This window comes from Oncorhynchus masou, chromosome 5 (assembly GCF_036934945.1).
Source record: "Oncorhynchus masou masou isolate Uvic2021 chromosome 5, UVic_Omas_1.1, whole genome shotgun sequence".
NCBI lineage: Eukaryota > Metazoa > Chordata > Actinopteri > Salmoniformes > Salmonidae > Oncorhynchus > Oncorhynchus masou.
The window spans coordinates 61,286,122-61,358,210 of record NC_088216.1 but is presented as its reverse complement, the minus strand read 5'-3'; the positions used below and the strand labels follow the sequence as shown (position 1 = coordinate 61,358,210).

Below are 72,089 nucleotides of genomic sequence, written 5' to 3'. Positions count from 1 at the left end.
GACATAACAGAACAAAGCTCTACCTATATAGTACTCTAAATATCCCAATTCATGTCGTTAGGATCAAAAGAACAGTAGGCAAAAATTGCTGACACCATTCTAACCAATGAGGGGTCAGAACTTGAGCCAATTATCTAGGAAATCATATTTTTGCAGATACAGGAGAACCTTAAGTCTTAAGCTTTCAATATTTAATTGCCCTAATATTGGGTCTGGACTCGGGACTCATTGGTGGGTTTTAGCGACTGCCTTTAAAAAGCAATGAATCCATTTGAAACAAGTCTGTGGCATCGATATGAGTCACAGTTATTTAGTGTGAAAATGTACTACAAAGTGTACATATGATAATTTTGGTCAAAAAGTCAGTCTCATCTAAAACTCTGTTCATCATAAGGGATAAATGAAGGTTGGGTTTTGATTTGACAATGTCCATTTGCCCACTAACATGGGCTGTAGAGCTGCAGTGATTGCTCTCCATCCAACAGCATAGACAGTGCGACAGACCTGCCCAGCAGTTCTGAATTTGTTTTTACATAAGACATCTTGACATTTTTTTTAACTTGAGAAATTCCTACATCTTCGGCAAAAAAACGACAAATTCAATTACAGATTGAGTTCTGATTCATTCTGGGGATTTTGAGAAAGTGAAATACGCTTCTGTATCTAGTGTCTCATGGGGGACAAACATTATCAAACGCAGAATCAGGAAACGCAAAGTCAGGAAACACCTCAAAGACTGAAATCAAATTGGCTCTAGACAGGTGAAATGTAAAGCTTAACACAGGGGAAGGGGGGGGGGGGCAAGAGGTTCTATTGTTAGCTGCCTCCTGTAACTTGCAGGGGAAACAGGATGGAACTCCAGTTGACTAAGATGTGATTAACTCCAATAAGACTCAGGTGAGCTGGAATGTACCTGCCCAGGAGGGACATCAACTGAGTCACTGTGTACATGCACCATGACAGGGTGCATGTAGTGGTTGATTCTCTGGAAGGGAAAAAGACCAGCCCCCCCCCCACACCAAGTTGAGTTCAGCCCAGCCTGACTTGCAGTGTGTACACTGAGGTGTGTCCTATTCTTTCAGTCGCGCACACACAACCAAACCCTGACACAATACCTAGTATCAAAACGTGCACAATGCCTAGATAAAAGGTGTCCGACTTGCATCAGGAACAAACTGACTCCTAAAGACATGGCTTCACAGTTGAGGCAACTTGACAAACGAGGGGAGGAATTTGCACATGACTAGTTTGTTCTTTTTTAATGTTAGTGACAGTTCCATTGAGGACAAGTCAGGAACAGTAGCTCTCAGAAAGCACCTCGGAGCTTGAAATGAGGATTTCAGACTGAGCTCTGATTATATTACACATCAATTATTTATTACAAAACATCTTGACATTTCTAATTCTCTCACCTCAATGAATAAGGACATTTTAAAACCTACACTTAATTATGTTGAACATGAACCTTATACTGCAGTGGGCTAAATCAGGGTCACAGTGTGTTTCGTCATAGTACTGCACAAATCTGCTTTAAATCAAAAGTATAAACTTCACACATATGGTTATGGAATTAGAAAAAATAAGACACCTGTACCATGTCAGACAGTTGAAATGCATTACATTGAGTTTGCATCCCAATATTACACTTCATATACATCACAGAAGACTGAAATGTAACAAAACCATTTGACAACGAAACACCAGATTTTTGGCATAAAAAAAAAAGTTTAATTCTGAAAAATATTAATAACATTCCACTTATGATGCCACTAGAGGGCGATTTGTCATTTGACTGCAGGAAAGTATATACTATGTAGGGCCTAATATACTGCTACATCACTTATTATTACACTCTTCCTTGCATCAAAGAAAGGTTGTAAAGTCAATAAAATTCAAAACTCACAGTCCAACCATAAAATAATCCTGTGTCTCTCGTAGAGCTGTGTCCACTCCTCATGTGCCCAAGTCCGTCATCTCTCAGGAGGAAGTTAGTTGTGTGTGTGTGTGTGTGTGTCATTTCCCATCAGCCAGGCAATGCTAGGCGTATCTAGGAATAAACTATATTCCTAGGTAACACACCTATTGTGATGTGTGTTGCACCTGTCGTGAGGTAACACCTGTAACCTATTGTCAGCTGTCGAGAGTGCCAGGCTCAGGTTAGGAACTGGAATATCAGCATCCCCATCACATCCGGGAGAAAGGAGTCACATCAGCAGGGCAAACAACCCCAACAGTGTCCCTGCCAGCCAATAGCAGCAGAAGGGTGTGGCCTAAGAACAATGGTCACAACTGATTATAGAAAACCATCTCCTCAGGACACACTCCTGACAACAAACCCCTTAGAACAATGGTTTCTAACCCTAGTTCTGGAGAGCTTTAGGGTGTGGCGACTTCTGTTCCAGCCCAATATAATTGACTCAACAAATCAAGGTTGTAATGATTGGTTGACTAGTACTGTAACAAAAGCCTACACATCATGTAGCTCTCCAGGACCAGGGTTGGTGACCACTGCTGAAAAATAGAGACACTCTCTCTGACTCTCAGTGTAAAGATCTAATGATATCCCAGCAGAGGTAAAGAAGCTATCAGTCAGTCACTACCCAGCATGGATGTTTACTGAGGCCGCAATAAAGCTGAGAATCACATCCTGGTCCAACAGACCCACACCTGCCAGGGGAGCATATCCGTGACAACAACAGGTAGGTAACCTAAACCACCAGGACAGTGAGAGGACACTGCTTCAATAAATCCAAATGAGGGCATTGAATGGTCATCATGTTACCAAAGAAACCCATCTCTGAGCCATAGCTACCTTTTCACTGGCACAGAAATTCCAGATGGGCATGAATAATGTTCTAGTCAGGAGAATCAAGTGTTGCTTAACATGAACAGAGAAATGAGTAATGTAGTAGAGCAAATCAACACAGTGCTCAATGCTGAAACAAGCACTTTGAAGGCGAACAACACCAAAGTGTTCATGCGGCAGTTATTAAAATTGCTGAATTAAGGGAAAACGGCGCCTGCGGTCACACACACACACACACAGTCAGTTAACGGGAACTATCAGTGTAGCAACAAAGGATCCTTCATGAGTGTATGTTTATCCTCCAAAAACAATGAAAGCGAGAGCACCCTGAGATCATCTCTGAACAATCAGCCCCCACTCACTGGACACACTGTCATTGCAATGTGGATAATATTTGTCAATTCTACTTTGAAAATGCTTTAGGCTGAAATAGCTTAATTGATGATATATGAATGATAAAAGTATGGTCACATTAAATGTACTCTGTTAGACCTACCCTTTGGAATGACTTTGATAGCAACAGTAAATCGATTGTTTAAGTGGAGATCTCTCAAGAATCTGTCTCACTATAGCACATTGGTAATAGTCAGTGACAAATATCATACCTGGCCTGGGCTTGGTTAACACCTTGGATGGGAAACCAAAGGGTAGCTGTAGACAGCTCAATTCTCCAGGAGGCGATCTGGAGGGGGGATTTCCAGTCTTGATTGTTGTCACAGTTTTGCCTCTGCCCCAGCTAACACACCTGACTCCAATGATCAACTAATCATGAACTTCAGTTTAGAATGCAGTTTGATTAATCAGCTGTGTTTGCTATGGATGGAGAAAAAGTGTGACACCAATCAGGCCCTCGAGGACTGGAGTTCCCCACCCCTGCTTTAAAAGTTACAAATTAAACATATTTTATATAAGGTTTGTCCTTGTTAAGATTTGGTTACCATGATGACCTAATCCTGTTGTTGAAATGTAACCCTCAACAACAGTTAATGACTTGTTGAAATCCAATGTTTTATTCCATGTCACAATAAGTTGACAAATGACATTGAAACAATGTTGATTCAATCAGTTTGTACCCAGTGGGCAGTGAAGTGTTTAGATACCCCCATTGTAGTCTAAGGTGCATCTTCTGAGTTGTGACTTTCTGGCCATACTCGAAAGGACAGAGGTCTGGCACTTCCTATCTACAAATCCCATTAAATGAGTCTGTTCTCATAGGCTAGACGTAACATAGTAAATTTAAATCTGGGACACTCAAAATAGTATGACATTATGTTTGGTATGGTGACATAAGAAACAAGGGTACACAAGGCAAAAACGAAAGCAGGGTGAATGGTTGGTGTGGATTTGTGGCAGTATAACGCAAACTTCTAACAACGAATCTCATCATGGACAACTTTTTCATTTTTAGCTAATTAGCATTTATTTACTACTTTTGAGCTACTTTGCAACTACTTAGCATGTTAGCTAACCCTTCCCCTGACCCTAACCCTTTAACCTAACTCCTGACCCTAACCTTAAACCCTAGCCTAGCTAACATTAGCCACCTATCTAAATTGGAATTTTTAACATATCATACATTTTTCAAATATTAACACATTGTACGAATTGCAATTTAACATATCATACGGATTATAATTCGTAGCATATGATACAAAATTGATGATGGACATCCACAAATGAATACATACCATACGAAATGTAACATCACATTGGCATGTACCGGATTTACATTGACTATGTTACGTCTACCCGAGTCCAGGAGGATTCAATTAAGACAGATTGATAAAGCAGGGATGAGTTTTACTCAGGGAAGATGGCGGGAAACGGACGTTCTGTTTGAAACTGATGACGGGTTGGGTGAAGATGAGAGTGAGAACGATTGGGTTACAGTCGTGATGGAAACTAAGAAATCCCTAGATTTGTTTATAGTCAGAGTGAAGGTTTTGGATCAATGTTACTTGGGGGATCTGTTTGAAGTCACGAGAAGTATCATGGCTGCGTTGAGTTAGGTGAGTCACAATAGCTGGTATTCCGATTCTGTCCGCGGAACAGAAGAAGCGTGCTTTGCGCCTCAAAAATATTTGTTTATATAATGTTGTATATGGATTTCCAAAGCAGGGCGACTGTCAAGGGGGTTATCTCTGGGGTTGCAAATGAAGTGAATGCAGATGACATACCTGAGGAAGTAGGTGAAGTGATTAGTGCATGTCGACTGACCTGTATGGTGGATGGAGTAAGTAAACCCACTTTGTCCATATTATTGTTTTTAGGACGAGTCTATCCCTTCTCATGTAAAGCTAGGCTTAATGAGATACCCTGTAAGAGCTTTTGTGCACAAGCCCCTCCAGTGTTATGAAGGCAAAATATTTGGGCATGTACCAAGTGTATGCTGACGGAAAGAAAATTGTATGCCAGCTGAGGTTATATGTTGCAGCTGTGGTGGCGAACATGCGCCCGAATCCCCAGATTGCCCTGTTAGGGTGAAGGAGACTAAGGGATTTCCAGCATGACTCCTATCTGGAGTCGGTGAGAAGAGTGGAAGGAGCAAGTGGCGTTGAAGACGCAATGGTAATTGAGACTGCACAAGTGAATGTTTCTTGGCAATCAAGGGATCCTGATATATTACATGTGAAAAAGGTGGACTCTGTTGCATTTATTGCATAAACAGTACAGCACCAACAAAGAAGAAATCTGAGAAAATTGGAATTATTGTGAGTGCAGCAGAACCCTTTTTGGAGTCAGTGACTTTACAGCTGAGGCATTGCAAGAAATCCTGTCAAAGGATGTTGCGCCCTCACAGGCCCCTGAGCCTTTGTACGAATGTGACTGAAGGAGTGGGCTGTTTTTCTCATGTGTCGATTTTTGTATGAAGCCGTTTTTTCCCCTTTTTTCCAACAATGGATATTTTTTCTATAGTTTACCACCCATACAGTAGGTGGCGGCATGCACCTCTAACGCTTGTTTGCGGACCGCCATAATACCAAAGAAGAAGAAGAAAGCAGAGATGATGGATGGCCCAGCCCGTCTGAGCAAGTAAGTTTAACCCATCTCAGTATATTTGCCAATACTAAGGAACATTTTAACAGCCAACAACAGTGGACTGGACTGCAGTATATTATCAGTTTCTAAACCTAGAAGCACAACATCGCAAGACTTCTGAGAACCACAGGAGGTTGGTGGCACCTTAATTGGGTAGGAAGGGCTCGTGGTAATGGCTGGAGCAGAATAGGTGGAATGGTATCAAATACATTAAACACATGGTTACCATGTGTTTGATGCCATTCTATTCCACGTTCGAGCGGATCACTTTTGGCAAGACGTTGATCAACGTTGGTCACCACCTTTCAAAGTGTGTTGCATTATGGGTATAACAATTGTCAGACTTGCGACTACATGTCGACTGCATGACCTTTACAACAACCATGTGATCAAACGTCATGAACTTTCGACTGCAGCCAACTGGAAATTTCTGTAGTTTCTCCTCACCAACTGTAACTTGAAGTCAGAACCAAAGCAATGTGGGAGATGACCTTTTTTGGAAGCAAAAGGCACGACATGCTCATAAATGGTTGATGTCGCCACCTGTCATTGGTTATTAACAATGCATGTTTACTGTTTTGGGTGGATAACTATTTAGAGCTTAAATACATCTTTATCCTTACATGTGATCCAAATTTCTAACATAAATAAATGAAATATCCTACTGTGACATTATAGCTCATGTATTTATCTCGACGTTACTGTAATGTTGTGTCCCATGTTATAGCCTACAATTTGTCTTGTCTGTATTATTATTGTCACCAAACAAATTCAAATTTGTTGATTGTCTATTAAGTGTGAATAAAATGTAATACATATTGTAGGCTATATATGGGTTATTGTAGGGGATATCTACAATTTTAGAGGCTTAATCTGTGTCTGCCCTTAATGAGCAAGTACCCCAGACACCAGTTGTGGGGTCAATACCAAGTGTATCTGCTTGGCATATTGTTTATTCAGTATATGAACTGATGTACATGTAATCTAATCCTTCTCATAGTGTTTACCCAGTAATTTATGTGAACTAATGTACATGTAATCTAATCCTTCTCAGTGTTTACCCAGTATGTGAACTGATGTACATGTAGTCTAATCCTTTTCATAGTGTTTACCCAGTATGTGAACTGATGTACATGTAGTCTAATCCTTCTCAGTGTTTACTCAGTATGTGAACTGATGTACATGTAGTCTAATCCTTTTCATAGTGTTTACTCAGTAATTTATGTGTATGAATAGCCTAATCCTTTTCATAGTGTTTACCCAGTAATTTATGTGTATGAATAGCCTAATCCTTTTCATAGTGTTTACCCAGTAATTTATGTGCATGTATAGCCTAATCCTTTTCTGTACAGTGAGTGTTTTGTACTTCATGTGACTGAATTAAATTCTATGTTTTACATGCTGACTGACAAAAGCAACATAAAGGTTGAGAATTTAAGAAATACACTGCAGCAGTGATGCTAACATGTGATGCTAACATGCAAACAATTACCATACAGTAAGAATCTCTGTGGACTCAATCACATTCGTTACAATTCAATGTTGCACAATCACAAACAATAATGGGGAAGGTACAAGGGCATGAAGTAATGGCAAACAGAGCATATCCCATATGCTGCAAATTATATTTATGTAGCCTACATGATGAGATTATTATGGACAAAAGAGCAAGATTATTTTTATTTGTCAAATAGCAGCAAAGCATCGATTATCACGTCAACAGAATAAGACCCTTGATATTTATTGGAAAGCAGCATCAAGCTCACCTTGCATCATCACCACCCTGTGAAGTTCATCATAATTGAATCTGTAGGCTAATAAACTGCATGCTTTCCCTCCCTGACTTAATGGGAGGACCATACATGCCATCACGTGACTCCAAGTTTACTTCCATATAATGGTTACTATATCAGTATTTGCGCATAAAAGCGTTTCTACCGATATTTCTAGCATACCTCGACACAAAAGATCCCACCTTGTCTAGCATATTTAGTTTTGTTGACATTTGGAAAGTTAACCAAAAAATATTCTCTTTCCATCAGGCCTGTCATTACATGTTTTATCCAACATGTACTTTACTAGCATAAAAAGGTTGGACGGAAACCTGGTTAGAGTTGGGTTTCCTAGAAACAGCAGAAGTTGTCCGATTGGCTGTTGGTGCATGTACTTCCACCCTGACTTTACTTGTCGACTTCTGTCCACAGTCAAAATTGTCACTCAAACATGCCAAATGAGAGAAGTGAAATATTCTTCCAAAATCTAAAGGCACAACCTAGATTCGAACCAATGTCTTAAGTCGTTGAACATGTTATTACCATAACCTTGTTAAAGTGACACATTTTCATTTTTGTCAAAAACAACTTTATATGAAACGAGTGCCTCTGATTTGAAGACCAGTGGTGTAACGTACTTAAGTAAAAGCACTTTAAAGTACTACTTAAGTAGTTTTTTGGGATATCTGTACTTTACTATTTATATTTGACTACTTTTACTTCACTACATTCCTAAAGAAAATAATGTACTTTTTACTCCATACATTTTCCCTGACACCCAAAAGTACTCTTTATATTTTGAATGCTTAACAGGACAGGAAAATGGTTAAATTCATGCACTTATCAAGAGAACAACCCTGATCATACGTAAATACAAATGCTTCATGTGTAAATTATGTCTGAGTTTGAGTGTGCCCCTTGAATATCATCCGTAAATTTAAAAAACTTCTGGTTAGACTAATATAAGGAATTTGACATTATTTATACTTTTACTTTTGATACTTAAGTATATTAAAAATCAAATACTTTTAGACTTTTGCTCAAGTTCTATTTTACAGGGTGACTTTTAATGTGGCACCCAGTTCAAGGCGGCCTCTGCATGCCTCTGATCCCCTGAAATTGCGTCACACCCTTCATATCAAGCATTTCAGGATCCAGCATAAATTGGCTTTTCCACCCGATTACGTGTTTCTACGCATGAGTTTGGGTAGCCAACGTCGCCATAACATCGCCTATAAGTGTGCTCGGCTATTTCTATTGGAGAAGCAGTGTTAGCCTATATTCATTCTGTACTGTCTTTAATATCTTTGATATTAGTGTAGTCAAAGCCTACTTTCTGTAGATTACATGTAAAATGATCACAATTCTCACATTGATGTTTGAAAAGTAGCCTACTTGTTGTGCTTACGAAGTTGTTTTAAAACACGTGTTTGTAGTTCAGACAGGTTAAGAGCTCATTCCGGAAATGGTAGGCCAAATCGTGATGTCAAGACTTTAAAAAGGCTAATGCATTAAACGCACATAGCCTAATTAAACCAAGCTCGCAAACAATACATCAAAACTAATTAAAGAACCAAGTAAAATTACAATAGACTGTTCTAGGCTGACTAAAGCAGTGTGTACAACCAACCCTGGAGAAAAAAAAATATATAATTTACCACATCAAACTCTTCTCGATCACTTCTGTACAAAATGAGAGTTGCGTTTAAAGTTACTGTACCTGTTGAACCCTAGTTGTGGAACCAGTGGCTTCATTCTGCGGAGCCTGTGCGCTCACTTGGAGATGCTTCCCTGTTTAGTAGCGGAGCCAGATTAAGATGTAACTGCCTGACTCTACTGCAGTGGGATTGGACAAAGAAAATTAGGTAGCTATAACCCGTTCTATATCAATATGAGGAAAACGTTCGATTTTAATTATGGGCCATGATAGGATAACTATTGATTATAAAAATAATTCAACAAAGTGTCCACCTATCTAGACTACTAAACTTCGTTTTTTTAAGCAGACTCACTGCAGAGCTATGGGAACATACTAATATGCTGTAGACCTATAGTGGACTGACTGAGACTTTAGTACCTATACCTTTTTATGACTAGGCCTAGGCTATTGATGATCCGATGTTAATGTGTTAACTATTTAATGATTTTTGTATTATGTGTCATGATTAAGATCATGTTTTCACCTATTCTTTCCTGTGACTAAGGTAAACAAAGGAGATGAGGCCGATAGACTAAACTATTGTGATTTACAGCCCTGGACTGTAATGAAAACAGTGCCACAGTGTGGCTAATAGTGAGTAGTGCACATATTGGGCCCTTGGAAAAAGGCTCTTGGAATGAGCCTCACATAGGGTTTTAAAGGGAGGGTTACTTTCGAAGTTTACCAGTACACTGCCAGAATTTTGTTACATTTCAAGGATTTTATGTAATTATTCACAAGTGGCCCTTTTGGTTACTTCAGATTATCTCAGTTATCTGTAATTATCTCTGGCCCTCTGTGTGGCTGGTCTTCTCATTTTGCCATAACTTTGGAAGTATGCTTGGGTCATTGTCCATTTGGAAGACCCATTTGCGACCAAGCTTTAACTTCTTGATTGATGTTTTGAGAAGTTGCTTCAATATATCCACATGATTTTCCTTTCTCATGCTGCCATCTATTTTGTGAAGTGCACTAATCCCTCCTGCAGCAAAGCACACCCACAACATGATGCTGCCTCCCCCGTGCTTCACAGTTCGGATGGTGTTCTTCGACTTGCAAGCCTCCCCCTTTTTCCTCCAAACATAACGATGGTCATTATGGTCAAACAGTTCTATTTTTGTTTCATCAGACCAGAGGAAATTTCTCCAAAAAGTACGTTCTTTGTCCCCATGTGCAGTTGCAAACCGTAGTCTGGCTTTTTTTATGGAGGTTTTGGAGCAGTGGCTTCGTCCTTGCTGAGCGACCTTTCATGTTATGTCGATATATGACTCGTTTTACTGTGGATATAGATACTTTTGTACCTGTTTCCTCCAGCATCTTCACAAGGTCCTTTGCTGTTGTTCTCGGATTGATTTGCACTTTTCGCACCAAAGTACAATAATCTCTAGGAGACAGAACGCGTCTCCATCCTGAACGGTATGACGGCTGCGTGGTCCCATGGTGTTTATACTTGCGTTCTATTGTTTGTACAGATAAATGTGATACCTTCAGGCGTTTGGAAATTGCTCTCAAGGATGAGCCAGACTTGTGGAGGTCTACAATTTTTTTTCTGAGGTCTTGGCAGGTTTCTTTTGATTTTCCCATTATGTCAAGCAAAGAGGCACTGAGTTTGAAGGTAGGCCTTGAAATTCATCCACAGGTACACCTCCAATTGACTAAAATGATGTCAATTAGCCTATCAGAAGCTTCGAAAGGCATGGCATCATTTTCTGGAATTTTCCAAGCTGTTTAAAGGCACAGTCAACTTAGTGTATGTAAACTTCTGATCTACTGGAATTGTGATACAGTGAATAATAAGTGAAATAATCTGTCTGTAAACAATATTTGTGTCATGCACAAAGTAGATGCCCTAACCGACTTCAAAACTATAGTTTGTTAACAAGAAATTTTTGGAGTGGTTGAAAAACGAGTTTTAATGACTCCAATCTAAGTGTATGTAAACTTCCGGCTTCAACTGTATATCAAATGATTATGTAAAATAAAATGTATGACAGCTTTTTTTTTTTTACAAACTTTTATTTATTTTACTATGTCAATATGTCTTTGTTAATGTGTTGGCACCAAAACAGAGTTAATTGAAAATGCCATTGTTGGTTAATGCTTTTTTAATTAATTAGGCTATTTTCTCTTTAACCATATGGTCTATCCACTAGAAACTCATGAACAATATGGACACAGATATAGAACATTTATACTCTATATGAATACATTTAAAAGTTGAAGTATAAATTACCAAAGTTACCCAAGATTGCCATAGATGACATGTTAATTACCAAAATTACTAAATGTTCTGGTAACTTTGTTAAAATACTGGTAGCTGTGCAACCCTACTCGCACATGAAACACAGAGCTCGACATCACAAAACAACTAGTTAAATCCGTATAAAAAGTAGGTTGCCTTTATTAGAAGCCGGGAAACCAAAATGTCATCAACATCATTGTTGTCGTTAATACTTTAAGACCACAATATTGCCTTCATCATCATTACCATCATCGTCGCTACTCACTTTTCCACAACATGCAAAATATTCAACAGTTCAGCGTTCCCATTCCACAACACTGACAAAAGCTTCTCGGCGCAATCACCTGTAAGAATCACAATTTTGCTTACATTTACATTGCCAGTACAATTTAAGATACATAGAAAAAAACAAATGAAAGCAATATAAATGCAGGGATATTGAAGAAAGGATGGGAAAGAAATAGTAAATCCATTGTTTATCATGGTCATGTGTTCATGTTAAACAGGGGGATTCAAATCTGGGCCTGGAGGTACACAGCACTACTGGTTTCAATCCTTCCCCTGATTCAAACATCTTACCATGTAAGAGAGTTCACTGGCCAACCAGTGGCATGAATCATTTGATGAACTAGCAGAAAAGAAGCCTAAAAGTATGGACCTTCTAGCCCTGTGTGGGATCCCCTACTGCCTGGACACAGAAACCCCACAGTACAAGCATTGTGTCATTCAGGAACATGATACAAGCCCTATACTAAGATGACCAATCCAAATTACTCCTAACCCGAAGGCTCATGTGGAGCCAAGGCTTGAATAGGCAATTTGGTAATCAATAACGTTTGATTTTTGTCATCAACATTTGCTAATAACCATCTTTGATCTACAGAAGTGCTTGGACCTATAGGGGCCAGTTTAGAGTTAGGCATATAAACGCTTGTCCACTGCCGTCAGGAGGGTACCAGGGAAAGTTTGGTTTGGGTCTGCTGAAACATCTTCTAGGGCACATATTTGCAGTCTTGAGCGATTTGGTACTGGTCAGAACATCATTGGGTCTGACAGACAGGCCCAAAAATATATACATACAGTGGTCCCCTGGTATAATAACAGCTTTGATCTCAGTCAGCTAGGACATCTATTTCATTATTTTCTTTGATGACATCCCCTCCACGTCATCCTCTAACACTATGTTAGATCTATGGCTTCAGTTGGTCAACATCCGAGGCAGAGCACTCATTTGCGGAATTCCAAAGCGACCACTAGCCCCAACGCCCTAAGCACTCCTGTAGGCCGGGTGGAATCATTTCAGATCTCCAGGTTTAGTATTCACACTAACATCCCTCCAATCCCCATGTATTACGCCATACCGAGAGCCCCTCTAGTTTAGTAGTACCAAGGGAATATAAGGCAATAAGAAACCGAGTCAATCTTTAAGCTCCCAAACTTGTTTTAATTACTAGTAGCTTTTATTCTCAGCGAAAACAATAATGAACCCACAGACCAAGAATGCTTTACAATACCATAGGTTTGGCTCAAAAATGTTTTCAACCCAGGGAGGAGTAACAAATGTTCTCTTGCACTCATTTCATGCCTTCTCTTTCACTTCTGCCCGTGTACACTCCCATTTGCAGATCTGAAACAACCGGAAAGGCATAAGCAGTGGTTTGACCTCAATTCCTTCATATAGAGTTCCACAGTATGAGTCATAATACCTAGCGGTCAAAAAAGGAAATGGTTCCAATCGTTTTTCCACCATTCATTTCTCATAGTGGACGTTAGAAACACTTCAAATAAAATAAGGACTGTTTCGTGTAGACTTACCCTGGCGTGACGTTTTGATAACTGTGTGAATCTCTCTAGGACAATGTGACTTAATATATTGGCCTGTATTTACCCACCTAAAATTAAATGCTAATTAGCTGCTAATGTGGATATCATAAAGAACTACAAACGCCATGATGATCTGGATAAGACCCCTGAATCGAGGCAAACGGTAAGAATCTCTGGGTTAACTAATAAATTGGCTACATTTCTTTAAATGGACAATTCTGTGAACTGTCTTGTGCAAGTTTTACATTGACAATTTACCGGTTAGCAAAGATGTCAGCTTGAGATGACATGCAGGGATTTGTAGTCTTGCTAATGTCTACTTTGATGCTAATTAGCATTTTCGAATCACAGTAAATAGAGCCAAATATAATAAGTCACCTTGTCTGAGAGATATTTTACACGGTTATCAAAACATCACCACTGTAAGCCTAAACAAAACACAGCCCTTATTTTAAGTGTTTCTAAAAATGTATGGTGGAGAAACAATTAGAACCATTTCCGTTTGACCGCTGGGTATTATGGCACCCGGTGGGGCTCTATTGCTGTCACTTATCCAGTCCTATCAGCTCTGTGAAGGGCAGAATAGGGGAAATGCAGCTAGTTTTTATTGGTTGTAGAGGAGAGCAGAGGAGAGGTATAGAGAAAAACATATGCCGGCATCACTGTTGACTATCAACATCCTGACTTCTGTCTGAGGTGAATGAGCCGTGTGTGTGTGTGTGTGTGTGTGTGTGTGTGAGAGAGGGAAGGAGTAAGTATGAGCTGAGTGCAGGAGAGGGAGAGCGCGTGAGATGAGCGATAGAATGAGAAAAGGAGAAGAGTGGAACAGAAAGGTGTTGCTGGGTCTGCTCCCCCAGTTTGCCTAAACCCAGCAGAAAAACAGATGGATAGGGTCGACTTTTCTTTTTAAAATCAAGATACATTTTATTTATTTTCTTAAAAAACAAACATTACAAAAAATCTGAATAGAGAATTGAAACAAACCAACAACAAACAAAAAAAAAAATTCATTTTAGGGGCTCTCAAAAAAACAACTCTCGATTCAATTAAAAAGGCTTGTGGATGCCTGGCACAAAGGGTTGAACATTGAAAGGATGCTCTGGCCATGCCAGGGTAGTGTGTGTTGGCATGGGTGTATGGTTTATGCTTGTGTCATGCCCAGCACAGATGCAGCCAAAATCTCAGAACCACAAACCAATGGTAGAGGGTCTAGGGTGAGGAAACACCAACCCCCCTGAGCGTGTGCTCCATCACAACCACACACTGGTAGTACCAGCACACAGCAAACAAACAGGCTCTCTTAGGGCTGATCTAAGACCTGCTTCCATGACCCCCTCTCACGACATAATTAACCGTTTACAGCTCAGAGCAATCTCTCTGTCTAAAGCACAATAACACACTGCTACTCCAAAGTGATCTTGAACTCTGTTCCTTGTACTGTTATATTGAATATCATGTAAAAATGTGTTGGGTGTGCGCTGATTGTTATTTGTCCCGTGCCAATTATTCTGCCTATTTGCTTTAATAAAATCAAAACAATTGATCTCAAAGCACGACTGGACAGTTCTATATTCAATAACAAAACAAGCTTTGTATGTGTTATAGTGAAGACACAGGGCCAGAGCTTAACTTCGGAGTAGGTGGAAATACAACAGCATTAATTCAACCAAGTTAACATTTAAAATAACAACCGTAAAAGCTTCCTTAAAACATAGTGTTTGAGTTTAAAAAGCACTTTGTCAGTGTCGGCACAGCGCTATGGGGTGAGTGGGCACAGGACCTAAGGGAGAACAATCTAACACGCTTACATATCCTCCCTCCGAGTCTCCAGTGTGGCCTTCTCTGATTAGTCAGCGTTGGGCTGTAACTAAACCAATGGGTATTGTGGCACAGTGAATAAAAATAAAAAAGTGCTTTGATTGGACAACAGCAGTCCACTGAGAAACCAGGATAGAGATGAAAACCCTAACCCAGACAGGCCCAGGGCTCAGTAATCACTGATATTTCACTACTGGATAGGTCAAGCAAGGGTTATACTACATAGCTTTCACCTATCCAGTCATGTCAGACCAGAGATTACATGGAGAGGGGAATGGAGAACTCAGCAGATAAAGAAAATGACTAGAATATATATATATATATTTTAATAGAAGGCTCACTTGCACACACATCAGCAGAAAGAAAAAACGAATGACTCTACACTTCAAGCGACTGTTGAGGACAGATGTCCACTAGCACGGAGCTCTCAGAAAGGCAAACTAACAAAGTCCAAATAACTGTTTTCTGAGCGTCACACAGACTTGTGTAGGAAAGACTAATGCAGCCACTGTGGAGAGGGAGATGAAAAAGAGAAGAGAGGTGCCAGTAGAGGTGTAGCTGAGCAGAGGGGACAGGGATGGAAGAATGGGACATGTTCAGAGAGATGGAGTAAAATCTCACTTGTTCTTTCCTTCCATCCCTCACAGCCATATGGTATGCATGTTCTTATGCACACAGATACGATGTGCTCAGTCAGTCAGTCATTACGGGAAGTCAGTCATTACGGGAAGCCAGACACTAAACAACAAACACTAAACAACAAATCCACATGAGGTTCAAACCATTGAGCCAGGCCACCAATGAAACCAAAATAAACTCTAAACCAAGAGAAACAAAAACTTGAGAAGGTAAAGAGAGGGAATGGGGAAGAGAGAGAGAAAGAGAGGTGGGACTTGTGGGTCTAGTCTTCCCCAGAGGGCACGTCCTCTTCCGATCCATCCTCCTCTTCCTCCTCCTCCTCCTCCTCATCTTCCTTTTCCTTCTTCTCCTTCCCGGGTGCCTCCTTTGTTTTCTTGGGAGTGGGGGAGGAGTCCTTCTTCACCACCACCTCCTCCTCCTCCTCTTCCTCCAGGGGGCTCTCTGGCTCCTCCTCTTCCTCCTCTTTGGGCGAGCTCTTCTCCAGGGCCTTGGCAGCACTGGGGCGACCTTTACCCTTTCCTTTCATTGGGCTGGGGGTCACTGGGGGAGGAGAGACAAAGTTATGAATACACATTCATTCAATGAAGTTATGAGGCTGGGAAGATACTTACACATTATCTGAAAAAAGCATATAACAACCGATGCTTGCAGTTCTGAAGAATATGGGTGATTGATTCATGGTGAGCGGTCCTACCAGTGGCCTTTAGTCGTGGTTTGGGGGATTTCTTTTCCTTCCTTTCTGGCCGGCTCCGTTTGATCACCTTCTTGCTGCTCCTCTTGCTCTTGGAGCGGCCATAGTCACTATCATCATCATCTTCAACCATGAAGTCTTCATCACTGCCCGACTCATCAGCTAGAGAGAGGAGGACGAGGTGGTGATTATTGGTAATTTCACCTGACAAATACACTACATGGCCAAAAGTATGTGGTCACCTGCTCGTCAAACATCTCATTCCAGAATCATGGGCATTAATATGTAGTTGGTCCCCCCTTTGCTGCTGTAACAGCCACCAGTCTTCTGGGAGGCTTTGCACTAGATGTTTGAACATTGCTGCGGCGACTTGCTTCCATTCAGTCAAACGAGCATTAGTGAGGTCGGGCACTGACGTTGGGCAATTAGGCCTGGCTCGCTGTTGACATTACAATTCATCCCAAAGGTGTTCACTGGGGTTGAAGTCAGGGCTCTGTGCAGGCCAGTCAAGTTCTTCCACACCGATCTTGACAAACCATTTCTGTATGGACCTTCCTTTGTGCACAGGGGGCATTGTCATGCTGAAACAGGAAAGGGCCTTCCCCAAACTGTTGCCACAAAGTTGGGAAGCACTCAATCTAGAATGTCATTGAACACTACCGCGTTAAGATTTCCCTTCACTGGTACTAAGGGGCCTGAACCATGAAAAACAGCCGCAGACCATTATTCCTCCTCCACCAAACTTTACCGTTGGCACTATGCATTCAGTCAGGTAGCATTTGCCTGTTCATCCACCAAATCCAGATTTGTCCGTTGGACTGCCAGATGGGGAAGCGTGATTCATCACTCCAGAGAACGCGTTTCCATTGCTCCAGTCCAATGGTGACGAACTTTACACCACTCCGGCCGGCGCTTGGCATTGCGCATGGTTAGCTTTGACTTGTGTGCGGTTGCTCGTCCATGGAAACCAATTTCTTGAAGCTCCCGACGAACCATTCTTTGGAACTCGGTAGTGAGTGTTGAAACCGAGGACAGGCCATTTTTACACGCCACAGCACTCGGCAATCCCGTTCTGTGAGCTTGTGTGGTCTATCAATTTATGGCTGAGCAGTTAATGCTCCCAGACTTTTCCACTTCCCAATAACTGCACTTACAGTTGACCGGGGTAGATCTAGCAGAGCAGAAATTTTATAAACGGACTTGTTGGAAAGGTGGCATCCTATGGTGGTGCAACATTGAAAGTCACTGAGCTCTTCAGAATGGGCCATTCTATTGCAAATGTTTGTCTATGGAGATTGCATGGTTTTGACAATATTGCAACATTATTTTGCTCAAGTTTACAGTTTATATGCACACCACACTACCGTTCAAAAGTTTGGGGTCACTTGGAAATTTCCTTGTTTTTGAAGAGCACATTTTTTGTCCATTAAAATATAAAATTGATCAGAAATACAGTGTAGACATTGTTAATGTTTTAAATGACCATTGTAGCTGGAAATGGCTGATTTTTTTTAATGGAAAATCTACATAGGCATACAGAGGCCCATTACCAGCAACCATCACTCCTGTGTTCCAATGGCACATTGTGTTAGCTAATTTAAGTATATCATTAGAAAACCCCTTTGCAATTATGTTAGCATAGCTGAAAACTGTTGTCCTGATTAAAGAAGCAAGAAAACTGACCTTCTTTAGATTAGTTGAGTATCTGTAGCATCAGCACTTGAGTTTGATTACAGGCTCAAAATGGCCAGAAACAAAGGACTTTCTTCTGAAACTCATCAGTCTATTCCTATTCTGAGAAATGAAGGTGAGAAAACTGCCAAGAAACTGAAGATCTTCATAGAACAGCGCAAACTGTCTCTAACCAGAATAAAAGTAGTGGGAGGCCCCGGTGCACAACTGAGCAAGAGGAAAGTACATTACAGTGTCTAGTTTGAGATAGACGCCTCAAGTCCTCAACTGGCAGCTTTAATAAATAGTACCCGCAAAACACCAGTCTCAACGTCAACAGCGAAGTGGCGACTCCAGGATGCTGGTCTTCTAGGCTGAGTTGCAAAGAAAAAGCCATATCACAGACTGGCCAATAAAGTAAAACATTTATACGTGTTAACCCTCGCAAGGCTGCCGGCCCAGAAGGCATCCCAAGCCGCGTCCTCAGAGCATGCGCAGACCAGCTGGCTGGTGTGTTTACAGACATATTCAATCAATCCTTATCCCAGTCTGCTGTTCCCACATGCTTCAAGAGGGCAACCATTGTTCCTGTTCCCAAGAACGCTAAGGTAACTAAACTAAATGACTATAGCACTCACTGCTGTCATCATCAAGTGCTTTGAGAGACTAGTCAAGGATCATATCACCCCCCTATCTGACACCCTTGACCCACTCCAATTTGCTTACTGCTCCAATAGGTCCACAGACGACGCAATCGCAATGACACTGCCCTAACCCATCTGGACAAGAGGAATACCTATGTCATCGACTACAGCTCAGCATTTAACACCATAGTACATTCCAAACTCGTCATTAAGCTCGAGACCCTGGGTTTTCGACCCCACCCTGTGCAATGGGTTCTGGACATTCTGACGGGCCACCCCCAGGTGGTGAGGGTAGGAAACAACATCTCCACCCCACTGATCCTAAACACTGGGGACTCACAAGGGTGCATTATCAGCCATCTCCTGTACTCCCTGTTCACCCATGACTCCAAGGCACGTCTCCAACTCAATCATCAGTTTACAGTGGCAGGCTTGATTACCAACAACAACGAGACGGCCTACGGGGATGAGGTGAGGGCCCCCTGAGTGTGGTGTCAGAAAAATAACCTCACACTCAATGTCAACAAAACAAAGGAGATTTTTTTATTTTATTTTACTAGGAAAGTCAGTTAAGAACAAATTCTTATTTTCAATGACGGCCTGGGAACAGTGGGTTAACTGCCTATTCAGGGGCAGAACGACAGATTTGTACCTTGTCAGCTCGGGGGTTTGAACTTGCAACCTTTCAGTTACTAGTCCAACACTCTAACCACTAGGCTACCCTGCCGCCCCAGGGTGATGATTGTGGACTTAAGGAAACAGCAGAGGGAGCACCCCCCTATCCACATCGACGGGACAGTAGTGGAGAAGGTGGAAAGCGTTAAGTTCCTCGGCATACACATCACGGACAAACTGAAAAGGTCCACCCACACAGACAGTGGGGTGAAGGCGCAATAACACCTCAGGAGGTTGAAGAAATTTGGCTTGTCACCTAAAACACTCAAACTTTTACAGATGCACAAACGAGAGCATCCTGTCGTGCTGTATCACCGCCTGGTACGGCAACTGTGCCGCCCACAACTGTAAGGCTCTCCAGACGGTAGTGAGCTCTGCACAACGCACCACCGGGGGCAAACTACCTACTCTCCAGGACACTTACACCACCCGATGTTACAGGAAGGCCAAAAAGATCATCAAGGACAACAACCACCTGGGCCACTGCCTGTTCACCCCGCTATCATCCAGAAGGCGAGGCCAGTACAGGTGCATCAAAGCAGGGGCCGAGAGACTGAAAAACAGCCATCACTAACATTGAGTGGCTGCTGCCAACATACTGACTCAAATCTCTAGCCACTTTAATAATTAAAAACTGGATGTAATAAATATATCACTAGTCACTTTAAACAATGCTTACATACCCTACATTACTCATCTCATAGGTATATACTCTGTACTCTATACCATCTACTGCATCTTGCCTATGCCATTCGGCCATGGCTCATCCATATATTTATATGTACATATTCTTATTCATTCATTTATACTTGTGTGTATACGGTAATTGTTCAGATTCCTTGTTAGATATTAGTGCACGTTTTGAATTAGAAGCACAAGCATTTCACTACACTCACATTAACATCTGCAAACCATGTGTATGTGACCAATAAAATTTGATTTGAAAAAGAAAAGATTAATGTGGGCAAAAAAACAGACACTGGACAGAGGAACTCTGCCTAGTAGGCCAGCATCCCGGAGTCGCCTCTTCACTGTTGATGTTGAGACTGGTGTTGTGCGGGTACTATTTAATGAAGCTGCCAGTTGAGGACTTGTGAGGCATCTGTTTCTCAAACTGGACACTCTAATGTACTTGTCCTCTTGCTCAGTTGTGCACCGGGGCCTCCCACTCCTATTCTGGTTAGTGACAGTTTGCTCTGTTCTGGGAAGGGAGTTGTACACAGCATGGTACGAGATCTTCAGTTTCTTGGCAATTTCTCGCATGGAATAGCGTTCATTACTCAGAACAAGAATAGACTGACGAGTTTCAGAAGAAAGTCCTTTGTTTCTGGACATTTTGTTCCTGTAATCGAACCCACAAATGCTGATGCTCCAGATACTGAACTAGTCTAAAGAAGGCCAGTTTTCTTGCAGTTCTTTCTTCCAGTTTCTTCTTGCTTCAACAGTTTTCAGCTATGATAACAATTGTAAAATGGTTTTCTAATTTTCAATTGGCCTTTTAAAATGATAAACTTGGATTAGCTAACACAACGTGCCATTGGAACACAGGAGTGATGGTTGCTGATAAATGGGCCTCTATATGCCTATGTAGATATTCCACAAAACATTTTTTTAAAGAAATCTGTCGTTTCCAGCTACAATAGTCATTTACAACATTAACAATGTCTACACTGTATTTCTGATCGATTTGATGTTATGAAAAAATAAAAAAGTGCCTTTCTTTCAAAAACAAGGACATTTCTAAGTGACCCCAAACTTTTGAATGGTAGTGTGTGTATATACATTTAAAAAAATCGTGAGAACCACAAGTCATTTTCTGATAATATCGTATCTTGAGGTCCCTGGTAATTCCAAGCCCAAAATGTACTCTTAAGGAGCCTAATGTTACCGTTACTCCTCAAGGACCTTGTTATTTTCAGCGGTAGACTGGCTCTGGCAGGCAAAACAGATAAATACATCTAAACGCAAATCGATTCTCAATTGTGATACGGTTCTAGAACCATAAATCACTTTAATTTCATATTACATGAAAATAATTTCACAAATGCAAAAAACACACTTAAGGCCAGCCTTATCACGTTTGAAGCCAACAGTATTTTTCTGTTACACACAGGTATCCGGTATGGAACGCCTTTTGGGTCTTTGCCTGTCAAAAAAGTTACACGTCAAATAACACTATATTATAGAATGTTGTGTGTGCTGAATTTTCACGTGCAAGGCAAGCGCCAACACTATCAGTAGCACTGTCAGAGCTGTACACAAGCGCACACCGGCCACAAACGATGTGTTTACAATACTGCGCTGGTAATAAGGATGTATTTATTCACCCGTAACTTCTGGGGTAGCTAGCTAGCAATGACCAGTAGAAACTGCAGTAATTTTAATTATTCTTAACAATGATATCAGAATCCTTGTGAGTAAGTATTAGCTAGGTAGACACTTGTTTTTCGCCTATTGAAATTGTACTTCAGTTCATGAAAATAAATAGCTAGCCAGCTACTTAACCCGGTTGACCAAAGCTAACGTTATATGCAGCCAGCAAGCTTCGTCTGGCCTAGTGAGGCTCAACCGGACCAGGATGTGTTGTGAAGCTAGCCACAATAAAGATTAGGCACAGTAGTGGAATTTGCAGATTGCCTTCAAAATAAAAGTACCTCTTTGAAAGTGATGGTTACAATTGGTGGAATCATGACATATTTATACTAGATCATGTTAAACAAGGTTGGAAGTGAAGCAATGGAATGGGGGTATCAGTCTACTCGGTGACACCCACAGAACACAACTTAAGAGTTTACGCAAATGTTAGCGTTGTAGCTCTTATCGCGGGAGTGACTGTGTGAAATGACTTACCCAGTCAGCCTATTGTGTGCATTGACATTCATATTGCACTGTACAGCTTTACCTAAGGATTGGGGATCAATGAAATGGGAAATCAGTCTACTCAATACCAAAGAGATTTTTCTCCAACGTCCTCCTCAGAGTTATCAGACTCCAAAACATCCATGCAGTATTGTTTCTCCTCAGGAATAGTGTTCAATACACATTGGTTGACAATAACTGTGGCTCAATTCACAGTTGTTTCAGAGTTCCACAATCACATGCTGACCAGACATGTCGCATGCGTCGCAAAATAAATGTAGAAATCCATGTTATTCAATTATTGCACCCACACTGCTCGCGCCCGCCAACGAGCATCTGCGATGCCAAGGGATAAAATAGAAGTCATTCCTAATTCTGACACAGATCGTGCTGCAAGTCCTGCCTCTACATTCTCTTCATTGGTTTATAGAAGCAGGTACCCACGTGCCATCTCATTGGTTATACCCACGTGGGTGATTGAAAAACGAAATGTTTTGTTGGTCATCGTGGTAATACTATGTAAGTGTAGATGCCAATCACCATATAAATTCAAAGATGAAAAAGCCTGGAAGGAGGAGAGATGACTAGAAACGATTCAGTTGGCCGTTTTATGTGTGGATTATTTATCGGAGTAGAGGACCTTGATGCATCTCAGGTAAAATAACTCAATGTTTATATCCCGGGACAAATTAGCTAGCAAGTGCAAGCTAACTAGCTAAATTTCCATACATGTTGAATTCTTTTGCCCCCAAGTTAATGTAATTGGTTCAGAGTTTGTTTTGATATTTTAACCTGCGTGTCATGATCGCATTTGTTATAGGGGGACAAAATACATTTATGCATGATCGAGCACGGTGGCACACGCGCGCAGCCGGTTTGGGTTCCGTGTAAGAGCTACGACGCTAATGTTCTCTGGGTGTTACTGAGTAGACTGATACCCCATGTCATTGATCCACTATCCATAGGTAAGGCTGTACAGTGAAATAAGTATGCCCCTAATGCATAAACAAGATGCAGTAGATGGTATAGAGTACAGTATATACATATGAGATGAGTAATGTAAGGTATGTAAACATTATATAAAGTGGCATAGTTTAAAGTGGCTAGTGATACATTTATTACATTAATTTTGGCTAGAGTTGAGTCAGTATGTTGGCAGCAGCCACTCAATGTTAGTGATGGCTGTTTAACAGTCTGATGGCCTTGAGATAGAAGCTGTTTTTCAGTCTCTCGGCCCCTGCTTTCATGCACCTGTACTGACCTCGCCTTCTGGATGATAGCGGGGTGAACCGGCAGTAGCTCGGGTGGTTGTTGTCCTTGATCTTTTTGGCCTTCCTGTGACATCGGGTGGTGTAGGTGTCCTGGATGGCAGGTAGTTTGCCCTCAGTGAAGCGTTGTGCAGACCTCACTACTGTCTGGAGAGCTTTATGGTTGTGGGCGGAGCAGTTGCCGTACCAGGCGGTGATACAGCCCGACAGGATGCTCTCGATTGTGCATCTGTAAAAGTTTGTGAGTGCTTTTTGGCGACAAGCCAAATTTCTTCAGCCTCCTAAGGTTGAAGAGGTGCTGCTGCACATTCTTCACCACTGTCTGTGTGGGTGGACCTTTTCAGTTTGTCCGTGATGTGTATGCCGAGGAACTTAAAACTTATTACCCTCTCCACTACTGTCCCGTCGATGTGGATAGGGGGGTGCTCCTTCTGCCGTTTCCTGAAATCCACGATCATCTCCTTTGTTTTGTTGACATTGGGTGTGAGGTTATTTTTCTGACACCACACTCTGAGGGCCCTCACCTCCTCCCTGTAGGTCATCTTGTTGGTAATCAAGCCTACCACTGTAGTGTCTTCTGCAAACTTGATGATTGAGTTGGAGGCGTGCATGGCCACGCAGTCATGGGTGAACAGGGCGTACAAGAGAGGGCTGAGAATGCGCCCTTGTGGGGCCCTAGTGTTGAGGATCAGCGGGGTGGAGATGTTACCTACCCTCACCACCACCCGTCAGGAAGTCCAGGACCCAGTTGCACAGGGCTGGCAGGGTCTCGAGCTTAATGGTGTGTTTGGAGGGTACTATGGTGTTAAATGCTGAGCTGTAGTCGATTTACAGCATTCTTAAATAGGTATTCCTCTTGTCCAGATGGGTTAGGGCAGTGTGCAGTATGATCGCGTCGTCTGTGGACCTATTGGGGCGGTAAACAAATTGTAGTGGGTCTAGGGTGTCAGGTAGGGTCGAGGTGATATGGTCCTTGACTAGTCTCTCAAAGCACTTCATGATGACAGAGGTGAGTGCTACGGGGCAGTAGTCATTCAGCTCAGTTACCTTAGCGTTCTTGGGAACAGGAACAGTGGTTGCCCTCTTGAAGCATATGGGAACAGCAGACTGGGATAAGGTTTGATTGAATATGTCCGTAAACACAGCAGCAAGCTGGTCTGCGCATGCTCTGGGGATGTGGCCGGGGATGCCGTCTGGGCCTGCAGCCTTGCGAGGGTTAACACGTTTAAATGTTTTACTCACGTTGGCTGCAGTGAAGGAGAGCCCACAGGCTTTGGTAGCGGGCCGTGTCAGTGGCACTGTATTGTCCTCAAAGCGAGCAAAGAAGTTGTTTAGTCTATCTGGGAGCAAGACATCGTGGTCCGCGACAGGGCTGGTTTTTGTTTTGTAGTCCGTGATTGACTGTAGACCATGCCACATACCTCGTGTCTGAGCTGTTCAATTACGACTCCACTTTGTCTCTATACTGATGCTTAGCTTGTTAGATTGCCTTGCGGAGGGAATAGCTACACTGTTTGTATTTGGTCATGTTTCCAGTCACCTTGCCCTGATTAAAAGTTTTGCAGGAATGCTGCCATCAATCCACGGTTTCTAGTTGGGGAATGTTTTAATAGACACCATGGGTACAACATCACCGATGCACTTGCTAATAAACTCACTCGCCGAATCAGCGTGTTCATCAATGTTGTTGTTCGACGCTATGCGGAACATATCCCAGTCCACGTGATCGAAGCAATCTTGAAGCATGGAATACGATTGGTCGGACCAGCGATGAACAGACCTGAGCACGGGTGCTCCCTGCTTTAGTTTCTGTCTATAGGCTGGGAGCAACAAAATGGAGTCTTGGTCAGCTTTTCTGAAAGGAGGGCGGGGGAGGACTTTATATGCGTCGCGGAATTTAGAATAACACTGATCCAGGGTTTTGCCAGCCCGGGTCGTGCAATCGATATGCTGGTAAAATATAGGGAGCCTTGTTTTCACATTAGCCTTGTTAAAATCCCCAGCTACAATAAATGCAGCCTCAGGATATGTGTTTTCCAGTTTACATAGAGTCAAATGAAGTTCTTTCAGGGCTATCGATGTGTCTGCTTGGGGGGGAATATACACGACTGTGATTATAATCGAAGAGAATTCTCTTGGTAGATAATGCGGTCGGCAATTGATTGTAAGGAATTATAAGTCAGGTGAACAGAAGGGCTTGAGTTTCTGTATGTTATCACACCACATCTTGTTAATCATAAGGCATACACCCCCGCCCTTCTTCTTACCAGAGAGATGCTTGTTTCTGTCGGCACAATGCATGAAGAAACCAGGTGGCTGTACCGACTCCGATAGCGTGTCTCGAGTGAGCCATGTTTCCGTGAAACAAAGAACGTTACAGTCTCTAATGTCTCTCTGGAAGGCAACCCTTGCTTGGATTTCATCAACCTTGTTGTCAAGAGACTGGACATTGGCAAGTAGTAGGCTCGGGAGAGGTGGGCGGTGTGCCCGTCTACGGAGCCTGACCGCTCCGTCTGCCCGTTCTGCGGCACTATTGTTTTGTATCGCTGGCTGGGATCCAATCCATTGTCCTGGGTGATGGACCAAACAGAGGATCCGCTTCGGGAAAGTTGTATTCCTGGTCGTAATGAGTTGACGTCGCTCTTATATCCAATAGTTCCTCCTGACTGTATGTAATAAAACCTAAGATTTCCTGGGGTAACAATGTAAGAAATAACATATTTAAAAAAAATACTAACATATTTTTAAAAAATAGTTTCCTAGGAACACGAAGCGAGGCAGCCATCTCTGTCGGCGCCGAAACTTAACAAATAGTATTTTGTTGATTTTCTATAACATTCCAACCTCATGGCATAATTGTACTATTTATTTGCATCACTGTCAATGGCATAATTTAATTTTGAAGGCTAACAGCAAAGTCCAAATGCAGCTTTCCACACAGAATTAGCCCCGCCCCCTCACTCAAGGAACGCATTTCTTATTCCTCGACCCCAAGACACTCAGTCTGCATGGTCATTTCAGCACATACAATGTTGATGACAATGACATTTTCACTTTGCTTCTTAATATAAATCCACTAGCTTACTACAATTACCTTATTCGTTTGTGTTTCTTACATCTGCAAACAGCTAGTTTGTCTTTTCTTGAAGTTGAATTGAACAGTATAAAACAATAAGAAATAAGAAAGACCTATTTAAATCACTAGAATATATGTGTTGCCACCCCAGGGTCATGCACTAAGCAAATTTTATACAGTGAATTATTTAAAAATAATAATAATACCATATTATATTATGGCCATATTGCCCAGGCCTATGCCTTCAATTCAAATACTTATTTGTAATGTAATGGAACAGAGTCATGATCAAGGGTTAGGTCCGGGTAGGCCCGTTTTGTTTTGAGTGGTTGACTTACGGTCTGCGAAGGCCTCCTCCTTGTCTTCACGTTCCTCGTCCTCACTGCCTCCGTCTCCCAGCAAGATCTCTCTCTGTTTAGACACAGCCTTGGTGGCGGCCTGGCGCACTGTACGCACCTTACGACTCACCTCCTCATCACTGTCATCTAACATACAGAAATGTGTAGCCAGGTTATAACACACAGTCATATTATAACTGGCGTACACCTCAGTGTATGAGTCTTACCACTGACACCTCAGTGTATGAGTCTTACCTGTGGGTCGTTTTCTCTTGGGTGTCCTCTTAGTGGGCTTTGCCACCTTGGCTGTCTTTCCCTTTTTGCCTCGTTTAGCTTCGTAGTCGCTCCCTCCATCCTCGTCATCTTCCTCTCCAAAGTCGTTGTCTTCATCACTGCCAAAGTCATCTGCAACCAAACAGAAAAACATTAGCAGTAGCCCGGTCACATAACTCCTGGCCACTAGCCTGGGCCCCTTCCCATAGCCCTAGTCCCCTTCCCATAGCCCTAGTCCCCTTCCAATAGCCCTAGTCCCCTTCCCATAGCCCTAGTCCCCTTCCGTCCTTGATAGTGTTTTCCATTAGCGCCGGGTCGGCTAAACCAGCCAGTCACAGACGAATATCTACTTTGACTTCATATTAACTAGGCTACTTTCCATTTAAAAAGTTTCAATTCACTTGTCTGTCGAGCGCTCTCCCGCTAGAATGAACGATATGCATCTTCTAGTGATCTATTGATTAGGCGCCTGTCAGTCACAAAGCGAACGATATCAGGGAAACTCAGTCTGCCGCCTGTCCCGCCTCCGGTACAATTTGATTGCGCTGTGGTTGGTTGCAGTCAAATGTCTTTACACAGAGGGAGAGCATGATGCTTGTAAATTTGCACATCCCATGTAATGAAAGTGGTAATGATGAGTCAAAATTTACTTAGCCCAATTATTAATCAAATATTTGCAGCATTTTGCAAAAAATGGACTACATCAAGATCTGGGATTCCCATGCAGATCCAGGTATTTGTATTTTATCAGAAACCTGGTTAACTGAAATAAATGTGGATTCTGAGGTTACTATTGATGGTCTTAGAGTACTCGTGCTGATAGAACGGGCAAAGGTGGCGGTGTTGCCATCTATACAAAAAGTCACCTTCCTGTGTCTCTTAAAGGCTACTTCCAATCCTAAACAATTCACATATCTAGCCAAGTCTTCAATTAGGTTCTAATTCTAACGTAACTGTTCTGGGAGTCTACCGCCCTAAGAAACGTTTGTTAACTAGTCCCGCTGACTTTGTCACTGGTGACTTTAACGTGTCCTGAGGAACCCAAGACCGTTTAAAGGATTTTTTATAATAACCTAAACCTCACCCAGTTGGTTACCAAGTCCACATGACCAAATCTGTCCTGATGTTTACAAATACTGCAGAGAAATGTGTGGCTAGTGGTGTTTTCTCCCTGGACATTAGTGACCACTGTCCTATTGTTTGTATTAGAGATGTTAGGACTCATAGGACTAAAACACGCATTATTACAGAGACATTAACACCTCTACCATTGTGATCTTGATGGTATCTTCTCTATACTGGATTCTGAATTTGCTCTTAATCACTTTGACTGTTTAACATCACTGCAGATAAGCATGCCCCGTTTACCGATTGCTGCAGCTGTACATAGTCTATCGGTAAATAGCCCACCCAATTTACCTACCTCATCCCCATACTGTTTACATTTATTTACTTTTCTGCTCTTTTACACACCAGTATCTCCACCTGTACATGACCATCTGATCATTTATCACTCCAGTGTTAATCTGCAAAATTGTAATTATTCACCTACCTCCTCATGCCTTTTGCACACAATGTATAGACTATTTTTTCCTCCTACTGTGTTATTGACTTGTTAATTGTTTACTCCATGTGTAACTCTGTGTTGTCTATTCACACTGCTATGCTTTATCTTGACCAGGTCGCAGTTGCAAATGAGAACTTGTTCTCAACTAGCCTACCTGGTTAAATAAAGGTGAAATAAAATAAAAAATAAATAAATATATATATATTTTTAACCTCTTACATCTATGGGGGCGCTATTTCATTGTTGGATAAAAAAACGTGCCCGTTTTAAGCGCAATATTTTGTCACAAAAAGATGCTCGACTATGCATATAATTGACAGCTTTGGAAAGAGAACACCCTAACGTTTCCAAAACTGCAAAGATATTGTCTGTGAGTGCCCCAGAACTGATGCTACAGGAGAAACCAAGATGAAACTTCAAACAGGAAATGAGCAGGATTTTTGAGGCTCTGTTTTTCATTGTCTCCTTATATGGCTGTGAATGCGCAAGGAATGAGCCTGTCCGATCTATCGTTTCCCCAAGGTGTCTGCAGCATTGTGACGTATTTGTAGGCATATCATTGGAAGATTGACCATAAGAGACTACATTTGCCAGGTGTCCGCCCGGTGTCCTCCGTCGAAATTGGTGCGTCATCTTCAGCTGCACGTCTTTTTCCAAGCGATTCACAGGAGAAAGTAGACATCCACGAACGATATATCAATGAAGAGATATGTGAAAAACACCTTGAGGATTGATTCTAAACAGCGTTTGCCGTGTTTCAGTCGATGTTATGGAGTTAATTTGGAAAACAGTTCGCCGTTTTGATGACTGAATTTTCATTTTTTTTGGTACCCAAACGTGATGTACAAAATGGAGCGATTTCTCCTACACAAAGAATCTTTCAGGAAAAACTGAACATTTGCTATGTAACTGAGAGTCTCCTCATTGAAAACATCCAAAGTTCTTCAAATGTAAATGATTTTATTTGAATCCTTTTCTGGTTTTTGTGCAAATGTTGCCCGCTAAATGCTACGCTAAATGCTACGCTAGCTATCAATACTCTTACACAAATGCTTGTTTTGCTATGGTTCAAAAGCATATTTTGAAAATCTGAGGTGACAGTGTTGTTAAGAAAAGGCTAAGCTTGAGAGCTAGCACATGCATTTCATTTCATTTGCGATTTTCATAAATAGTTAACGTTACGTTATGCTAATGAGGTTGAGGCTATAACTGGATACAGGGGGTTTTTCATAGCCAAACGTGAACAAAACGGAGCGATTTGTCCTACACAAATAATATTTTTTGAAAAAACTGAACATTTTCTATCTAACTGAGTGTCTCCTCATTGAAAACATCTGAAGTTCTTCAAAGGTAAATGATTTTATTTGAATGCTTTTCTTGTTTTTGTGAAAATGTTGCTGGCTGAATTCTAGGCTTATAGCTATGCTAGCTATCAATACTCTTACACAAATGCTTGTTTAGCTATGGTTGAAAAGCATATTTTGAAAATCTGAGATGACAGTGTTGTTAACAAAAGTCTAAGCTTGAGAGCAAATATATTTATTTCATTTCATTTGTGATTTTCATAAATAGTTAACGTTGTGTTATGCTAATGAGCTTGAGGCTATAAATAGGATCCCGGATCCGGGAAGTTAACTGTTCAAAATAGGTAGACCCATTGCTTCACAACCTGAATTATCTGAGTTCATACGCAATAGAGACGCTTCCTGGGCTATGGCTAGAATACTGACTCCGCAAGGACTGGCAATCCTTCAGTGAATTGAGAATTGTGTGTTTAAAAGCTAAATCTGATTATTAAATTAAAAACACTCCTGATTGTACTGGAAATCCCTATAAGATCTGGAAAACTGAAATCATTAAAAGGGTTGTACTTCCTCTACTCTTCCCTTACAAATGAATGTAGAGTTTGGCCCTATAACTGATAACATTGATATAAATAATTAATTAAATCAACATTCAATTTCTGCCGATAGAATTCAAAAGCCCACTCAATGTGAGAATTCAAAAGCCTACTCAATGTGAGAATTCAAAAGCCTACTCAATGTGAGAATTCAAAAGCCTACTCAATGTGAGAATTCAAAAGCCTACTCAATGCGAGAATATACTGGATGTTGATGGGGGAGCTTTACTGAATAATTTAGATAATGTCAGTCAGGGTTTTTCCTTTCGGCAATTCACAAACAATGGGTTGTTGACATTAAGAAATCTACAGGGCCGACCATTTGGATCCAGGTCATTGTTGGTTCAATAACCCACATCTTTAGATTAAACACTTATCAGGAAATATTCCTAAGTGTGGAAATGTGCTGCCGCTACATAAGGGAGGTGATTGTTGTGATCTTGACAACTATCGTCCCATATCAAGGCTTCCGTGTCTAGCTAAGATTATTGAATCCTTGGTGAATGTGCAACTTTCTTCTTTTTTTCTTTTCTTTTCACTTTAAATAATAAGATCTGTGAACTGTATTTTGAATGTACATCAAATCAGGGTTTAGACCAAGCCACATAAATATTACTGTAACCACATCTGTTGTATATTATATTGTAAATTCTTTGGATGCTAAGATGAATTGTGCTGCCCTATTTATAGATTTGTCAAAGGTCTTTGATACAGTTGATCATTCCACCTTACTGAGTAAGTTGTCTGTGTTAGTCCTTAGCACTGATGCCCGTTTGTGGTTTCAGAATTTTCTTAGTGACCGAACCCAGGCTATTATGATAGACGGGGTTAAATCCACATTTCTTGAAGTGCTTAATGGTGTACCCCAGGGTTCAATTTTGGGGCCATTGTTGTTCACGTTGTATATAAATGGCATTGAATGTTACAGGTGTTAATAGCATTTCCATCGGGCGGCAGGTAGCCTAGTGGTTAGAGCATTGGACTAGTAACCGAAAGGTTGCAAGATCAAATCCCTGAGCTGCCCCTGAACAAGGCAGTTCACCCACTGTTCCTAGGCCGTCAATGAAAATAAGAATTTGTTCTTAACTGACTTGCTTAGTTAAATAAAGGCATAAAAAAATAACAAAATTCATCTCTACGCAGATAAGTTATGGCAGGCCAGATAAGTTATAAGTTGTAGCAGGCCATTCGTGACCTTCAGCATGATTGACTCATAACTTCCGGATCTTAACTTGGTGTTACATGCTAATAAAACCAACTTTATGCTGTTCTCTAGGTCCCATAATGTTGACTGGGGACCTGAGTATTTGCCCTCCAAATAGAGCAAGTTTCTCACTATGAGAACTTGTGTATCTGGATTGATAACAAGTTGTCTTTGGAAAAACACATTGAAAATGTGACAAAGCTGAGCTCTATGATACATATACAGTGGGGCAAAAAAGTATTTAGTCAGCCACCAATTGTGCAAGTTCTCCCACTTAAAAAGATGAGAGGCCTGTAATGTTCATCATAGGTAAACTTCAACTATGACAGACAAAATGAGAAAAGAAATCCAGAAATCACATTGTAGGATTTTTAATGAATTTATTTGCAAATTATGGTGGAAAATAAACATTTGTTATTGACCAAATACTTATCTCAATACTTTGTTATATACCCTTTGTTGGCAATGACAGAGATCAAACGTTTTCTGTAAGTCTTCACAAGGTTTTCACACACTGTTGCTGGTATTTTGGCCCATTCCTCCATGCAGATCTCCTCTAGAGCAGTGATGTTTTGGGGCTGTTAATGGGCAACACGGACTTTCAACTCCCTCCAAAGATTTTCTATGGGGTTGAGATATGGAGACTGGCTAGGCCACTCCAGGACCTTGAAATGCTTCTTACGAAGCCACTCTTTCGTTGCCCGGGCGGTGTGTTTGGGATCATTGTCATGCTGAAAGACCCAGCCACATTTCATCTTAAATGCCCTTGCTGATGGAAGGAGGTTTTCACTCAAAATCTCACGAAACAGCCCCAAAGCATGATGTTTCCACCCCCATGCTTCACAGTAGGTATGGTGTTTTTTGGATGCAACTCAGCATTCTTTGTCCTCCACATGACGAGTTGAGTTTTTACCAAAAAAATGATTTTTTTGGTTTCATCTGACCGTATGACATTCTCCCAAACTTCTTGTTACGGATACCAGTATCCTGTGTGTGTATCCTGTGTGTGTTCTCTCCTTCTCCCTCACAGGTGAAAATCATCACTCCCCAATCAGTCACCAATCAATCATCAATCAGAAGACACACCCCCTCCTGTTTTCCTACCCTATCAGTTCCTTTCCCTTGGTTTAAAAACCCTGTCAATTGTTTGCTCTTGACCTCAATCTCTCTGTAAATGCCATGTCTGTAGGTCTCTGTGTTTCACTTTCTCGTTGTGTATTAACCTCTCTGTTCGAGCACCTCCATAGCACTTTGTCATCACCTGTGAGTATTGTTTTAGTTATGGTGTTTGTTTGATTGCTGGTGGGAAAGGGGGAAACCAAGACAAGTCGTCCATGGGCATACACTACCCGTAGGTAAACTTTGTTAAATACACTAGTTAGAACTGGGCGGACCACCCACTGTATTTTTGGCTAGTTAGCTGTTGTTAAAGTAGGCTAGTCTAGCATAGGGGTGTTTTTGAATACTTATTGTTTCTTTCCTTGGGTCCAGCTCAGCCCCTTTTCCTGCTCCCCCCACTACTGTGTTTTCAAATAAACCTTTAGTTTGATGGTAGATTTCAGTTGTCCTGGTTATTTGGTTCACACTTTTGCTTTGTCACTATTATAATTTGCATGAGTTATGTTACGGGTCTCATTACCATCCCCCCTAGACTGTCGGGCCAAAAGGGATTCGTAACACTTCTTCTGGATCATCCAAATGCTCTCTAGCAAACTTCAGATGGGCCTGGACATGTACTGGCTGAAGCAGGGGGACACGTCTGTCACTGCAGGATTTGAGTCCCTGGCGGTGTAGTGTGTTACTGACGGTAAGCTTTGTTACTTTGGTCCCAGCTCTCTGCAGGTCATTCACTAGGTCCCCCCCGTGTGGTTCTGGGATTTTTTTCTCACCGTTCTTGTGATCATTTTGACTCCACGGGGTGAGATCTTGCGTGGAGCCCCAGACCGAGGGAGATTATCAGTGGTCTTGTATGTCTTCCATTTCCTAATAATTGCTCCCACAGTTGATTTCTTCAAACCAAACTGCTTACCTATTGCAGATTCAGTCTTCCCAGCCTGGTGCAGGTCTACAATTTTGTTTCCGGTGTCCTTTGACAGCTCTTTGGTCTTGGCCATAGTGGAGTTTGGAGTGTGACTGTTTGAGGTTGTGGACAGGTGTCTTTTCTACTGATAACAAGTTCAAACAGGTGCCATTAATACAGATAACAAGTGGAGGACAGAGGAGCCTCTTAAAGAAGTTACAGGTCTGTGAGAGACAGAAATCTAGCTTGTTTGTAGGTGACCAAATACTTATCTTCCACCATAATTTGCAAATAAATTCATTAAGAATCCTACAATGTGATTTTCTGGATTTCTTTTCATCATTTTGTCTGTCATAGTTGAAGTGTACCTATGATAAAAATTACAGGCCTCATCTTTTTACGTGAGAACTTGAACAATTGGTGGCTGACTAAATACTTTTTTGCCCCACTGTATATATATATATTCTTTTTCTTATAGAAATAAATCCTGCCTCAGTCCTGAAAACAGAAGGAAGATTGTTCAAACAATGCTTCTCCCTGTAATAGACTATGGTGACATTTACATGCATGCGGCAGCCTCTGCTTTTAAACCATTGAAGTCCGTATTCCATTCACCAATATGTTTTACCACTGGGGACGGTTATAGGACCCATTGTGTTCTGTACAAAAATGTGGGATGGACCTCTGTAAGAAGAGAGGTGCATTATTTATTCACAAAGCAGTCGTACGGAAACTTCCTCTGTACATAACTTCATTGATTAAATTCAGACGTACAAATGCCCAAACCTGTTCTCGGGGATCAATAACTCCCTCTGTCTCCACATGATTTAATTTTTTTGGCCCCTGATGTGTGAAATATGCAGAAATCCTTGCAGTTAGATATTCTGGTGCCTTTCAGGAATTTAAAATTATTGGAGACTTATGTTACAGAATGTGATTGCTTTTCTTAAATGTTTAATGTGCATTTTATTTGTAATGTCTTTGTAGGGCTGTTGTATTTTATATAATGCGTTTTAATTTATATACATTAATACTATAAAACTATTTCAAAGATATGCAGTTCATATAAAGAAATCAGTCAATTGAAATTAATTCATTATGCACTAATCTATAGATTACACGACTGAGAATACAGAGATGCATCGGTTTTTCACAACTTTAAAACGTTATGGGTGTGGATCAGAAAACCAGTCAGTATCTGGTGTGACCATTTGCCTCATGCAGAATACATAACACATCTCCTTCATAGAGTTGATCAGGCTGTTGATTGTGGAATGTTGTCCCACTCTTCAATGGCTGTGCGAAGTTGCTAGATATTGGGGGGTACTCGAACACGCTGTCGTACACGTCGATTCAGGGCTTCCCAAACATGCCGAATGGGTGACATGTTTAGTGAGTATGCAGGCCATGGAAGAACTAGGCCATTTTCAGCTTCCAGGAATTGTGGATAGATTCTCCGGACATGGGGTCATGCATTATCACGCGGAAACATTAAGTGACGGTGGCGAATGAATTGCACCACAATGGGCCTCAGGATTCTGTCATAGTATCTCCGTGCATTCAAATTGCCACCAATAAAACGCAATTATGTTCGTTGTCCATAGCGTATGCCTGCCCATACCATAACCACACCGCCACCATGGGGCCGTCTATTCCCAACATTGACATAAGCAAACCCCTAGCCCACACAACGCCATACATGCTGTCTGCCACCTGCCCGGTACAGTTGAAAAAGTGACATCCCTGAATAGCACACTTATCCAGCGAGCCAGTGGCCATCGAAAGTGAGTATTTGTCTACTGAAGTCGGTTATGGTGCCGAACTGCAATCAGGTTAAGACCCAAGTGAGGATGACGAGCACGCAGATGAGCTTCTCTGAGATGGTTTCTGACAGTTTGTGCAGAAATTATTTGGTTGCGGAAACCCAGTTTCATCAGCTGTCTGGTCTCAGATGATCCCGCAGGGGAAGAAGCCGGATGTTGAGGTCCTGGGCTGGTGTGGATATTCCTGCAGTCAGCATGCCAATTGCATGCTCCCTCAACCTCTGTGGCACTGCGTTCCGTGACACAACTGCACATTTTAGAGTGGTCTTTTATTGTCCCCAGCACAAGGTGAACCTGTGTAACGAGCATGCTGTTTAATCAGCTTCTTGACATGCCGCACCGGTCAGGTAGATGGACTATTTTGGCAAAGGAGAAATGCTCACTAAATGGGATGTAAACAAATGTGCAAAATCTGAGAGAAATAAGTATTTCAGCTCATGAAACAATGGACCAACACTTCACATGTTGCGTTTATATATTTTTTCAGTACAATTTGTTTGTTTTTTTAAATGTATTGGGCTTCATTTGTAAATGTATACAGGGCTTTCTTGTAAATAGTTGTATCTCAATGTGACTACCTAAAGTTAATAAAGTAGCACAACATTTATTTAGCGATATTGTCAAAACGATAGTCAAAAATTATTTAACTATAGATTTCTCTCCCCCCCCATATCACTAGTTGAATCCTGACCCCACCAAGCTTGAACCATAGCCTCTTCAGGACATTTTCCCTGACCCCAAGCTTGAACAACATCTCCACTACTGAAAGGGATCATAGATTTATCATAATTCATAGCTCTATCACAAATTAAGAAGTAACACAAACAATTGTTAATCAACCAGTTGATGAATGGAAAATGTCAGAATGGCTTACCTGCTGAATCATTTTTGGATTTGGAGAGTTTTTCATCAGAATCCTCACTGAAACAAAAAACAACAATTGAGCAACAAGACACCAAGTCTGTTTTTTTATAGAACCACCAAATCTCGAGTTGAACGCCCTCAACTCGTATTTCTAAATCGTGCATGATGCCTATGGAAGATGTCCACTGAAGTTTGAGTCAGGATTCAGTCGTTTGCTGCGGTTCTCCGGGCTCACCTGTCCTCCTGCGAGTTCTTTGACCGCTTGCGCTTCACCTCGCGAGGAGCCGCACGAGGCTTCTTAGGCTTGTCTGAGTTCTTCCCATACTCCTCATCTACAGGGGAAAGGGGTTACACACACAGCTTATCTACAGGGGAAAGGGGTTACACACACAGCTTATCTACAGGGGAAAGGGGTTACACACACAGCTTATCTACAGGGGAAAGGGGTTACACACACAGCTTATCTACAGGGGAAAGGGGTTACACACACAGCTTATCTACAGGGGAAAGGGGTTACACACACAGCTTATCTACAGGGGAAAGGGGTTACACACACTCCTCATCTACAGGGGAAAGGGGTTACACACACTCCTCATCTACAGGGGAAAGGGGTTACACACACAGCTCATCTACAGGGGAAAGGGGTTACACACACAGCTTATCTACAGGGGAAAGGGGTTACACACACTCCTCATCTACAGGGGAAAGGGGTTACACACACAGCTTATCTACAGGGGAAAGGGGTTACACACACTCCTCATCTACAGGGGAAAGGGGTTACACACACTCCTCATCTACAGGGGAAAGGGGTTACACACACAGCTTATCTACAGGGGAAAGGGGTTACACACACAGCTTATCTACAGGGGAAAGGGGTTACACACACAGCTTATCTACAGGGGAAAGGGGTTACACACACAGCTTATCTACAGGGGAAAGGGGTTACACACACAGCTTATCTACAGGGGAAAGGGGTTACACACACAGCTTATCTACAGGGGAAAGGGGTTACACACACAGCTTATCTACAGGGGAAAGGGTTACACACACAGCTTATCTACAGGGGAAAGGGGTTACACACACAGCTTATCTACAGGGGAAAGGGGTTACACACACAGCTTATCTACAGGGGAAAGGGGTTACACACACAGCTTATCTACAGGGGAAAGGGGTTACACACACAGCTTATCTACAGGGGAAAGGGGTTACACACACAGCTTATCTACAGGGGAAAGGGGTTACACACACAGCTTATCTACAGGGGAAAGGGGTTACACACACAGCTTATCTACAGGGGAAAGGGGTTACACACACAGCTTATCTACAGGGGAAAGGGGTTACACACACTCCTCATCTACAGGGGAAAGGGGTTACACACACAGCTTATCTACAGGGGAAAGGGGTTACACACACAGCTTATCTACAGGGGAAAGGGGTTACACACACAGCTTATCTACAGGGGAAAGGGGTTACACACACAGCTTATCTACAGGGGAAAGGGGTTACACACACAGCTTATCTACAGGGGAAAGGGGTTACACACACAGCTTATCTACAGGGGAAAGGGGTTACACACACAGCTTATCTACAGGGGAAAGGGGTTACACACACAGCTTATCTACAGGGGAAAGGGGTTACACACACAGCTTATCTACAGGGGAAAGGGGTTACACACACAGCTTATCTACAGGGGAAAGGGGTTACACACACAGCTTATCTACAGGGGAAAGGGGTTACACACACAGCTTATCTACAGGGGAAAGGGGTTACACACACAGCTTATCTACAGGGGAAAGGGGTTACACACACAGCTTATCTACAGGGGAATTAAAAAGGGGTTACACACACAGCTTATCTACAGGGGAAAGGGGTTGCAGTTGCACACACGTACACAAACTCTTGCTCTCTCACCTGCGTCATCAGATTCCTGGAATTGTGAGTAATTCACCACCTTCTTGTTCCTGTGAAGTAAACACAAACAGAGATGTCCTATCCTGTTTCTAGTCGGTAGGATGAGGACTGTTGCCGTAAGACAAAACATGCAGAAATAATCATCATGACAGCCTTCACTAGCAGTTACATGCTGTCAGTGGGACCCAGTTAACACTTTTACCCCCCCATCCCTAGCAAGCATTGCTGATTAAACTAATTGCATTTTAAACTGAAGTTCATGATTAGGTGATCATTGGAGGCAGGTGTGTTAGCTGGGGCTGGGGCATAAATGTGACACCAATCAGGCCCCCGAGGACTAGAGTTGCCCATCCCAGGTACAAGTCAAAAGTCTAATGTGGCTTCCTCTCCTTCGTCTGCACCGATTTCAACACACACAGGGTGGATGAAAGCAATTTGGAGGACAAGGCTAAGTGAAACCATTTGGGTCACATATGCTCCTAAATATTTTGCTGTGCAAACTGTCATTTTAAGTTGGAGGCACCAGTTATCAGCCAGATTATAATTGATTAGGCGTTGCTGTGCCGCTTATTCCTATTCATGAAAAATGCCTACAGAGAGAACTGCTGGTCTCTAGCCTAAACCAATCAAAAGTTGAGACCATATTACCGGCACTACGTTTTGATGGATGCATGACCAATTACGGTTAAGTGCCTTGCTCAAGGGCAGACCTTTTTCTAGTCGTCTCGGGGATTCTAACCAGCGACTTTTCGGTTACTTGGCCAACCCTCTTAACCGCTAGGCTACCTGCCACCCAGGTAACGGGCTGTGAACACCGTGTTCAGTCATGACATTACCTCATTCGTTAGTTAACAACCTGGTAACATCACCAGTATATCCAAACATTTGGGGGCACAGAAAGAATGTTAAAAGGACAGCTACTTCAGGAGATCAATGACCATAGCAATGAATGAATGATTTTCATGTTATAACACAAACGTGACATTCTTAAAGAGTGTACAATTTTCAAAGCATTTCGATAGAATTATGCACCGTTTCCTATCCTCCTGATTTCCGCTTACAAGCCAAAACCAATGCAGGTAGTACCAGTGACTCGCTCAATACAAAAGTGGTCAGATGATGTGAATGCTACACTCCAGGAATGTTTTTCTAGCACAGACTGGAATATGCTCAGGGATTTTAACTATTCACACCGTGCTTCTGCATTGCTTGCCATTTGGGGTTTTAGGCTGGCTTTCTGTACAGCACTGTGAGACATCGGCTGATGTAAAAAGGGCTTTATAAATAAATTTGATTGATTCACATTAAGGAGTATACCACCTCAAGTCACCGGCTTCATCAATAACTGCATCGACGATGTCGTCCCAACAGTGACAGCACGTACATATCCTAAGCATAAACCATGGATTACACCGGCTCTGGCACTCAATGGATGTGGCAGGGCTTGCAAACTATGACGGACTACAAAGGGAAACTCAGCCAGGTGCTGCCCAGTGACGCAAGTCTACCAGATAGGCTAAATGCCTTATGTTCTCTTCAAGGAAAGCAACACTGATGCATGCATGAGAGCACCAGCTATTCCCGGACGACTGTGATCACACTCTCCATAGTTGATGTGAGCAAGACCTTTAAACCGGTCAACATTCACAAGGACACGGAGCCAGACGGATTACCAGGACATTTACTCAGAGCCTGCGTGGACCAAATAGCAAGTGTCTTCAAAGTAATTTTAAACCTCTCCCTGACCGAGTCTGTAACACCTACTTTTCAAGCAGACCACCATAGTGCCTGTGCCCAAGAACGAGAAAGGGTAACCTGCCTAAATGACTACCGCCCCGTAACACTGAGGGCCTCCTCAACCTCAGGAGGCTGAAGAAATTTGGCTTGGCACCTAAATCCCTCAAACTTATGTAGGCACAATTGAGAGCATCCTGTCAGGCTGCATCACCACCTGGTATGGCAACTGCACTGCCCACAAACACAGGGCTCTCCAAAGGTAGTTATGGTCTGCCCAACGCATAACCAGGGACAGACTACCTGGACTCTGGGACACCTACAACACACGATGTCACAGGAAGGCCAAAAGTTATTTGCAGTGGCCCAAAGAACAATTACCCGAGCCATTACCTGTTCACCCCGCTATCATTTAGAAGGCAAGGTCATTACAGGTGCATCAAGCTGGTACCGTGAGACAGAAGCTGTTTTTCAATCTCAAGTCCATCAGAATATCGAATAGCCTCACTACCACAGAGGCTGTTGCCCTACATACATTCGTGGCCAAAGATGAGAATGACAAATTAATTTCCATAAAGTTTGCTGCTTCAGTGTCTATAGATATTTTTGTCAGTTGTCACTATGGAATACTGAAGTATGATTACACGCATTTCGTAAGTATCAAAGGCTTTTATTGACAATTACATGAAGTTGATGCAAAGAGTCAATATTTGCAGTGTTGACCCTTCTTTTTCAAGACCTCGAATCCACCCTGGCATGCTGTTAATTGACTTCTGGGCCACCTCCTGACTGATGGCAGCCTATTCTTGCATAATCAATGCTTTGAGTTTGTCAGAATTTGTAGGTTTTTGTTTGTCCACCCGCCTCTTGAGGATTGACCACAAGTTCTCAATGGGATTAAGGTCTGGGGAGTTTCCTGGCCATTGAACCAAAATATTGTTTTGTTCCCCGAGCCACTTAGTTATCACTTCTTCCTTATGGTAAGGTGCTCCATCATGCTGGAAATGGCATTGTTCATCACCAAACTGTTCGTGGATGGTTGGGAGAAGTTGCTCTCGGAGGATGTGTTGGTACCATTATTAATTCATGGCTGTGTTCTTAGGCAAAATTGTGAGTGAGTCCACTCCCTTGGCTGAGAAGCAACCCCACACATTAATGGTCTCATGATGCTTTACTGTTGGCATGACATAGGACTTCGGAAAGGGGATTCAGAGAAAATGACTTTACCCCCAGTCCTCAGCAGTCCAATCCCTGTACCGTTTGCAGAATATCAGTCTGTCTCTGATGTTTTTCCTGGAGAGGTGGCTTCATTGCTGCCCTTCTTGACACCAGACCATCCTCCAAAAGTCTTTGCCTCACTGTCAGTGCAGATGCACTCACACCTGCCTGCTGCCATTCCTGAGCAAGCTCTGTACTGGCGGTGCCCTGATCCCACAACTGAATAAACTTTAGGAGACGGCCCTGGTGCTTGCTGGACTTTCTTGGGCGCCCTGAAGCCTTCTTCACAACAATTGAACCGCTCTCCTTGAAGTTCTTGATGATCCGACAAATGGTTGATTTAGGTGCAATCCTACTGGCAGCAATGTCCTTGCCTGTGAAGCCATTTTTGTGCAACGCAATGATGACTGCACTTGTTTCCTTGCAGGTAACCCTGGTTGACAGAGGAAAAACAATGATTCCAAGCACCACCCTCCCTTTGAAGCTTCCAGTCTGTTATTCAAACTCAATCAGCATGACAGAGTGATCTCCAGCCTTGTCCTCGTCAACACACCTGTGTTAACGAGAGAATCACTGACATGATATCAGCTGGTCCTTTTGTGGCAGGGTTAAATACAGTGGAAATGTTTTTTGGTGATTCAGTTCATTTGCATGGCAAAGAGGGACTTTGCAATTAAATTAATTTGATCACTCTTCATAACATTCTGGAGTATATGCAAATTGCCATCATACAAACTGAGGCAGCAGACTTTGTGAAAATTAATATTTGTGTCATTCTCAAAACATTTGGCCAAGAATGTACATAGACTTAACCACTGGCCACTTTAATTATAATTAATTATTATATTTTGCATTACTCATATCATACAGTGGAGCAAAAAAGTATTTAGTCAGCCACCAATTGTGCAAGTTCTCCCACGTAAAAAGATGTGAGAGGCCTGTAATTTTAATCATAGGTACACTTCAACTATGACAGACAAAATGAGGGGGAACAATCCAGAAAATCACATTGTATGATTTTTAATGAATTTATTTGCAAATTATGGTGGAAAATAAGTATTTGGTCACCTACAAACAAGCAAGAGTTCTGGCTCTCACAGACCTGTAACTTCTTCTTTAAGAGGCTCCCCTGTCCTCCACTCGTTACCTGTATTAATGGCACCTGTTATCAGTATGAAAGCGCTTTGTCCACAACCTCAAACAGTCACACTCCAAACTCCACTATGGCCAAGACCAAAGAGCTGTCAATGGACACCAGAAACGCACCAGGCTGGGAAGACTGAATCTGCAATAGGTAAGCAGCTTGGTTTGAAGAAATCAAATGTGGGAGCAATTATTAGGAAATAAAATATATACAAGACCACTGATAATCTCCCTCGATCTGGGGCTCCACGCACGATCTCACCCCGTGGGGTCAAAATTATCACAAGAACGTTGAGAAAAAAATCCCAGAACCACACGGGGGGACCCAGTGAATGACCTGCAGAGACCTGGGACCAAAGTAACAACGCCTACAATCAGTAACACACTATGCCGCCAGGGACTCAAATCCTGCATTGCCAGACGTGTCCCCCTGCTTAAGCCAGTACATGTCCAGGCCCGTCTGAAGTTTGCTAGAGAGCATTTGGATGATCCAGAAGAAGATTGGGAGAATGTCATATGGTCAGATGAAACCAAAATATAACCTTTTGGTAAATTTTAAAAACAAACTAAAAAAAAAGTTATATATATTTGTAGAAGGAAAAATAAATAAATAGGCCAATTAATTGCTATCGGCTTTTTTTGGTACTCCAATAAATCGGTATTGGAAAATCATAATCGGTAGACCTCTCGTCCAAACACTCCAAGACAGTCGTGAAGAGGGCACGACAAAGCCTATTCCCTCTCAGGAGACTGAAAAGTAATGCGTACGGTCCAATACTTCACTGGGTCCAAGCTACCTCCCACCCAGGACCTCTATACCAGGCGGTGTCAGGGAAAGGCGCAAACAATTGTCAGCGTCTCCAGTCACCCAAGTCATACTGTTCTCCCTGCTACCGCACAGCAAACGGTACCGGAGCGCCAAGTCTCAGTCAAAAAGGCTTCTACCCCCAAGCCATCAGACTGCTGAACAATTAATCAAATGGCCACCCTGACTATTTGCATTGACCCACCAACCTTTGTTTTGACACTGCTGCTACTCACTGTTTACTATCTATGCATAGTCAGCCTAACCCTACCCACATGTACAAATTACCGCAACTAACCAGTACCCCTGCATATTAACTCGGTACCGGTACACCTGTTGTATTCAGCGCATGCGACAAATACAATTTGATTTATAACTTTTGTATTAGTAAAGTTGTTTTTAGATTATGTTTTTGGATACTGGGCACAATTTTTATCACAAATTGAGATTTTTAGATTGTTCATTTCACACTGATAAATTCCCCTCAGGGAATCAAAAGGAAGATTCAATTACTTCAATGTAATGTAGAGTCAGAAGGGCAAAGATGGACGCAGATTATGTGAACATAACTCTAGGAACCACACCTGGTTCATATAAGATGCACAACTCCGTAGGGTTCTTCTCATCCCCAGTAAGTAGAAAACGTATGCATCAAAATGCAGCCGGGACAATGTATTCCCAATTATTCCAAATCAAGGCGCAAACAGGATTTCATCCACCTCAGTTCCGTCTATTCCACCACACCCCCAAATACACTCAGCCATCAATCATGCATCAGCAGTATGCGTTTTGATGTTAAAAAGTTCCCTCACACAGAAAACTGGATGCTTGTCTCACTTCTCCAGTTTCAAGGGCTCATTTGGGAAAGTGGATTAGTGGAATGGGTTAACACGCACTACAGAAGACCAGTGCTGTAGGTGACACAGCTGACCACAGGCAGGTGCTCAATGTAATACACACCTTCAGAGCCGTGCCATAATATACACACACAGGCATGAGGCATACATAACCTACATACAGTGATCTTGATCTCGAGCACACACCCTTCTATTTTCCCACCCCCCTGACGTCCTAACACACACCAAAGTGATTGGAAACATTGTATGCAATAGTAACTATAGGCTTCCAAGGTACCTCATGTGGTTAAATGTGCTAGCGGGGCCAAGGGAGGTCAAGGCAATAAACGCTTTTACAAGCGCAGGCCCTGTCGCCACCGTGAAGACCTCAGACACACAGGCCGAAAGACAAAGCCCTGACCACCACTAGAAAAGCAATCGCCATGAGCTCAAACGACACCCCAATTTTTTTTTAGAGGGACCCACGCATTACCTGGGGAAAAAAACGGGAGCAAGGGGAGGGGCAACCATCGACGCCACATTGCTACTTTGTTGCATATTTGTGTGCAATACCGGTTACATTGTTGCAACAGTTGCTTGATTCGCTTCCGCTATATTTAATTAACAAGCAACGTCCATGTGTGTTTATCTTGCGAAATAGGTTATTTTCCTCGCTCAAATGCGACCCTCTCGGTCTTTTCAGGCAGCGAAGAGCTAGGCGTGTGGGGGGGTGACTTCTAAAGCCACTCCGCCCCCCTGCTATCAGTGAAAATGTAGCTCCTCAGCTCTCCCTTTCTCGTACCGCGTTTTCACTCAAAACCAACAGGCTGCCGTCGCCCCTTTCACATTTCATTGTTCCCTAATAAGACCATAGAATAAAACAATTGCGTTTCAATGGTGGATAGCCTACTTGGAACTAGTACAGACGTCGCTAGGCTGCGTGTTAATAAGATCACATCCCATGAGCCGATGTCCACCTCCAGTCCTGTTTTTTATTAACGTTTCAGAGGCTCTCGTGGATGAATGGGTAGCCATATTCCCCAGTCTGATCTTCCTGCGATCTACCACAAAATACCATGACATACCACATTCTAGGAACACATAAAACCAAGGTAAATACAACTGAAACATAAGGGTATCGCACCAAATGATATTCGAGTAGGATCGGTTTTTGTAGACATGATTCACACCAGATGCACGCACTCTCGCCAAGGGGCGCGCAATACAGGCATTTTCACCCCGCCATGGCGAACGAACAGTCCACATTGCAATGATCCATGCTAGTAAGTGCGTGCACAAGGAGAGAAAAAATACATTTACATAAATGTTTCATCAAATAAACGGAACTGTAGCCAAAAACACAACATGGTAGAGACGTACGTGTCTCCTGTAAAGCCAGCGTGCACGCCACACTGCCTCAGCGAAGGACATTAGAAAAACGTACCTCACTGGTCTTGACATTTTGAAGAAATACTGTAGAGGTTAAGAATGTAAGAAAGGGGAAATTAAATCCAGGAAAATAAAAATGAAATCGTCCCGCTCTGCAACTCCAATGGGCGCAACGAAACGTTCCAACGCCCGAGCTACTGCGTAAAACGAAATATACGGGAACGAATTTCTTTTCCAAACGCGATTTTAGTTAAAATTTTACCTTGAGCTACTCAAAATGGTGAATAAAACAAACTGAAACTGCAGCATGTGCGCAACCTAACCGATTGGCCTTAGGGCGGGCTCTTGGCACAGAGGACCGCCCATCGTTGCCGCTGAAAGGATAGCATCAACACTCAAAAGCTTCTATTGGGTAGTTTGAATGATGATTTCCTTTTGGGTTGGATCTTCTAGTTGCTCATCAAACTCAGTTGTTCAACCCATTTACCCTCCCCCTTTCAACGATAGGTTGAGACAGCACTACTAAGAAAACAAAAAGAGGCCCTCAGTGTGGATGTAAGTTGCCGGAGTTTGTGTCCGAAATGACCGCAATGTAACTTTTTTTATATTGGGAAAGATGCGCGGCAAGCCAGCATAGTAGTTACATGAATGGCTGGAGTAGGCAATGGATATGAATTTGTAATATATTTTCCACTGGCGGGGGCTTGTGGTCCTGACACTGTATGTATCCTCAGGCACCACCATACAGCCATTCCCAGTCACCAGAATAGGCCTATCTGGTAGATCTAAGTTTCAACCCGAATTGCACAGAAGACAGTGTCAGGTATAAATGTTGTTCTACAGTCTGAAAAAGTGAACATTCATAACCTCCACCAATATCATAATGTCCAAACAACAATCTAATGTGAAAATCAAAGACTATTTAAACAGAAAAATTTGTCAGGTTTTACATTATAGTTTCTCCCTGTCAATATACCGAGTCGCCTTTTCATAGACGGTAATGCTAAACATACCATATACTGCAAATGCATAGACACTGCCAATAAGCCCTGTCTAAACATAAATACATTTAGGCAGAACAGTTTTGGAAACATTTGGAACTTAACTTTCATTTCGACGAGAAATAATAATACAAAATAATGTTGAACTACTACACATCGTTAAAGGGCTAGGGTTCCCATAAGGCCATGTACCGTACCTAGATTTTTCTATGTTTCTTTTCTTTTGTGTTATTGACTGTACTTTTGTTTATGTGTAACTCTGTGTTGTTGTTGTTGTCGCACTGCTTAGCTTTATCTTGGCCAGGTCGCAGTTGTAAATGAGAACTTGTTCTCAGCTGGCCTACCTGGTTAAATAAAGGGGAAATACAATTTTAAAAATAAAAAAATGTTTGCGTATGTAAGACGAATGCGACCACCTGATTTAATTAGCTACAGTGCCTTCAGAACGTATTCACACCCCTTGACTTTTTCAAAATGTAGTTGTTTTACAGTGTAAATTTGAAATTGGTTAAATTGACATTTTGTGTCACTGGCCTACACACAATACCCAATAATGTCAAAGTGGAATTATGTTTTTAGAAATGTTTACAAAATAAGAAAAAATTAAAAGCTGAAATGTCTTGACTCAATAACGATTCAAATTATTTGTTATGGCAAGCCTGAATACGTTCAGGAGTAAAAATGTGCTTAAAAAGTCACATAATACATTGAATGGACACTGTGTGCAATAATAATGTTTAACATGATTTTTGAATGACTTCATGACTTCATCTCTGTACCCCACACGTACAATTATCTGTAAGGTCCCTCAGTCGAACAGATCATTTCAAACTCAGATTCAACTACAAAGACAGGGGAGGTTTCCAATGCCTCGCATTGGGCACCTAGTTGTGGATTGGTAAAAAATAAGAATAAAAAAATGCAGACATTGAATATCCCTTTAAGCATGATGAAGTTATTAATTACACTTTCGATGGTGTATCAATATACCCAGTCACTACAAAGATACAGGCGTCCTTCCTAACTCAGTTGCCAGAGAGGAAGGAAACTGCTCAGGAATTTCATAATGAGACTAATGGTGACTTTAAAACAGTTACAGAGTTTAATGGCTGTGATAGGAGAAAACAGAGGATGGATCAACAACATTGTAGTTACTTTACAACACTCATGTGGTGAAAAGAAGGAAGAATAAAAATATTCCAAAACATGTATCCTGTTTGCAATAAGGCACTAAAGTAAAACTGCAAAAAATGTGGCAACGAAATGAACTTTATGTCCTGAATACAAAGCATTATGTTTGGGACAAATCCAACACAACACATCACTGAGTGCCACTCTAAATATTTTCAAACATGGTGGTGGCTGCATCCTGTTATGGATATGCTTGTCATCAGCAAGGACTATGGAATTTTGTAGGATAAAAATAAACGAAATAGAGCTAAGCACAGGCTAAATCCTAGAGGCCAACCTGGTTCAGTCTGCTTTCCAACAGACACTGGGATACAAATTCACCTTCAGCAGGACAATAACCTAAAACACAAGACCAAATATACACTGGAGATGCTTACCAAGAACACATTGAATGTTCCTGAGTGGCCTAGTTACAGTTTTGACTTAAATTGGCTTGAAAATCTATGGCAAGACTTGAAAAGCACTGTCTAGCAATGATCAACAACCAACTTGACAGAGCTTGAAGAATTCTAAAAAGAATTATGTGCAATTATTGTAAAATCCAGGTGTTCAAAGCTTTAACTATACATTCATTTACATACTACCTCAATTAGCCCGACTAACCTGTGCCCCCGCAGATTGGCTATCCGGACTATCTGCTTTGTGTCCCGCCACCCACCACCCGCCAACCCCTTTTTACGCTACTACTACTCTCTGTTTGTCATATATGACTAGTCACTTTAACCATACCTACATGTGCATACTAACTCAATCAGCCCGACTAACCGGTGTCTGTATATAGCCTCACTACTGTTATAGCCCCGTAACTGTATTTTTTCACTGTCTTTTTTTACTGTTGTTTTTATTTCTTTACTTATCTATTGTTCACCTAATACCTTTTTTTAACTTAAAAATTGCACTGTTGGTTAGAGCCTGTAAGTAAGCATTTCACTGTAAGGTTTACACCTGTTGTATTCGGACACACGTGACAAATAAACTTTGATTTGATTTGATTAGAATATGAATAAAGAGTAGGCCGACTCCACAGAGGCTGCACGAGTAGAATGGACAGAGTTTTTTTCAGGGGAAAAGGGATTATAAATAACTGATGTCCATCACTAATGATCCAAAGGGTTGTGTAGTAGAGGTTTCCATAACTCAGGGTTAAGTGGCCTGTTCAGGATGCAACCTTACACTATGTTTAGATATACAGTACCAGTCAAAAGTTTGGACACACCTACTAATTCCAGGGTTTTTCTTTATTTTTACTATTACCTACATTGTATATTGATAGTGAAGACATTAAAACTATGAAATAATATATATGGAATCATGTAGTAACCAAAAAAGTGTTAAACAAATCAAAATATATTTTATATTTGAGATTCTTCAAAGTAGCCTTCTCTCAATGAGCTTCATGAGGTAGTCACCTGGAATGCATTTCAATTAACACGTGTGCCTTGTTAAAATTTAATTTGTGGAATTTATTTACTTCTTAATGTGTTAATGAGCCAATCAGTTGTGTTGTGACAAGGTAGGGGTGGTATACAGAAGATATCCCAATTTGGTAAAAGACCAAGTCCATATTATGGCAAGAACACATCAAATAAGCAAAGATAAACGACAGTCCATCATTACTTTAAGACATGAAGGTCAGTCAATCTGGAAAATTTCAAGAACTTTCAAAGTTTCTTCAAGTGGAGTCGCAAAAACCATCAAGGGCTATGATTAAACTGGTTCTCATGAGGCCCGCCAAAGGAAAGGAAGAACTAGAGTTACCTCTGCTGCAGAGGATAAGTTCATTGTAGTTACCAGCCTCAGAAATTGCAGCCCAAATAAATGCTTAGTAACAGACACATCTCAACATCAACTGTTCAGAGGAGACTGCGTGAATCAGGCATTCATGGTCGAATTGCTTCAAAGAAACCACTACTAAAGGACACCAATGAGAAGAAGAGACTTGCTTGGGCCAAGAAACACAAGCAATGAACATTAGACCAGGTGGATATCTGTCCTTTGGTCTGATGAGTACGAATTTGAGATTTTTGGTTCCAACCGCCGTGTCTTTGTGAGATGCAGAGTTGGTGAACGGATTATCTCCACGTGTGGTTCCCAGCGTGAAGCATGAATGAGGAGGTGTGATGGTGTGGGGGTGCTTTGCTGGTGACACTGTCTGATTTATTTAGAATTCAAGACACACTTAACCATCATGGCTACCACAGCATTCTGCAGCGATACGCCATCCCATCTGATTTGCGCTTGTGGGACTATCATTTGTTTTTCAACAGGACAATGACCCAACACACCTCCAAGCTGTGTAAGGGCTATGTGGCCAATAAGGAGAATGATGTAGTGGTGCATCAGATGACCTGGCCTTCACAATTATCCGACCAAAACCCAATCGAGATGGTTTGGGATGAGTTGGACCGCAGAGGGAAGGAAAAGCAGCCTAAAAGGGATCAGCATATGTTGGAACTCCTTCAAGACTGTTGGAAAAGCATTCCAGGTGAAGCTGGTTGAGAGAATGCCAAGAGTGTGCAAAGCTGTCAACTTTGAAGAATATAAAATATAACATATGTTTTGATTTGTTTAACACTTTATTGGTTACTACATGATTCCATATGTGTTATTTCATAGTTTTGATGTCTTCAATAGCATTCTACAATGTAGAAAATATTGAAAATAAAGAAAAACCCTTGAATGAATAGAGTGTCCAAACTTTTGACTGGTACTGCAAATGTTTCATTTAGAACAGATATGGGTATTTGTCATAGAATATGGAATCATGTCAGATTTATCCATTCTGTTTCTATCTGCACCATTCAAATTTCACATCACTGACTACAGACCCAGTTTTTCTGTTAGATTTGTCCCTTGCCAGATTTAGTTGATTTTGGTTTGATTGCTTAAATGAATAAGCCCAATTGTTGATCACAAAACATGCCAATAGAGTAAACATCCCCTGGATCCAGTGGAAATATAAAAGGCTGACCGTCTGAGAATACCCCTGCTCTTTCTCCTTTCATTCCTCTAACCTCTAGTGTCAATCATTTATGTGCACCAGTCATGGACGAATCTGAGATAGACAGTTAATTATGTCAAATAGAGATGAATTACACACAGCTAGATGTAACACTGGAGCTTGACAAAAACTAGAAATAACACAGGATCTTAACAAAAACCTTAGTTTTTTAGGCTGGTGTAATTTAAAGTCTGCCCCGACACGTGCGGTAACTAAGAGTAGGCTTTGCTCAAATTGTAGGCTGTGTTCAGTGCTGGCTTGGAGAGGGAAGTGTTGTCAAAGAGCTGTGTGTGTGTGGGTGTGCGCGCGTGTGTGCATGTGAAATGTTTTCAGTTATGGTTTGAAGTCATGCAGAGCTGAGAATTGGACTAAACTGCTGCAGTGTTGATAGATGTTATTAGAACTATGTAGTGAGCATAACTGCATAGAGATCCATGATTATGATACTGTGTACATGTATAAAATAACATTGTGAGCAATACAGGTGAGCAATACAACATTGACATTTTAAGTGTAGTATTGAATAAAAAATGAATTCACTGATACATGACAAACATTGTGATGTGTGTTACAGTCAGGGGCATTGTGTGGTGTGTACGGAAGGTGTGTACATGAGACCTGTGGATTGTAAATGTATGAGGTGAGGCAGTTTTAAAAATGCATGCTGTCTGTCTTCTCGAGTGTTCTGTGTGAGATCAGACTGTGCTCTGGCTGTCTGTGCTCAGGGCTGATACTGGAGTAAGGAGAAGAGACGTTTCTATGGTAACCAGGTGAGAGAGTTTCTCCCCTCTACATCCCCTTCTTCTGCTTTCTTTCTCAATATTGGTTTCGATGTAGCCAAGGTTGTTTAGAGCAGGGGTTTCCAATCTTTTTATAGTCCTGTACCCCTTCAAACATTTAACCTCTAGCTGCGTACCCTCTCTAGCACCAGGGTCAGCGCACTCTCAAATGTTGTTTTTTGCCATCATTGTAAGCCTGCTATACGATATATTTATTAAACATAAGAATGGGTGTGAGTTGTCGTCTCAACCCGGCTCGTGGGAAGTGACAAAGAGCTGTTATAGGACCAGGGCACAAATAATATTAATCAATAATATTATTTAGCCACCTTACATATGAAACCTTATTTGTTCATCTAAAATTGTGTATAACTCACCACAGGTTAATGAGAAGCTGTGCTTGAAAGGAGGCACATACATGTATATCTGCAATGTTGCGTTGTATTGGAGAGTCTCAGTCTTAAATCATTTTCCACACACAGTCTGTGCCTGTATTTAGTTTTCATGCTAGTGATGGCCGAGAATCCACTCTCACATACAGTGGAAGTCGGAAGTTTACATACACCTTAGCCAAATACATTTAAACTCAGTTTTTCACAATTCCTGGCATTTAATCCTAGTAAAAATTCTCTGTCTTAGGTCAGTTAGGATCATCACTTTATTTTAAGAATGTGAAATGTCAGAATAATAGAAGAGATAATTATTTATTTCAGCTTTAATTTATTTTATCACATTCCCAGTGGGTCAGAAGTTTATATACACTCAATTAGTATTTGGTAGCAATGCCTTTAGATTGTTTAACTTGGGTCAAATGTTTCGGGTAGCCTTCCACAAGCTTCCCACAATAAGTTGGGTACATTTTGGGCCATTCCTCATGACAGAGCTGGTGTAACTGAATCAGGTTTGAGGCCTCCTTGCTCACACACGCTTTTTCAGTTCTGCCCACAAATATAGGTTTGAGGTTAGGGCTTTGTGATGGCCACTTCAATACCTCGACTTTGTTGTCCTTAAGCCATTTTGCCACATCTTTGGAAGTATGATTGGGGTCATTGTCCATTTGGAAGACCCATTTGCGACGAAGCTTTAACTTCCTGACTGGATATATTGAAGCAACATCTCAAGACATCACATAATTTTCCTACCTCATGATGCCATCTATTTTGTGAAATGCAACAGTCCCTCTTGCAGCAAAGCACCCCCACAACATGATGCTGCCACCCCCGTGCTTCAAGGTTGGGATGGTGTTCTTCGGCTTGCAAGCCTCCCCCTTTTTCCTCCAAACATTATGATGGTCATTATGGCCAAACAGTTCTATTTTTGTATCATCAGACCAGAGGACATTTCTCCAAAAAGTATGATCTTTGTCCCCATGTGCAGTTCAAACCATAGTCTGGCTTTTTTTATGGCGGTTTTGGAGCAGTGGCTTCTTCCTTACTGAGCGGCCTTTCAGGTTATGTCGATGTAGGACTCGCTTTACTGTGGATATAGATACTTTTGTACCTGTTTCCAACCGGCATCTTCACAAGGTCCTTTGCTGTTGTTCTGGGATTGATTTGCACTTTTCGCACCAAAGTACGATAATCTCAAGGAGACAGAACTCGTCTCCTTCCTGAGCATTATGACAGCTGTGTGGTCCCATGGTGTTTATACTTACGTACTATTGTTTGTACAGATGAACGTGGTACCTTCAGGCATTTGGAAATTGCTCCCAAGGATGAACCAGACTTGTGGAGGTCTACATTTTTTTTGGTGAGGTCTCGGCTGATTTTGTTTGATTTTCCCATAATGTCAAGCAAAGAGTCACAGAGTTTGAAGATAGGCCTTGAAATACATCCACAGCTACACCTCCAATTGACTCAAACGATGTCAATTAGCCCATCAGAAGCTTCTAATTTTCTGGAATTTTCCAAGCTGTTTAAAGGTACAGTCAACTTAGTGTATGTAAACTTCTGACCCACTGGAATTGTGATACAATGAATTATAAGTGAAATAATCTGTCTGTAAACAATTGTTGGAAAATTACTTTTGTCATGCACAAAGTAGATGGCCTAACCAACTTGCCAAAACTATAGTTTGTTAACAAGAAATTTGTGGCGTGGTTGAAAAACAAGTTTTTATGTAAACTTTTATGTAGACTTCAACTGTAGGTAGGTGGTTGCAAAGGGCGTCAGTGTCTTAACAGCGAGATATTCCAAGGTAGGATACTCTGAGCACATCCCAATCCAAGAATCTGACAGTGGTTTCTGATTAAATTACATTTTCACAGAAACGCTAATTGCAATTTTGAAGTCAGGCTCTCTTGTTCAGATATCGATAAGTGGACTGGAGCCAGGACATGAAAGGGATAACAAATCCAGTTGTTTGTGTCATTCATTTCTGGAAAGTACATGCCTAATTGCGCACCCACATTTGACATTGTCCATAAGCTTGAGTTCATTTGCACACTAAATATCATACAATGATGGAAAGACCTGTGTGTTGTGCTTCTTAATGCAGACAGAGAAGAGCTCCAACTTCTTAATCATAGCATTAATTTTGTCCTGCACATTGAGTATTTTTTGCGGAGAGTCCCTGTAATCCCAGATTCAGATCATTCAGGCAAGAAAAAACATCACCCAGATAGGCCAGCCGTGTGAGAATCCCGACATCATGCAAGCGGTCAGACAAGTGAAAATCATGGTCATTAAAGAAAACTTTAAGCTCTTCTCTCAATTAAAAAAAATACGTCAATACTTTGCCCCTTGATAACCAGGGGCCGGATTCACAAAGCATTCTTAAGAAGAAATTTCTTCTTAACTGCCATTTTTTCCCTTAACTATAGATTTAAGAAGGAAGTTATGCAAAGTTGCTATTCCTCAATAAAGTTATTGGAAAAGTTCTTAAGGTTTTTCCTAAGTTTCCTGAGAAAAAAGTTAAGAAGAAATGGGATTGAAAATAATGCTTTAGGATTTCTTGCAAATGTACTTAACTTTAGGTAAACCTTTGTCTTGAGACAAATGGATACTTTTATAACCATGAACGTTCTTGCGCCACAGACACAGTTGGCTACCGGATATTTAAATACAGTAAGAATACAAATTAAACACGCATTATCTAGCTAGCTAGTTTTTAACCATATATTACAATATTCTGGAAGTGTTAAATAACTAACAATATCTTGTCAATTTGCAAAGAAGAACTTGGCTAACTTAGCTAACATTACCGTCGTTAGCTATTTTGGCTATAATGTCTTTACATGTTAGCTAGCTAACGTAGCGAACTAAATTTCCAGTCGCACAGTCCCTCTACCACCTTCTCTATCATGGACGACACCTTCGCCTTCAGCTGGTCCACATGGTCTCTCTGCTCCCTTCTTCTTAGTAGCAGACTTGATGTTGGATCACTTCTTTTTTACTGCATCACTGTCCCTTGCCATACCCCCGATGGCAGAGACAGACTTGGCCACTTGCCCATCCTTTCTTTTTGGCCTCTGCAGTTACCCCGCAGTTATCAAGTCTCCCCAACAGCAAGCTTTTCCTGGCTGCTATTTACTCCACCATCACTTCGATCTCTTTTCTTGGTTATCCATTTTTGATTTTGATATAGCTAGTCTGATGGCTATAATGTATGGAAAATAGCTAAATAACCAAATCCGATCACATAGGGGTTTATTTATTGGTTTCAAGCACGTCACTAATGTCAATGCTAAATAAGAAGTTTTTAAGAAAGATATTTACAAAGTTTACAAAGTCCTAAGAAAACTATGAATTCCTAAGAACATTTTGAAGAATTGCATTTACAAACTATCTTATGAACTTCCTATTTTTTTCCTTAAGAAACGTCTTACATTTTTTCATAAGTAACCTTTGTGAATCCGGCCCCAGCTCACTTCTGTATGTTGTAAAAGCGTTACATGGTTGCTACCCATATCATTGGATAGTGCAGAAAATACGCAAGAGTTCAAGGGCCTTGCTTTAACAAAGTTAACCAGTTTCACTGTAGTGTCCAAAACACCTTTCAAGCTGTCAGGCATTCCCTTGGCAGCAAGAGCCTCTCAGTGGATGCTGCAGTGTACCCAAGTGGCGTTGGGAGCAACTGCTTGCACGTGTGTTACCACTCCACTATGTCTCCCTGTCTCCCTGTCATGGCTTTTGTGCCATCAGTACAGATACCAACATGAGCAGCAGCTATGTTTGGCTACATACGGACCGTTAGTGGAATTCCCCCGAGAGAGTAATGGTTAATGTGATTGGATGTTAATTATTTGACGAGGCTATCTGTATTTGACATTGTGTTGTTATTTTGCTGAACGCTAGATGGTTTAATTTTATTTTTGCAGTGAAGGCTACTCAGGCTAATCACCCAAATGTATAGCCCCGTCGGAAAATCTAAATGGACTGTTTGAAAATGTGAAGAGAAACGAATGTAAAAAAAAAATAATATATATATATATATATATATATATAATTTTTGGGGGGTTTACCACCCACAGCATTTGAGTATGGGAATACCTGGTTTAGAAGAAACAGTTTGTCACTCACCTTAGCAAAATGTCAAAGCAGACATCTTTCAGTGTTTCAGCTTTTTAGTGAACGTCAGGTACATGGAAAAAAGGAATCGATACTCTCTGCTACCTTGCCTTGCATCCATAGACATTTTATATATACAGTGGGGCAAAAAGGTATTTAGTCAGCCACCAATTGTGCAAGTTCTCCCACGTAAAACGATGTGAGAGGCCTGTAATTTTTATCATAGGTACACTTCAACTATGACAGACAAAATGAGAAAAAAAAATCCAGAAAATCACATTGTAGGATTTTTAATTAATTTATTTGCAAATTATGGTGGGAAATAAGTATTTGGTCTGCTTCACAGTAGGTATGGTGTTCTTTGGATGTAACTCAGCATTCTTTGTCCTCCAAACACGACGAGTTTAGTTTTTACCAAAAAGTTCTATTTTGGTTTCATCTGACCATATGACATTCTCCCAATCTTCTTCTGGATCATCCAAATGCTCTCTAGCAAACTTCAGACGGGCCTGGATATGTACTGGCTTAAGCAAGGGGACACGTCTGGCACTGCAGGATTTGAGTCCCTGGCGGCGTAGTGTATTACTGATGGTAGGCTTTGTTACTTTGTTCCCAGCTCTCTGCAGGTCAGTCACTAGGTCCCCCATGTGGTTCTGGGATTTTTGCTCACCGTTCTTGTGATCATTTTGACTCCACGGGTTGAGATCTTGTGTGGAGCCCCAGATCGAGGGAGATTATCAGTGGTCTTGTATGTCTTCCATTTCCTAATAATTGCTCCCACAGTTGATTTCTTCAAACCAAGCTGCTTACCTATTGCAGATTCAGTCTTCCCAGCCTGGTGCAGATCTACATTTTTGTTTCTGGTGTCCTTTGACAGCTCTTTGGTCTTGGCCATAGTGGAGTTTGGAGTGTGACTGTTTGAGGTTGTAGACAGGTGTCTTTTATACTGATAACAAGTTCAAACAGGTGCCATTAATACAGTTAACGAGTGGAGGACAGAGGAGCCAGAAATCTTGCTTGTTTCTAGGTGACCAAATACATATTTTCCACCATAATTTGCAAATAAATTCATAAAAAATCCTACAATGTGATTTTCTGGATTTTCTTTTCTCATTTTGTCTGTCATAGTTGAAGTGTACCTATGATGATCATTACAGGCCTGGGAGAACTTGCACAATTGGTGGCTGACTAAATACTTTTTTGCCCCACTGTATATTTTTTGTTTTGTATTTTACCTGTGATGCACTCAGGCGTAGTTGGTGCGGAGTCAGTTGCAGGAGGCAGAAGGTACAGAATAGTGCTTTCATTTCGGCACAGGGAAAAACGTACACGCCAAATAACGGACGTACTTCCACGATTAGCCCAAAAACAGGTCCGGAGTCCGGAGAAAAACCCTGGACGGCCCTCCTGGTCTCCTTGGAGCGCTGCACCCACTCCTCCACCGCTGGAGCCTCGGTCTGACTCTGATGCCACTGTGCCAGGACCAGCTGGTAGCCCAACACGCATTGAAATGGTGACATGTTCGTGGAGGAGTGGCGGAGTGAGTTCTGGGCTAACTCCGCCCATTCTCCTGGCCAGTCCTGGCAACACTACCGCAGAAACCTACCCACCTCCTGGTTCCCTCTCACCACCTGCCCATTACTCTCGGGTGATAACCAGAGGTCAAGCTGACCGAGACCCCCAAACGCTCCATAAACACCCTCCACCCTCAGGACGTGAACTGGGGACCCCGATCAGAGACGATGTCCTCCGGCACCCCGTAGTGAGCGCACACCAAACAGGAAGAGACATAGAACATCACGTCCCTAACTAAGGTGGGTCACGAGTACTTCCCCCTATGAACCGTGCACTGTCCTCGCCACACCAGGATGACCAGAAGAGGGTAGTGTGTGAGCCCACTGAATCAATTCACGGACACCAAGCGGCACGTACTTACGACCTGTAGGACATTGCGGAGGTGCAGGTTCCACCGGTAACGCCCGCTCAATGTCCGCTTCCACCTCCCATACCACTGGTGCCACCAGCCTAGAAGCTGGAAGGATGGGAGTAGGATCGATGGGCCTATCCTCCTTGTCATAGAGACGGGACAGCGTGTCGGCCTTCGTGTTCAGGGAACCTGGTCTATACAAGATCGTAAACCTAAATCGGGTGAAGAAGATGGCCCACCTTCACCTTGCCTGACGTGGATTCAGTCTCCTCGCTGCCCGGATATACTCCAGATTACGGGGGTCAGTCTAGATGAGGAAAGGGTGCTTAGCCCCCTCAAGCCAGTGTCTCCACACCTTCAGGGCCTTTACCACAGCTAACAACTCCCGGTCCCCCACATCATAGTTTCGCTCCGCCGAGCTTCTTCGAAAAGAAGGCGCAGGGGCGGAGCTTCGGTGGCGTACCCAAGAGCTGTGATAGCAGAGGGGTCCGGGTGCGCCAGCACAGGCGCATCAGTGAACAGCGCCTTCAACCGATTGAAGGCTCTGTCAGCCTCTGCCGACCACCGTAACCGCACCATCCCCCCCTTTCAGCAGTGAGGTAATGGGAGCCGCCACCTGGCCAAAACCCTGGATAAACCTCCGGTAGTAATTGGCAAACCCTAAAAACCGCTACACCTCCTTTACCGTGGTTGGAGTCGGCCAATTACGCACGGCCTTAACGAGGTGACACTCCATCACCACCCCCGAGGTGGAAATGCGATAACCCAGGAAGGAGACGGCAAGTTTGGAGAACACACACTTCTCAGCCTTGACGTATAGCTCATGCTCCAGCAGTCGACCAAGCACCTTGCGCCCTAGAGACACATGCGCGGCGCGCGTGGCGGAATAGATCAGGATATCATCGATATATACAACCACGCCCTGCCCTTGCAGGTCCCTGAGAATCTTGTCTACAAAGGATTGAAAGACATCTGGAGCATTCTTTAACCCATACGGCATGACGAGGTACTCATAATTGCCAGATGTGGTACTAAACGCGGTTTAGTTTTTTCCAGTTCCGTGAAAAAACACGCTCCGTGAAATGATTCCTCTTCCGTAGCGATGAGAGGTAGCGGGTAACTAAACCCCACTGTGATGGAATTGAGAAATCGATAATCAATGCACGGACGCAGACCTCACTCCTTTTCTTCACAAAAAGAAACTTGAGGAGACGGGTGACATGGAGGGCCGAATGTACCTCTGTCCCAGAGATTCCGTGACATATGTCTCCATAGCCAACGTCTCCTCCTGTGACAATGGGTATACGTGACTCCTGGGAAGCACAGCGTTTACCTGTAGGTTTATTGCACAATCCCCCTGTCGATGAGGTGGTAATTTGGTCGCTCTCTTCTTACAGAAGGCCAAATCGGCATCCTCAGAGGGAATGCGCACAGTGGAAACCTGGTCTGGACTCTCCACCGACGTGGCACCGATGGAAACTCCCATACACCTACCTGAACACTCCTCTGACCACCCCTGGAGAGCCCCCTGTTGCCACAAAATACTGGGATTGTGACTGGCCAGACAGAGAACCCCCATCACCACTGGAAATGCAGGTGAATCGATAAGGGAATAATCTGCTCCCTATGATCCCCCTGCATTACCATGTCCAGTGGAACCGTGGCCTCCCTGACCAGCCTTGACCCTAATGGTTGGCTATCTAAGGAGTGCACGGGGAAGGGGGGGATCTATCTGCACCAGAGGAATTCCCAGCTTACGGGCGAGTCCACGATCCATAAAGTTCCCAGCTGCGCCTGAATCGACTAGCACCTTATGCTGGAGAGAGGGAGAAAATTAAAGGAATAAAATGTATACAATCCCAACAGGGGGCTCTGGGTGAGTTTGATGCTGACTCACCTGGGGGGACCAAGAAGTGTTCTGCCTGCCCTCTCGACTCCCAGACGGGCTCCTCCAGCACCGGTCGGACGTGTGTCCTCTCCGACCATAGCTGGTGCAGGAGGAGCCTCCTCTTCTGGTACCCCTCGAAGCGGCCCCTCCTAACTCCATAGGAATGGGAGCGGGAGGGCTAGGAGGTGGAACTGACAGGACCCTTTCTGGATGCCCGCGGGCAGCTAGCAGATTGTCCAGCTGGATTGACATCTATCTATGAGTTCGTCGAGGGAGAGAGTGGCGTCCCGACAAGCTAGCTCCCTGTGGATGTCCTCCCGGAGGCTGCATCAGTAGTGGTCCATCAGGGCCCTGTCATTCCACCCGGCCCCAGCGGCCAAGGTCTGGAACTCCAACGCAAAGTCCCGCACGCTCCTCGTCTCCTGCCTAAGGTGGAATAGCCGCTCAGCCGCTGCTCGGCCATCCGGAGGGTGGTCAAACACGGCCCGGAAACGGTGGGTGAACTCTGGATAGTCAACCCCCCCCCCGAATCTGGTCCATTCCAGACAGTGGTGGCCCACTCCAGAGCTCGGAGGACGCTCACACTCTCCTCGCCCGAGGGAGTCGGCCTCACGGTAGCCAGGTACAACTCGAGCTGGAGTAAAAACCCCTGGTACCCAGCCGCTGCTCCATCGTACTCCCTCAGGGGCGCAAGACGAAGTGCGCTGGAGCCGGACACCGCCGGAGGAGCAGGTTGACACGTCGGAGGAGCTGGATGTGCGGTGGGGAGACCACTCGTCTCCCATCGGTCCATTCTCTCCATCATCTGGTCCATCACAGACCCAATCCGATGGAGGATGGTGGTATGATGGAGGACGCACTCCATCGATGGAAGGGGGTGGCCGCTCCTCCTGCTGACTCCATTCTTGATGGTGCAGGCTTCTGTGACGCACTCAGGCGTAGTGGGTGCGGAGTCAGGCGCAAGAGGCAGAAGGTACAGAATAGTGCCTATTTTTCGGCACAGGAAAAATTGTACACGCCAAATAACGGGCGCACTTCCACGATAAGCCCAAAAACAGGTCCGGAGTCCGGAGAAAAACCCAACACGAAACACACTACCACACATAAACACAGTGAAAAAATAATCCCTCACAAAGAGCAGGCAGGCCTGCCGGCTTACATAGCCCAACTAAAAACCTAAACAAGAAACAGGTGAAACCAATAAGACAAAACCAACAGAAAAGGGATCGGTGGCAGCTAGTAGACCGGTGACGACGACCGCCGAGCGCTGCCCGAACAGGAAGAGGAGCCACCTTCGGTAGGAGTCGTGACATTACCCCTTTTTTGACCTTCTCTCATCGCTGCAACTCCCCAACAGGCTCGGGAGGTGAAAGTTGAGTCATGAGTCCTCTGAAACATGACCCTCCAAACTGCACTTCTTAACAACTGCCCGCTTAAACCGGAAGCCAGCCGCACCAATGTGTCAGAGGAAACACCTTTCAACTGACGACCAAAGTAAGCCCGCAGGTGCCTGGCCTGCCACAAGGAGTTGCTAACTCACGATGAGCCAAGTAAAGCCCCCATGGCCAAACCCTCCCCTAACCCCGATGATGCTGGGAGAAATGTGTATCACCCTACGGGTCTCTTGATCACAGCCGGTTGTGACACAGCCTGGGATCAAACCCGGTCCTGTAGTGACGCCTCAAGCACTGCGATGCAGTGCCTTAGACCGTTGCGCCACTCAGGAGGCCCCTAGATATTTTACATATCAGCCTCTATGGGTTATTGAGCTGCCATGAACAGGTACTCCATTTCAAGAATACTCTCAATTCCCTTGAACCTAAAATCAGTAACAGATTTAGGTCTGGGAAATCAGAGCAATCTCTGAAGTGAATGGATGAAAGCCAGTTTCTAAGGAATTTCCTACGCCTGGGCTAAGAGCTAAGTAAAGTGGCTAAGGACTGGAATAGAACCAGGCCAAAGTCACAGTAGAGCTGCTGGATCAGTAATACATCTTTCCCTGTGTTGTACTGTCACTTAGTGGTTGAAAAAATATACTACACTCCATCCATATAACTGTCTGATCTTGTTTGTTAATATAATTTTTTTCAAGTTGAATTCACTTCACTATTAAACCACTCAGGGGCAGTGCAAGACTGCCATTGGCAAAACAGCATAATCAAGTTCTCCCATCCCGTAGCCTACTATTATCTATCCTCAAATCACCAAATTTGAGGAGGCCAAATTCAAACTTTGATTCGGGAAGTCTGATTCAATTGTTTGCTGACCTGAGAGAATTCTGGGTTCCCTGTTGATGAGCTTCAACTTGTCCTTCAACAACTTATGTGTTTGTCCTTTTGGTGCTCTTAAGACTGAGAGAAAGAGAGAGAGATAAAGAAAGAAAATACTCAGGGCTAAATTCATTTCCATGAATGAATTTCCTATTTAAAGACTTACCACATGCCTTCTGGCAGAGAAGTTTTTTTATCACTTGCATTCTCTGTACTCCCTCTACATGAGTTGCTCTGGGCGGTTCAGTGGAGGAGTGCACCCTAGTTTAGGAGTGAGAGGGAGAGCCAGAGAGAGAATGAGAGTGAACGAGTTCTGTGTGTTTGTATTTGTCCCACAGAGAACTCTGCAGTTTGCTGCGTTCCGTTAGCTAGTGTTATGACAGGGATTGCTATTCTCGTCATGTCACCAGCTCTCCATTTAACCCTTCCATTCTAATTCTCGTACCAATAATAGCATGTGATTTTCTTTGTTGAACATTTAAATAAATTATATTCTAATGAATGACTGTGTGAGTTAGAACCCATACGAGAATGAGGCCTATTCCAATTCTGTATATAATGAAGTAAAGAGTTTGAATGCTTTTCTCTGTTGAAGCACTTATTCAGAGATTCATCCTCCTCATCATCTTGACAACACAATGATAATATACCTATGAAAGGTTTCATTTTGGTAGTTTAAGTACTCTGTTGCTCAGTGCATATTTAATCAACTATTGGCCTTGCTCAACCAAATCCCTTTTTAACTGCAGTAGTTTGATCTCTATATGATCTTCATTAATACTTGATGTATTAGTGCCATAACTGCAATCCTAAAAGGAATCTAACTAAATGTCATTGATTAGTCAAAATCAATTTGAGGTACGTTTGAGATGGAACTAATCATAACAGTCCATTATGCACACACACAAACGTAACAGTCTCGAGTGGACACAGATCTGGCAGGTGTCGTGGCTCTCTAGGTTTTGATAAGTGAGTGAGCTGGAGTGGCCTAATCAGACCACTGATGACTTCAGATGTCTCATTAAGACATGGAAAACACCAGCCTGACACCTGCACGCACGCACGCACACACACACACACACACACACACACACACACACACACACACACACACACACACACACACACACACACACACACACACACACACACACACACACACACACACACACACACACACACACACAACCCAGCTCACCTTGTAGCTCTACAGGTCACCTTTTAGGGCTTCATTTGATGACCACATCCTCCCTCCTGACTGATCAATACTCTGCCCATGATTTGATGAGTCATTTGTCATCCCATTAGCTGATTGGATAAGAGCTCCCTGTAATTGATTGGCTGTTTTGGGAGATTTGGTAATGATGCTGAGTTTATTTCTGTCCAATAAGCAGCTGCCTCTGATGGCTGATGGATGCCTATCCAGAAGCTAGATTGATACCTCCGGGTGAATGTTTACTCACTGCTGCTTTGAGTTCATTTGCTCATTGGTTGATTCAAATTCAGTTCCCATTATTTGCTTTGTTTTGCGCTTTGATAGATGTTCCATCTTCACTTTGCTTCATTTGCAAAGTTTCAGAGGAACAACAACTATAGGCTTAAAGAGAGTGAGTTTGTAAAAGCCAGCGGAAGTGACTGTACATGCACCGTCTCTGAAAAGGAAGTCAATTTTGACAAGCAAAACTGTGTTTAAAGTGAATTCTGACTGTTTTTACTATGTTAAACTCTAGCACAAACATCTGAACACAGCATTTCTACAAACAAGGATGCAACCTAAGCCTAGATGAATTCTGTTAATTTAAGTACTATTGTTTTCATTGATATAAGAATATTCTAACACAATGCCTTCAGTGAAGAGGTTGAATTGACTCTAGGGACTGCACGTGTTTCCCCCACAAATCCCCACTCTCTCAGAGAACAGATTTGCTTACAGTCCTTTGGCTTGAATTGCAAATAAGTCCACTATTAATATTCAAGCCTACCCCCCCATATGCTACTGTGTATGTGTATGTGTTTGTGTACAGAGAGAGGGAGCAGTAGGGAATTGGAGTGTATTTGATCAGACTCCCCATGGTACAGTGTGAATTGCAGAATCAGGGGTTCAGATGCGGGACAGTCGATAAAACTGAGTGCACTGCCATTGTTTCAATTCATATTTGTCTTGCTTTTTCCAGTATTTCACTGGGTGTATGAGGAAGTGTGAGCTGTTGTTTTGCTAGGTTAGGTGCAGTGCCTGAGACACGGCATACTGGACTCATAACGCATAATGCTCGGGCATCTTTTATTTGTATGTCCACTTGTGTGTGTGTTCGTCTCCGGACTCCGAACCCTTGTTGTTGAAAACCTGACTGACACAGAAATCCCTGTCGCTGCCAACGTCTTGCTAAACCCAGGCATTTATACTGTTTACGCACGCACGCACGCACACACACACACACACACACACGTACAGTGCATTCACCAGCCAGTCACACTGTATTTCTGCCACTGTGTCTGCAATAGTCACCTCCTATGCCCAATCCACGGATGGGCGAGATTTAGCAAAAAATTATCATGGTTCTGTTGCTGATGGTTAGAGTAGTGTGTGTTTGTAGCATTTGTTTGGGTATATGTGTTAGAGTGTGTGTCTGGTTTGTACACCTCTCCAATCTCTAACCCATATGCTGCGTGCTAGTCAACATGGTCCCAGAGACACACTCACGGCTGGTCTAATCCCTCTCCTGATTACATGGGGGATTGTAGGCTGCTGGACAGTTTGTTTGGAACATCTGACCATCTGAACGAGGAGCCTAGGAGAAAAGTTCTCTCCATCTATTCCTGAGCTTGTAGAGACATGGTTTGTCCTGTCTGTCTGTCTGTGTACGTGGGTGCGTATGTGTACCTTGCAGGATGTGTTGCATTTAACCCAGCTCCAGGGCTGTTTGAGTCCATGTCTCACCTCATGATGAGCACCTCAGCATCTCTCTTTCCCCCTCTCCACTTTTCTCCACCTCTCCCCCTCTCCTCTCTTCTCCCTCATTCCACGCTTGTTGAGGAGCTGTCATCTTCCCTGTGTGTCTGCAGGCACGGATCAAAGAGGGGCGGGGGTGGAGGGAGAGAGAAATAATGAAAGAGAGAGACGGGGGAAAGAGAGTGAGTGTGTCTGTTTTTGGGGTGAACGAGAGGACATGGTGGCTCTCTGACACAGATACAAACCCAGCAGCAAATGTGTACTGAAGAGGAGCTGCAGCCTCTATAAACCTGTTCCTTTAACCCCTACAGGAGAACCAACCACATGAAGCTGTCTGTTGTTGAACGTTCTGACTGATCCTGATTCATGACAGTGGGAAGCTAACCCAGGTCCTTATGGAAGTGTGGAGATTTGGGATAAAACACTGAACTCCATTTCAACTGCTCGTTATTTGGAAACTTTAACAGAATGGCATGAAACAACCACACAAGTATAATCTTAGATAAAAACAGAACACAAAGGAAGAAGGGGGAGAGTGGGAGGACAATCCCTCAACTATATAGCTTTGATACATGAAGGATTCAGATGAACATTAATTATGTTAAGTAAACAAACAGTGCTACAGCAGTCTGATGGTCCTCGGGGGGGGGGGGGGGGGTGGGACATGGTTGAGATGTTGATCTAAATGTCGATCTAAATATTCACCCCTCCATAAAGGCTTGTTTTGTTATTGAACCCTTATTTTACTAGGTAAGTTAACTGAGAACACATTCTCATTTACAGCAACAACTTGGGGAATAGCTACAGGGATGAATAAGCCTATTGTAAACTGGGGATGATTAGGTGGCATTAAGGCCAGATTGGGAATGTAGCCAGGACACCAGGGTTACCACCCCTACTCTTACAATAAGTGCCATGGGATCTTTAGTGACCACTAAGAGTCAGGACATCCGTTAACATCCCCCTACACAGGGCAATGTCCCCAATCACTGCCCTGGGATATTTATTTAACCAGAGCAAAGGGTGCCCCCTACTGGCCCTCCAACACCACTTCCAGCAGCATCTGGTCTCCCATCCAGGGACTGACCAGGGCCAACCCTGCTTAGCTTCAGAAGCAAGCTAGCAGTGGGATGCAGGGTGGTATGCTGTTGAATCAACTGTTGAATTGAATTGTATAGAGCAAAGGTAGGCATGTATTTGGGTAGAATGTGAGAAAGATAATTAAATGTTGTGTTTGTGTAGTGGTCTTTGTTGCCACTGGGTGCCATCCTTGGATGTATCCACTGGAACTAAAGGATGATTTCCCATTTCTGACTGACCTGGAACAGTGATAAAATCACAGCTGCAAGGATGCTAAATACTCTAGGATCATGCAGGGGATGAAGTTGTTATGAAGAGAAAAGGTAAGAGGACTATTGGAAGGAGTGTAGTTGTACTGTGTAACTACCAAATGTCACGTTTCAATAGAGAAAGTACAATCCAATTCCTCTTGAAATTAGAACAAAGGATCAATGTAGTGAATGATTGCTGTACCTTGAACAAGGACTGATTATTCAATATGTACTAAAAAGGAGGATAGAGGGAGAAGTTTTAGTTGTCCTGTATTAGAAAAACATGGAATAGAAGAAAACAGATGCAGAGAGAGGAAAGAAAAACGTTCCTTAATCTGGTGTTCAGGGTTATAGCCCCAAGCTCTCTCCAGGCTATCGCAGGGTGGCTTTCTCACTGTGCAAAACCTGAGTTAGCAAAGATGTCACATTTAGCCTCACACAAACTTGCACACTAGAGCTAGGGCAAAAATAATGTAAAAAGTACAGTATTACTGTAGAAATCAGTGTGTGTCCTATATAAGACTACTGTGTCTTCTATCCCTATACAGATATATATGCCATAGTAAACGATAGATATGTATAGGTTGAATGCATCCGGACTGATAACCGTGTACCACACAGCTGCTCTCTCCTGGGAGATGAGTATGGATCCCAGACACGTCCTGTATACACTGTATGTGTGTGTATGTGCGTGTGTTTGTGTGGAGTCACAATCCATTTCCACTGTCCTGCAGTGTGTGTAATTACAAATGGCCTCTTCAAACAGATTTCATCATCCCAGTGTGTGTTCATGTACATGTGTGTGTGTGTACGTGTGTATGTCTGTGTGTGTTTCATGACTGTGTGAGCAGCTGCCACAGAAGCAGACAGGACAGGTAGGTAGGTCAAGGTTAAAGGGGGTGAGACGACGAGGGAAACAGAAGGGACGAGGACTCCTCTTTGAACTATTCTACCCTGTTCTCTCTCTCTTTATATTTGTCTTCCTTGCCCTCTGTTTTTTCCATTTAGCTCTCCCTGCCTCTCTAGTCTTTCTTTCACTCTCTATACAATTTTCTATTTCACCCCCCCCCCCCACACACACACATTAAACCAGCATTAACACAATTTTCAAATAAAGAAACAATTCCAGAGCAGATTTTGGCCCCGCTCTCTCCGTCTCCACAGTTAATTGTTTTTTTTTACTCAAACAGGCACCATCCGTCTGTAAAGTATCTCGCTCTCTCTCCCTGTGTGTGTGTGTGTGTGTGTGTGTGTGTGTGTGTGTGTGTGTGTGTGTGTGTGTGTGTGTGTGTGTGTGTGTGTGTGTGTGTGTGTGTGTGTGTGTGTGCGTGTGTGTGTGTGTGTAGAGAGAGCAGAGTGCCCTGTATGGAGCTGCTCTGCATGTTTACCAAGGCAATTTCACTGTGATTATGTGTCCCAGCATCCCTAGAATGTGTGTGTGTGTATGTATGTAGACAGGCATGCACAGAGACAGGACTTTGATCTCTCTCAGTTCACATAGACTGAATGGGGAGGGTTTGACAGTTACTCAATTGGGGTGGAACATGAGGAGTGGGGAAATTGAAAAGATAATTCTCATTTGCTCAATACAAAAATAAGGCCTGTCAGAACAACTGTCACACCTTCACTATACTAAAAAAAAGTCATCATAGGAACCAGAAGGAATTACAAGTCCATCGTGTCAAAGTTGAAGTGATACTTCTGCTTCTAAACCAGGAAACTTTCATGAAGACCCTGTTCTGTCAACAAGCTTTGAATAACCAAATACATCCATCAATTTTGCTATGACATACAGTTGTCACATTTAGTTCAGTGTGCTGCAACTCAGACCAGGAGGAGCATCCCTTATTTTATCTGCCAATTTATCATAGGCAAATAGGACTCTACCATGGACAGTGGTGCCTTCAGAAAGCATTCACACCTGTCACGACTTATACCGAAGTAGTTTCCTCTCCTTGTTCCCGCGGTGTTCGGCGGTCGGCGTCACCGGTCTTCTAGCCATCGGCGATCCACTTTTCATTTTCCATTTGTTTTGTCTTGTTTTCCTACACACCTGGTTTCTATTTCCCTCATTAAGTGTTGTGTATTTAACCCTCTGTTCTCCCCATGTCCTTGTGTGGAATTGTTTGTTTGTAAGTGCTTGTACGCTATGTTACTGGTGTGCGTCGGGTTTTATACCCATGTAGGTTATTTTTGTATTGCCATGGGTTTTCTAATTAAACTACTCCGGCTATTACCGATCTCTGCTCTCCTGCGTCTGACTTCACTGCCACCAGTTCCACAACCCTTACATAATCCCACACCACCCATATGGAGTCTGCAGGAGCAGGTGCCCCTGGTATAGTGGTCGAGGAGTGCGTCCAGTGCGTTCCGCAGGTTCTACTACGGTGGAAAGTCCAGACCAGGTCTCCACCGTGTGCATTCCCCCCGAATATGCCGATTTGGCTCTCGCCTTCTCCAAAAAGAAGGCGACTCAATTTCCACCCCATTGACGGGGGATTGTGCAATAAATCTCCTGGTAGACGCTGCACTTCCCAGGAGTCACGTGTATCCTCTGTCACAGGCAGAGACGGTGGCTATGGAAACATATGTCTCCGAATCCCTGCATCAGGGGTACATTGGATCCTCCACTTCCCACGCCTCCTCGAGTTGATTTTTTTGTGAAGAAGAAGGACGGAGGGCTGCGCCCGTGTATTGACTATCGAGGCCTTAATCAGATAACTGTGAGGTACAGTTATCAATGCACGGGGCGTGCTTCTTCGCCAAACTTGATCTCAGGAGTGCTTACAACCTGGTGTCTATCCGGGAGGGAGACGAGTGGAAGACGGCGTTCAGTACGACCTCAGGGCATTATGAGTCATGCCGTACGGGTTGATGAATGCTCCATCAGTCTTCCAAGCCTTTGTAGATGAGATTTTCAGGGACTTGCACAGGCAGGGTGTAGTGGTGTATATTGTTGACATTCTGATATACTCCGCTACGCGCGCCGAGCATGTGTCCCTGGTGCGCAAGGTGCTTGGTCGACTGTTGGAGCATGACCTGTACGCCAAGGCTGAGAAATGTATGTTCTTCCAACAGTCCGTCTCCTTCCTAGGGTACCGCATTTCCATCTCAGGTGTGGAGATGGAGAGTGACCGCATCTCAGCCGTGCGTAATTGGCCGACTCCCACCACGGTAATGGAGGTGCAGTGGTTTGTAGGGTATGCCAATTACTACTGGAGGTTTATCCACTGTCCCGGGTGTATGAGACAGAGGTGTGGCCCATGGATCCCAGCCCCATACTCCCAGCCTTCTGCCTGGTGGTGCCGGTATTGTGGGAGCTGGACGCGGACATTGAGCAGGCGTTGCGTGCAGAGCTCGCTCCCCTCCAGTGTCCCGCTGGGCATCTGTACGTTCCATCTGCTGTCCGTGAACGGCTGATCTATTGGGCCCACACGTCACCTTCCTCTGGTCATCCAGGCATCGGTCAGACGGTGCGCTGTCTGAGTGGGAAGTACTGGTGGCCCACTTTGGCTAAGGACGTGAGGGTTTATGTTTCCTCCTGCTTGGTGTGCGCCCAGTGTAAGGCTCCTAGGCATCTGCCCAGAGGTAAGCTACACCCCTTACCTGTTCCACAGCGACCATGGTCACACCTGTCGATCGATTTCCTGACCGATCTCCCCATCACAGGGAAACACCACGATCCTGGTCGTTGTGGATCGGTTCTCTAAGTCCTGCCGTCTCCTCCCGTTGTCCAATCTCCCTACGGCCCTAAAGACTGCGGAGGCCTTGTTTACACACATCTTCTGACACTATGGCGTGCCTGAAGACATAGTGTCTGATCGGGGTCCGCAGTTCACTTCGAGGGTCTGGAGGGCGTTCATGGAACGTCTGGGGGTCTAGATCAGCCTTACCTCGGGTTTTCACCCCGAGAGCAGGTGGAGAGAGTTAACTAGGATATGGGTAGGTTTCTGAGGTCTTATTGCCAGGACCGGCCGGGGAAGTGGGCAGCGTTTGTGCCCTGGGCAGAGATGGCCCAGAGCTCCGCCAATCCCCCACTAATCTCTCCCCCTTCCAGTGTGTACTGGGGTTTCAGCCATTTGTAAGTACGTGTACTGTATGTTACTGGTGCGCATTGGGTTTTGTACCCAGGTCGGTTCCTTTTTGTAATGCCGTGGGTTTTGTAATTAAACTGCTCCGGCTATTACCGATCTCTGCTCTCCTGCGTCTGACTTCACTGCCACCAGTTCCACAACCCTTACAACACCCCTTGACTTTCCCCACATTTTGTTGTGTTTCAGCCTGAATTTAAAATGGATTAAATTGAGATTTTGTGTCACTGGCCTACACAAAATACCGCATAATATCAAAGTGGAATTATGTTTTTAGGTATTCAACAACTTTTTATGGCAAGTGTCGTGTCTTTGCTATGCCGGATTAAGTGATATGACATGCTATTATATAAAATCAATTCTCTGTAATTAATATTACCTGATTGAACTAATCATGTAAATGTAATTAACTAGAAAGTCGGGGCACCACGAAAGAATGTTTAATCTTTTACATCAATAGCGGTCAATTCTTAATCGTCACCTTATTCAGTCTCATCTGAAGTCGTAGAATTCTTGGTTATCGTCACGAACCCTGGCTAACACTTTGAATCAGCAATACAAGATTTGGTTGAATTATTTATTTACTAAATACCTAAACAATCACACAGAATTACACATACAAAGGATGGGTCATACATTGATTACTAATTATGTCATAAAAGAAAACGTCCCTAGCGGCCGGAACAGATATGACGGCTGGTTACACAAAGAAAGGGGGTTGGGTTTTGAATGAAAGTGCGGAAGACTGAGGAACAAAGGAATTTGGTCTCTGATCAGACCTTGTAAAGCTATGCTATCGTAAATACAGAATTTTAGGAATTCTAAATAATCGGCCATTTGGAAAAGGAAAATGCAAGAAATATTTACTCTGAGTGGTGCTTCAATAGGTTGATCGTGGATGGAAGGCCGTGTTGCCCAACAAAGATCTCCCTTGTCCTATGAAGAATAAGTCTTGTGGTAGAACGGATATGTTGTCGTACCGTCGTGTGTTTGGTAGAAGAAATACCTTGTCCATCCTTTCCTAGCCCACGTTTACAACTGCTGCTGCTCACTCAACAGCTAGGAGGTATCACTTCTTTAGTGAACACGAGTTCAAAGTTCATACCAAGTTGCCATACTTTAAGCTCACGCTGAAGTTGGCTTAGTTCTGTAGTTTGATATTAGCCCTTTTAACATATGGACCGTCGTCCTCACGTCCTCGGGAACACAAAGTTACATTTTCGTAAAGGGGCTTATGTATCATGTTTCATAGTTTACAACCAATGTCTGTTCACATGGGCGGGGCCACAGAGTTTTAACTCTATGAAAACAATTCTCTCATTTAGAAGCTAAAATTACATTGAATCTTTTCACAAATATTTTCATATTGAAACATTTAAATTGCACAACAATTCCATGTGAATC

General features: G+C 42.8%; 2 protein-coding genes across 5 annotated transcripts in view; both read right to left on the bottom strand.

Moving 5' to 3' along the window:
- The window catches only part of LOC135540042 (solute carrier family 45 member 3-like), a 13,734-nt gene extending 4,313 nt beyond the window's left edge, over positions 1-9,421 (bottom strand). The window contains exon 1 of one of the 3 annotated variants that reach the window (XM_064966354.1): positions 9,338-9,421. The gene's annotated coding sequence lies outside the window, so the exon portion shown is untranslated. Of the gene's footprint in view, positions 1-1,903; positions 3,486-9,337 lie in introns of those variants that run through there. The other 2 variants (XM_064966355.1, XM_064966353.1) reach the window with 2 other exon arrangements.
- Positions 9,422-11,693: 2,272 nt separating this feature from the next.
- On the bottom strand, positions 11,694-46,079 carry LOC135540041 (nuclear ubiquitous casein and cyclin-dependent kinase substrate 1-like). Of its 2 annotated transcripts, XM_064966350.1 has the most exons (8): positions 45,804-46,079; positions 38,624-38,673; positions 36,948-37,044; positions 36,723-36,769; positions 27,317-27,466; positions 27,062-27,208; positions 16,534-16,692; positions 11,694-16,379 (listed from the first exon to the last, which is right to left on the bottom strand). In XM_064966350.1, the coding sequence occupies exons 1-8, from the start codon at positions 45,818-45,820 to the stop codon at positions 16,102-16,104; spliced, it is 945 nt and encodes a 314-aa protein (XP_064822422.1). In that variant the 5' UTR covers positions 45,821-46,079; the 3' UTR covers positions 11,694-16,101. The 2 variants fall into 2 exon arrangements, with proteins under 2 accessions (XP_064822422.1, XP_064822424.1); XM_064966352.1 differs by lacking the exon at positions 16,534-16,692 and having other exon boundaries at positions 45,804-46,078.
- Between the last annotated feature and the right edge of the window lie 26,010 nt (positions 46,080-72,089).

Bases quoted from the DNA above. Each gene is read 5' to 3' on its own strand.
- LOC135540041 (XM_064966350.1), bottom strand. The intron at 27,467-36,722 runs GTAAGCCATTCT...GTTTGGTTGCAG, and splicing joins ATCCAAAAATGATTCAGCAG to ATGACTTTGGCAGTGATGAA. The intron at 16,380-16,533 runs GTAGGACCGCTC...CTCCTCCCCCAG, and splicing joins ACCACGACTAAAGGCCACTG to TGACCCCCAGCCCAATGAAA.